The following is a 72,089-nucleotide window of genomic DNA, read 5'->3' as shown; positions in this document are numbered from 1 at the left end:
CCAAAAGAAGAGTAGTCTGCAAGGGCTTTCTTTGGATACTAAGAGGGTCAGTATGCAAGGGCTTTCTTTGGATACTAAGAGGGTCAGTATGCAAGGGCTTTCTTTGGATACTAAGAGGGTCAGTATGCAAGGGCTTTCTTTGGATACTATTCTGTATGAAAGGAGAAATAATATTAAGCAAGAAGCTATGTTTTTCTGATGAAACATGAAATAGTCTCTCATTAGAATCGTTCTAGTATAGAATAGTACATGATAGTACTATGCCCTAGTTATCGATCCTCAGACATTTCCCTAAAGACATCATGGAGTTGAGATCAACATCCATGTAAACAAGAAAGCAATGTAAACATCAACGTAAACAAGTCAGTTGACTAAAGTGTGTTCCAAATACACTGAGTCTACAAAACATTCTGAACAGGATGTAACTTCCTTGTGAGTTAAGCAGGTGTGGGTCATAGTTGAGGAAGGGTATAGGCAGTATGGCTTTTGATTGAAGAAAACATTACAAATGTATCCAGAGAAATGTGTCAAACAGTGACTAACAATATACACTAGGGACACCTGCTCTTTCCATGACATAGACTGACCAGGTGAATCTAGGTGAAAGTGATGATCCCTTATTGATGTCACTTGTTAACTCCACTTCAATCAGTGTAGATGAAGGGGGGAGACAGGTTAAAGAAGGATTTTTAAGCCTTGAGACAATTGAGACATGGATTGTGTATGTGTGTGATTCAGAGGGGGAATGGGCAAGACAAAACATTTAAATGCCTTTGAACGGGGTATGGTAGTATGTGCCAGGAGCACCGGTTAATGTGAAAAACTACAGCACTGCTGGATGTTTCAAGCTCAACAGTTTCCCGTGTGTATCAAGAATGGTCCACCACCCAAAGGACATCCAGCCAACTTGACACAACTGTGGGAGGCATTGGAGTCCACATGGGCCAGCATCCCTGTGGAACGCTTTCGACACGTTGTAGAGTCCATGCCCCAATTCAATGTCCGTAATGTTTTGGACACTCAGTGTGTGGTTTTTCTACATTCAGTAACCTAACTACAAACTATTTATTTATTTGAAGAAATTCCATCAGAGCGCCTCATTCATAAAGAAGATGCAGCAAACGTCATCAGACAGCAGCCAGTACAGTCAGTACCAGTGTGCAGTGTGCCCATGAGCTACATGACTGCCTCCGTCATGGGTGGCATACGGAGGCACTGCGTCCACCAGGTGGCCCACACATCTGGCTCATTACCTCTCAGCTACCGCCATGACTCTCCACCGCTCTGACAGCCTGTTGGAATAATCTCATCAGGACCAGGGAGGCAGTCACACACTGTCATCGTAACATGCTGCTGTCTGAAATGTGCTGGAGCAGGACAGCGAAGGCAGCCATGAGCAGACCGTGCAGTGGGAAGGAGTTTACATTCTTGTGACGTAAGAACAACATGGACCTTATTCATACTTTTTCAGATAAGTGATACAATTAGGAAATGTATTAACCAAGAAGTTCCCCATAGCCATAATATGACTGATTTAATACGGCTTCCGACAGTCGTGGACTCAGAGCTCTAAAAGACAGGAGAGGAGGACGTTAGACTAATTGCTGTTGTCTGGCTGACTGTCACTGTCAGTGACTTACTTTGCCTGTCAGGTACTGTCTGATGATGATCTTCTAGAACAGGGATGGGCAACTTTGATGGGGTTGGGGGCCACAAAAACTCTGAACTCGCGCACACACACACACACACTGAGAGCAAAACATTTTAGTGGCCCTCTTGACAGCGGAGAGAACGTTTTGGAGTTAATGTTGTGCAATTCTACACATTTTGCCATGGGGCGGAGAGAAGATCTAGGAATTTTACAGCTAATTTCCTGCAGTTTTACACATTTTTCCATAAGGTGGAGAGAAATGTTTGCAGTTTTTAATATGATATCTGAGTGAGACTGACTAACAAAATCAATGGTGGCCCCCCGGACGGTAATTCGACCATGATAACAAGTTTAGAGAGCTGGCAGCTAAACTAACTAAAATGTTAGCTGACGTGGGCTAATTGACTGACTATCAGAGACTGACATAACAAGAGAGAAACTGCTGATGCACAACCACATTTCGAAATTGCACCTTGTGTTATCTACTATTCTAACTCGCAACAGTAAGTATATAATAATTATTCATTTGTTTTTTGGGGGGGAGGGGGAGTTGAGCCGATGGCCATCAAAAATGGGGGGGGGGGGGGGGGGGGGGTTGGCTGCCAGTTGCCCATCTCTGCTCTAGAAGGACTGTCACCAGAAGTCCAGTCTATATATAACGTGATGATCCTCTAGGACTGTCACCAGGACTCCAGTCTATATATAACGTGATGATCCTCTAGGACTGTCACCAGGACTCCAGTCTATATATAACGTGATGATCCTCTAGGACTGTCACCAGGACTCCAGTCTATATATAACGTGATGATCCTCTAGGACTGTCACCAGGACTCCAGTCTATATATAACGTGATGATCCTCTAGGACTGTCACCAGGACTCCAGTCTATATATAACGTGATGATCCTCTAGGACTGTCACCAGGACTCCAGTCTATATATAACGTGATGATTCTCTAGGACTGTCACCAGGACTCTAGTCTATATATAACGTGATGATCCTCTAGGACTGTCACCAGGACTCCAGTCTATATATAACGTGATGATCCTCTAGGACTGTCACCAGGACTCCAGTCTATATATAACGTGATAATCCTCTAGGACTGTCACCAGGACTCCAGTCTGTATATAACGTGATGATCCTCTTGGACTGTCACCAGGACTCCAGTCTATATATAACGTGATAATCCTCTAGGACTGTCACCAGGACTCCAGTCTATATATAACGTGATGATCCTCTAGGACTGTCACCAGGACTCCAGTCTGTATATAACGTGATGATCCTCTTGGACTGTCACCAGGACTCCAGTCTATATATAACGTGATAATCCTCTAGGACTGTCACCAGGACTCCAGTCTATATATAACGTGATAATCCTCTAGGACTGTCACCAGGACTCCAGTCTATATATAACGTGATAATCCTCTAGGACTGTCACTCGTACTCCAGTCTATATATACCACGATGTGCTTCTGACCGAGGTCAGCCTTGTTAGCTTATTAGCTCTGAGCACTAACCTCATTAAGGACAGAGTCCTCGGCCTTTACCTTCCAGCACCCTCCGCTGACTCTCCGGTCACCCTAGGGGGACGCGATGGCATCTCAAAGGTGTGCCACTTGGCCCCGAGGGCCCCAAGTGCCGCCAATCCAACCGGCGTTTTCTATCCACCATAGTTACAGCGTTGAGGCAAAACTGCTGTCATGGCAGATTTTTCATGCATGCAATATTCCGGCTACAGCCACTGCCTTTAATCACAGAGAGAACGAGAGAGGGCAAGATGAGCTCTGATGATGGATTACCATTTCCTGTCATATAGTGTAGTACTAACTAGACCCTGGCTATGAGCACTAGGAACAATTTCAAACACAGGCACTCAGTGAATACAGAATAGAGCATGCAAGACGAAGGTGACTGGAATACCTGGAATACACTCCTACACCTACTACAGATCCCTGCCGCTTCCTGAAACAGCCTTGTTTATTTCAATGTCAACAGAGTTATGCCTCCCTATGAAGATTGACACTGTCGATTCCAAAATTTCACACCCCTGATATATTTAACACTACTTCTCCATCCTTTGAAATCAATGAAACACTTTAATTAACTGAAAATCTAATATTGACTCCCCATACAAGCCATAATAATTCAGAAATGATGAGTACCGTATTCCAACATGCATGCTTTTCCTTCTCTGTATGCACAGCCAGCTAAACCTGAAACATCAAACATTCAGCATATCAACACGGTATGTGGCGACTGCACCTCATTCCTGTGTATACCCTCATTTTGGGCCGTAATTCGGTGTTTGATAAATTGCATAATCCTATCAGAACACAGCAGGACGGGCTAGTACAGCGGGGCGAATGTGACGACAACAATCGTGTCAAGCGCCGGTACGATGACAGATCCTCTATTTATCACAGAGATAGAGAGAGAGAGATGAGGTGAAATGGGAATGTTGTTGTTCCGTCCCTGGCTGTCTGGCACTCTCCCCAGCCCCAGCTTCACTCCCCTTGCTCCAGCCTCTGTGTCTGTCCATGCCCTCCTGGCTCCTGTTTAAACTGGACTGCTTTTGTCCTTAAATGACAGGAGCTGCTGATGAAGCTGCTCCTAAATAAAGAAAGACTAGTGTAATGAATGCTGGGCCTCCTCCTGCCAAAAACTGCATTACAGGCTCTAATGCGCTCCCTTGTCTGAATCAGTTTATCAGCTAACCTGTTCCCAGAGAGTGAATTAAAGATCCAGAGAGGAATTAAAGATAATATTGGAGGAGAGGGGGTTAGTCGGAATGAGGGAGGGAAGGAAAGCCAATGAGAGATGCATCGAGACTCACCCAGGGCAGGTACACAACCCCGATCACCGACCCGGTGCCCAGGCGGCCATTACCTTTTAAAGCCTTTGAAATGAGAGGCCTCTCCATCCTTTCCAAGATGAACAGCTCTCCTTCTATGTTGAATGGTTAATTTCTCTGTCAGCAGGAGAAAGCAGCAAGATGGTGATAGTCAGAAAGATACCTGCTTCCACAGACTCCAAAACAATCTTGAACGTTCTCAGCTTATTTATGTATTCATTTATTTGCCAGGGACCATGTACAACATGTCATTGCACCAGATTTAGCTTGATAGCTTATTTTCATCTGTAGTCCCTGGGCAGAAAACAATCAACATCAATACATCATTACAATGCTACAATACACCGAGTGTACAAAACATTAAGGACACCTGTTCTTTCCATGACATAGACTGAACAGGTGAAATCTATGATCCCTTATTGATGTCACTTGTTAAATCCACTTCAATCAGTGTAGACGAAGGGGAAGAGACAGGTTAAATAAGGATTTTTAAGCCTTGAGACAATTGTGATATGGATTGTGTATGTGTGCCATTCACAGAGTGAATGGGCAAGACAAAAACCGCAAGTGCCTTTGAATGGAACGGGGTATGCTAGTGGGTGCCAGACGCACCGGTTTGTGTCAAGAACTGCAACGCTGCGGGGGTTTTCACGCTCAACAGTTTCCCGTGTGTATCAAGAATGGTCCACCACCCAAAGGACATCCAGCCTACTTGACACAACTGTGAGAAGCAATGGAGTCAACATGGGCCAGCATCCCTGTGGAACGCTTTCAACAAATCAAATCAAATTTTATTTGTCACATACACATGGTTAGCAGATGTTAATGCGAGTGTAGCGAAATGCTTGTGCTTCTAGTTCCGACAATGCAGTAATAACCAACAAGTAATCTAACCTAACAATTCCACAACTACTACCTTATACACACAAGTGTAAAGGGATAAAGAATATGTACATAAAGATATATGAATGAGTGATGGTACAGAACGGCATAGGCAAGATGCAGTAGACGGTATAGTGTACAGTCTATACATATGAGATGAGTAATGTAGGGTATGTAAACATAAAGTGGCATAGTTTAAAGTGGCTAGTGATACATGTATTACATAAAGATGGCAAGATGCAGTAGATGATATAGAGTACAGTATATACATATACATATGAGATGAGTAATGTAGGGTTTGTAAACATTATATTAAGTGGCATTGTTTAAAGCATATTAAGTGGCATTGTTTTTTACATAATTTCCATCAATTCCCATTATTAAAGTGGCTGGAGTTGAGTCAGTATGTTGGCAGCGGCCACTAAATGTTAACAACTTGTAGAGTCCATGCCCTGACGAATTGAGGCTGTTCTGAGGGCAAAATGGGGGGATGTAACTCAATATTAGGAAGGTGTTCCTAATTTTTGATATAGTCAATGTATATATGTATATAGTCAATGTATATATATATATATACATTGACTATATACATATACATATATATACATTGTCTTCCCAAGGTATTACTATTGTTATATATTTAGATATTTTTTATATATATATATAAATATATTTTATATATATATATATATATATAGAAAATCTTAATATATAACAATAGCAATACCTAGGGAAGACAATTTAGTGTGAATGCAATGATACTTTTGTTAAAATAGATGATTCATCTCGTCTGAAACCATGCATTTTCTACTCAGACTAGGCTGGAGATATTTTTGTGAAAATAGATTATTCATCTCATCTGAAAACATGTATTTTGGGTACTCAGACTAGACTGTAGACATACCATAAATCTTTCACAGACTCAAAAACAATTTCAACACAACGTTCTCAGCTTAGTGAAGCCTGATGAAGACAATTGTGACAAAATGTGGACCAGAACTAGTATCTCTTGCTGTTGATATAACTCAGACAGTTTTTTGGGGTCCTTCAGAGACAAACTAAAGTACTGTTTTCAAACCAGGTCATCTGCGATGAGAAAACAGGCCTATAATAGGAAAATGAGCAATGGTGAATTGTTAATTCATTATCCCAATGAATTAGTGATTGAGAGAGGGTGAGATACATGAGGCATATGAAGAAGAGGGGCTGCAGATGCTCCCTAGTGCTCAGGGGGCTCAGAGCAAAACAAACACAAGCAAGCTCGCACACACACACAACCCATGTCACAAAACCAACCTCTTCCACTCCATTTCAGAACACTTTTCTTTGTGTAGGGAACCAGGTTACTAGATGTCTTTCACCAACACATTTGTAAGCCCAGTGATATAACTCTAGATGCATCAAACAAATAACCATATGCATATTAATTCCCTTCTATCCATATGACGTTTGTACTCTTCCCGAGATATTGTCAGTTTCAAGCTTAATCTTTGAATTTCAACTTTAATATATCAACTTCCTTCCAACGCTGCACGGCAAACATACAAGCAGGAGCCGGGAGAATACTGTACATTTAGAAGAAGAACAAAAATATTCTGGGAAGTGCGTTTTCTCCCCTTCAAGGAATGAAGCAGAAGTCTTTAAAAAGAAATCCCAGGATTATCTGGACAGGGCACAAAGAAATGTCTCTGGAGTGAGAATATTGGGCATCCTGTCTTCTGACACACAATACTGCCAAGGGAAGGAGAGGAGTCTGACAGTGGCAATAAGAGCGCATCTCCTCCTTCTGCTATCAATATGTACAGCTGGTAAAAAAAATAAAAAATGTGTTTATGCTTTGACAATAACACTAGGATTGGAAACCGCAGAGCATTTTGTCCAAAAAAAAGCAACTGCAAGAAGTGCAAGTTTTTTTAAAAATTATTTAGGCACACAGACTCTGATGTGGAACTGGGTTTCTATGGATAATGATGTATGTGGCTTTTTTTAACCTCCAATAAAAATTGTATTGCTCTTCAATACAAAAATACATCAAACCTGATGCACAGGTCGATGCTAGATATAATGTCCTCCGTAAATGTCTTCCTTACCTTTAGCAATATCAGCATAACAAATACATTATGTAATTTCGATAAATAATGAATGATTATCAAACAGCAGTGGTGGAAAAAGTACCCAATTGTCATACTTGAGTAAAAGTAAAGATACCTTCATAGAAAATGACTCAAGTAAAAGTGAGTCACCCAATAAAATACTACTTGAGTAAAAGTCTAAAAGTATTTGGTTTAGAATGTACTTAAGTATGAAAAGTAAATGTAATTGCTAAAATATACTTAAGTATCAAAAGTAAAAGTATAAATCATTTCAAATTCCTTATATTAGGAAACCAGACGGCACAATTCTCTATTTTTACTTATTTACGGATAGCCAGGGGTACTCTCCAACAGTCAGACATAAATTGTAAACAAAGAACCTACTAAAAAATATTTTTTTAACACGTTCATTTAAAAAAAAAAAAGACAAGTAAAAGAGAATTATAATTACAAAATGTAAAAAGCATTAGGGTTTGTGAGTCTGCCAGATCAGGTAGTAGGGATTACCAGCAATTTTCTCTTGATAAGTGCGTGAATTGGACCATTTTACTGTCCTGCTAAGCATTCAACATGTGATGAGTACTTTTGGGTGTCAGAGAAAATGTATGGAGTAAAAAGTACATTATTTTCATTAGGAATGTAGTGGAGTAAAAGTAAGTTGTCAAAAATATAAATAGTAAAGCACAGATACCCCAAAAAACAACTTAAGTAGTACTTTAAAGTATTTTTTACTTAAGTACTTTACACCACTGTCAAACAGTGATACCATTAGCCAATAACAGCTGTCAATTGGGGCTGCATTGATTATGTGGAATTAAGGAGGAATTTTACCTCCGTCGCTAAGCACGTCCATTCACCAGCTGACTCGGGCCTTGTTTGGTTTGCTATTAGTTGAAAATCTTCCTTAACTCAGCACAGGTTGTGTGGAGCATACCGAAGAGACTGCCTCCATCTGTGATAACAGTACTGGACACACAAATGCTGGTACCAGGGAGTACGTTCACATAGTACAGCAATCATTGGATATTAAACTGATTGTGGCAGAAGGCCGAGTATGGCAATAGTCATGTAAACACCTTACTCTGCTTTTCTTAATCGTCATATGGTCAAAATCGAAGTAAGTATACGACGACTAAAATACCTGGTTTTCTGATCAATTTTTCAAATTATTAGGACATGTAAACACCTTAATCGGCGTTCCAGCGGTTTGATCTGCGCGTGTGCTAGCACCAGACGAGCCCTATATATATAGGGCGAGTGAAGTGAGTTCGCAACAACTGAATGTAAGTAGTTTTCACATACACGCTATACATGTCCGAACTCAGAATCAAATATGCTTCCCAAAAATAGCATGGTCGCTATGGTAAAACGTTAATTTTGATATGGCGATTTTCTGCATTTATCAGTGCCATCCGTTAGCCTGATTTCAGACGTCCATGTAAACAAGATTATTAGGGAAATCGTTTTTCTTGCAAAGCATGTACACGTTTTAATTGAACTATTATATGAATCTGACTATCCACAATAATTGCATTATTGTGTGCATGTTACCGTACTAAGTAAATCCTCCTCGTGTTTAGTTTATCACAGGTATGTCACGTGTTACCTGTTTGGAAGAAATTTAAGTGAAGTTTATTAATCAGTAAGTATCCCGTACTCAGTAAATCCTCCTCGTGTATATGTAACAAGTATCCCTTATGGTAATCTCTTGTGGACAGACTACGCAAACATAAATGGTACCGTTGATATGCCATGATACAACGGGATTCGCGCAATAAAGAGCAGCATTAGTTCCGATCCTTAGATTTTCGTCACTGGTTATTTGGAGAAATCCCGATTTCGCAGGCGTCAGCATCTTTTGAATTAAGGAAAGGGTTCCGATTTTCTTTCTCTCTTCTCTTAACACGTATGGACCCAGAATTGAATCGCGCATCTGACCAATTACCCAATACTTTAGTTCGAGGTTAATTTAGGCAACATGCCCTTCTTCCTCAACTAGATGGGATGTCTGGAGGAGACGCGTGTTATTTTTGAGGGATAGTTTGGTACCACAGATGGGTCCGATCTGTTCTAATCAGATGCCTGAGCTGGGCTGACTACATCTCTGGTGTTTGTTGTCAACATGCGGCACAGGCCTGCACGAGCATGCTTGCACACAAAACACAGCCTGCAGTACGGGAGGCAGTGCACGTGCACACTCAGTGTGACGTTCTCATAAATCTACCTCTGTGGATGAGAAGAAAAAAAAACTGAAAAAGCATTTCTAAAAGGTATTCTTCTGAATCCAACCAGCCTTTATAGATGAATGATATAAAATCTGCCATACTCTTGACATTAGACAGCAAGCGATGTCAAGTCTATTTAAACCCAGTCTATAATTATACTGCATGTTATATTCAGAAAGCCAAAAAACAGAAACCAGAGTCTCTAAATAAAATTAAAATCAAGGCGAACAAATACAATCTCATGCAATTCCTTGTAAACATCTCAATATATCTAAGAGTACCCTCTTATCCACAGCAAATCATCAGTGCATTCAGTAAACGTTCTTCACAGCACTAACAGTGCACTAGCAGTGCAGAAGTTCTTCATGTTAAATACCTAAGGTCATAACTACAATTGTTATTTTATCTTTCTTTTTTGGTAGATATTTCCTGATTTCCGCAGTTGACATGAATTAGCATGCTATCTAATGTCCTCGTCATCAAATGAGCTTGATTTGTTGAAAAATGACACACTCATGTCAGATCAGTGTCACAGATGAGCAGCTAGCGTTGCCTTACTCCCCACGGTAGAGCAGAGCCAAGTAACAAAACATACTTGTGTGTTAAGAGTAAACCCATGGAAGAAAGACTGACTGCCAGACATCACTGATTGTTTGGCTTGTATTCATGTTATCCTCCTGATGGCACCGATACAGATAGAGAATCATCTGCCAGCCCCCTCTCTCTCCCTCCCTCTCTTCCTCTCTTCTGAGGAGTAGGCACTGATCTGCCAGAGGACCCTGTACCTCTCTCCGTTTATCTGACAGTTGATCCTCTTCCTCTGGGCACTGCCGCTACTGCCTTCCATCTGTGGAGGTGACCGTCAGGATAGGACAGACATGTCACTGTGGCATGGCGACTGGGGAGGTCCCGTGCAGAGCTGCTTGTGATTTAGAAATGTGGCCTTGCCAGAAACCCTCCTCACATTATTTTGTCATGCACAAGTTCACCACTCAACACACAGACACAGACATACACAAAAGGAGATCTCAAGAAATTATGAGAAAAATAGAAAAATACAGGAAGCACAAATGATTGACCAACAGTGAGAGAACGATAATCCTAATCAATATACTACTCTCCTCCACACACCCAAATCACTAAGCTATAATCGTCACACTTGCCCGTATCATTCAGCCAGCACTGGATGGTGATATGATGTAATATCATCAAGGGAAATTCAGATTCTTCCCTGATTTGTTTGTCGGTTCTGATAGGAGGCTACGTCAGGGAGAGAGGAGTTCCATGTAGACGGAGAGTAAACAAAACCTTACGACTGAAACACAGCGACTCTGTCTGTCTGTCTGTCTGTCTCCAGGGCTTTGGTCACAGTCACTTTTCTCATTTCTAACTTGTCAGACTCGGCTTCATCTTTTTTTTTTTTTTATCGCCATTGAAATCCCCATTCGCACCACGAGGCACTGGAGCAACTTGACAGTGCAAATATGACAGTAACACATTTGGACCGAAGAGCAAAGAGAATGTATACAGACACCACCACCAAGGCCTACTGAGACTGTAGACACTGGAGCCTACTACAGCCCATCTTTAATAGACACTATATCAGTGTTCTATATCTATGCTGTCTGTTACTACGTAAAAGCTTCAAGAAGTGAGAAAGTAATCCACCTATGCCATGTTGTATAGGCTAAATCACAATCCACCATCTTGGCCCCGGGGGCAGTAATATAGAATGAGGGTTTATTTCTGTGTCACTGCGGTCGGGTGAGACTGAGTAAGTACACCTTTCTTTCTTCCATGCAGGTGAGTGTGTGATAATAGTTTGTGCAATCCAAGGCTGCTGGAGATCGTGCCTCCAGGACCCTGGTTTATTTGCTGTTGCCAGTGATGTGTTAAATGGCCATCTGTGAAAAGGTGAGAGCCTCAGTAATGACTTCCTGTCTGGATGAGAAGGAATGGTGGAGTTTGGGTCTGACTGGGGGGGGGCGGGGGGGGTACTCAAACTTGATGTTCCTGGTAAACTGGTATCATACTCACTGTAGAGGGCAAGTTGAAACTGCATGCATTTGTGTCACTGGCGCTACACAACCAGAACTGTCAGTCAAAGTTACTTCCATTGATATGGCTTCATGGGGAATTTGAGAGTGAGTTTTGCTCTATTTCATTAATAAATAAAAACATGTTCTGTGTTTTCTGGTTCACTAACCACATTCTTGAATGATGGTTAGTTAATACAAATATATGCAGTCTATCTATTTATGATTTAGAGCTCAGCAAAATTTCAGCAAGTAATTTAACCATTTCCAAAATCCCAGAACTAGATAAAATGATAAAATAAGGAGTTATTACTGCACATGTTTTACTGGCCTTACATCACCAAGTATAGTATAGATTGAAAGGGCCACATCAGCCATACTCAGACACTGCAGTTCAACTCCAGCCCTGTATTTGAGGGTAATATGCTGGTCACCTCTGAAATAGAGTTCTCCCACCTTAGAGAACATTCACCAGTGGATAATTATCCCTAATCATCGCCTCAACAAGCCTACTGTGTAATTTTACAGTAGTTACTTTGGACAGTAGTTACTTTGGATTCTGCTTTTAGCTTGATCAGCAATTCTCTGTGCAGGTTTGGTCACAGCAGATCGACTTCAGTATTCAACGTTTGTCCAAGTCCCCAGGACGTTGGGAGATGCCTTTTTAATGCATCCACTAGGGGCAACGTGAGCACCTATTACCATCTGGTACAATGGTTGCCAACTCCAGTCCTCATGTACCACCAACAGTACACATTTCTATTGTAGCTCCTGATTCAACTAGTCAACTAATCAACAGGCCCTCATTTAATATATATATATATTTTTAATTAAAACATATTGTTTTTATTTCATCAATGGTCATGCTGCTGCTTCCCCTATGATCATTCCACTCCACCTCAACAGTCTTTACTTTGCCTCCACACCACTGGACATTTATTTGCCACAGTTATTATTATGTATATAGTGCTATTTCTATTGTGTTTTATGACCATTTTCATGATTTTATTTAACTTAGTCCTGCATGTTGGAGCTCGAAACTTAAGATTTTCACTCTACCCTGCAACCCTGTACATGTGACTATTAAATCATCTGAATCAATGAGTTGTCTGGGGGCTACAACAAAAATGTGTGCAGTTGGATACTGGAGGACTGGAGTTGAGAACCACTGGTCTAATAGTCTCAGTGGATCGCAGGTTCAATCCCAGGGCTGGAGTTGGGAACCACTGGTCTAATAGTCTCAGTGGATTGCAGGTTCAATCCCAGGGCTGGAGTTGGGAACCACTGGTCTAATAGTCTCAGTGGATTGCAGGTTCAATCCCAGGGCTGGAGTTGGGAACCACTGGTCTAATAGTCTCAGTGGATCGCAGGTTCAATCCCAGGGCTGGAGTTGGGAACCACTGGTCTAATAGTCTCAGTGGATCGCAGGTTCAATCCCAGGGCTGGAGTTGGGAACCACTGGTCTAATAGTCTCAGTGGATCGCAGGTTCAATCCCAGGGCTGGAGTTGGGAACCACTGGTCTAATAGTCTCAGTGGATTGCAGGTTCAATCCCAGGGCTGGAGTTGGGAACCACTGGTCTAATAGTCTCAGTGGATCGCAGGTTCAATCCCAGGACTGGAGTTGGGAACCACTGGTCTAATAGTCTCAGTGGATTGCAGGTTCAATCCCAGGACTGGAGTTGGGAACCACTGGTCTAATAGTCTCAGTGGATCGCAGGTTCAATCCCAGGGCTGGAGTTGGGAACCACTGGTCTAATAGTCTCAGTGGATCGCAGGTTCAATCCCAGGGCTGGAGTTGGGAACCACTGGTCTAATAGTCTCAGTGGATTGCAGGTTCAATCCCAGGGCGGTGCACTAATTTCACTTTTTCTGTTTCTACCCTATCCCAAACCTTAATCAGTCGGAATGAATGTCTAAACTTAACCCCCGGACAAACGTTGAATACTGAAGTGAGATCTTATTGGTAATTTACTTTTCACTCGACCGAATCCTTCATGTGATGTGCCTGATATAAATTAAAATGGAAAATGGCACTTGCTGATTTATTGAGAATAGAAAGTGTGTTTGACTGATTGGGTTTCTACCTTGTTCCGTTTGATGGTGCGATTACATTGAAACTAAATTGATAATTGAAAAGTTGGACTGTAAGAAGCAAACAAAATGTAACCGTATTGGATACTGCTTATCTGCCTCAATTGTTCAATACAGACCATGAACTCTGAATCAGAATCTAGCATGGGAGTGTTTGAGTCAGAGTAATGACATTGTAGTCCCAGGGGGGAAATTCTGGGTTGATGCATGAACTAATTACATGCTTATCACACTATTTTACAAGGGAAATATTTTACAGCACCTGATTGCAAAGCGAATATTTTTTTTTCAAAACAGTCCAAAAATCTGTGAAAAGGCTTTAACATGCAAGTGTTGATTTCTAGATCATTCAGCACAAATCTTTCTAAGGAGCGTTTTCACTCAGCTCTTTTGTGAGTGTGTGTGTGTGAGTGAGAGAAGGGGACTGCTGCCCGTACTGTGTTTTGTTCGATGGGCCACTCTCCTGGAGAGGCAAAGTGAGGACACTCGCCCAAAAGCGCTGTCCTCAGTCAGCCATGAAAACAGCATCAGTGTTCCTGCTGCTAAGCTGCCAGCGCTGAAATGAGACTGTCTAATAACACAATGCCCTAGGAAGGCTCAGGTCAGCAGCCCTGCCTAGGCCCTCACAGAGGGCAGCCTGCCGTGTCACTTCAGCTGGCCGACCCACCCTACACACAGGGACGAATGTGAAAGGACTGAGAATGTCCCCATAATAATCTCTACCTCTCAGACTGGGTGTTATTACTCAACAGGGACCCGTTTCTGAACAGAACTGCATGGGCAGTTAATGATCGAATGTCTTAATTACTTTTTAAATACTTTTTTTTTTTTTTTTACCTACATAAGACAAAAGTAACAAAATATCATGAAGGCAATGGTCTGAGGTCTAAACCCAACGGTCAACCTCCAAAACAGTTTTGATGTTTAACATGCAGTCTAATTCGGTTTGCTCCCCAGGTCAAATAAGCCAGGTGCTCATGAATATAGAAGGAATTAAAGATGCGAGAAGTTATTATTTACAAGTTGGAGATTTTTAACAAGGTTATTCTTTCGTTTTGCTTTCCAGTCAGAAACACGGCTGTCAGATCGTCTCCTGTTCTCTCTCCCCAGGTGGCCCTGAGGGCTGGATACTCAGACAGCAACAACAGCCCTTACAATTCATCCAAATGCAACAGTCAGCCATGGTTCTCAAAAAGGACGGTTGGTACGGGAGTGTACATGGTTCATAAATACAGGTCAATGTTGAATGTGAAAAGGGCAGAACGATAATGAATACCGAAATGAAAACTGCACTTTTAAAAAATCTACTCATTGTTCCATTTAACTTACTGACAGGCGTAAACAAATGATGTAGCAAGATTACATTTTCCAGTAGATGGCCAGTTAGAATCAAAAGTCCCAGACAGGAAATGTCCATTTTTCTGTATCACCAGTGTGTATTGAAGAGCTCTCTCTCTCTATCCCCCCATCCCAGCTCCATACAACCAGCGCATGGCTGTCTCATTGGGAACGCCAATTAGCGTTAAACTGAAATGTTCTGTTAGGAGGGGATTGTGATCAAGGCTGCTAACAATGGCTAAATAGCAATCTTCACATGATTGCCTGTCAAACTGATTTAAAGAATTCGTTAAGAAAATCCCCCCCATGCTCATCCCAATGTCATTATTTACTTCTTAAAACCTGAATTCGGACTTTAAAAAAAACCTACGTATTTCTTGGTTAAAAAAACACTTCTCTCTAGACTTTACCACAGAGATATGCTATGACATGGATGTAATAGAATTAAATCGTGAAGGAATACATAGAAGTGAAATAGCAGCAATGCTGCCGAGTACTTTGGTTGTCTGAAAACACAAGCCATCAAATCCTTGCTTCCGCCGCTCTTAGCTCAATATACTTCTCAAAGCAAATGAGGCTGCGCTCCTACTCCTCCCCAGAGCTTGGAGGAAACAAGGACTTAGGAGAGCCAGGAACATTTTCAGACACTATTGTGGACGCTGAGGAAACGAGAGCATTCTGATAATTGAGCAGTTGCCAAGGACACCGATAACACACTGCAGAGATGGCAACACCCTCCTGTGTCCTGCAAGGCACGCTAATCACAGTGTTTGAGAGTGTGAACACAAGGCTTCATCTGCTGCGGGATAGAGTCATCTTCCTTCAGATTTCGCTTCCAAAAAGCAATGAAAGTTACTGCTAGAACTGGATGTACTGCCACACATCTGGTGATGAAGCTTTTCATGTAATAGTGTAAACGAATTAGCGGGCAAGGCTAGATTTCATTCTCCTCATTCGTTCAGCATGAACCATTGGGTATTTCTGAATGCCAGTGTACTGTGCTGGGTTTATACAGAGGTTGGTGCTCAGGATAAATCATGTAACATGGGCTCCCCACAGTGGTGGAACAGGGAAATCAGACACCGTCACTGAGTAAAGGGCAACCAACTACCGCAGTGCTCAGCAGAAAACATTGAAGAACATTCTGATGGAAATATATGAAGCTAATTAGAACATAATGTCCCAGTGACGTGCAGACTGAGGAATCATGTCAGTTATATTCATGTCGCTGTCCCACTTCTATTGCAAGGAAGTATCGCTAATGTTGATGAGATGTAGCCGTCACAGACAAGTCAGTCACAGACAGTCAAAGCAAGAAAATGTCATTCTCCTCACATGCTTGCACTGAACTTCTGTTCTCTGAATGAGACAAAATGCAAGGGGAGAACCAGCTAATTAATTCAGTGACAAAGCAGGTGGCCAATGTCTCAAAACAGTAAATCAGTGTCATGTGTTTTAGAGGAGACAAAACCAGAAATTCACAACAGAATGTTGAAAAACTAAGTAGAATTTTATTAAATTAGATTCTATTTTATCAAAATGTCAAGTTTCCAGGATGAAGAAAATAAGTGCAAAACAGTTACTTTAGACAAATATTTACAAAGTAGGTACTATTCGGCCAAGTTGAAATAAGGCAGCTGTTTCATGTATCGTAGCATTTTTCAACACATCCACAAAAACATCCCCCACATATAAAAACATCTTGGTGAAAAGGACAGTTCATAATTTCCGTATGAGAGCATTTCACATTTTAAAGGCCATTTCATAATTTCCTTATGATAACATTCAACAGTTCAATGGCAATAAACACATTTTACAAAACTTAAATACAAAAAGCTTAAATTCATATTTAAAAAAACAGCTTACCAAAATTCAAAGCTTTCTCTTGTTTTACTCTGAGGGAATACTGTAGGCAAAGCAAGGGGGAATACTGTAGGCAAAGCAAGGGGGAATAGCGCAACACAAGGCAAGGATACCAAACACAGTTGAATGGCAACCACTGATACACGCTGTTCAATAGTGCAACCCCATAAACTTGGAAGCCGTGCTGATTGTTGTCAGCTGATCTTAGTGTTGGCCATTTCAGCGGGTATTCATGGAACAAACCTGTGCTTCGCCGAGGCTTCTCTCCAGCTCCTGAATACAAGGAGAGATCAACTGACTGTGCAGCTGTGCCATTTTAAACCTGAAGGAAAGGTATAGAAAAGAAGAGTTGAAAGGAGCAGTATTCCCACTGACTTCTCTTCACAGTGGCAAGACAAAGTATATGAACCCTTTGGAATTACCTGGATTTCTGCATAAATTGGTCATCAAATTTGATCTTCATCTAAGTCACAACAATAGACAGTGTGCTTAAACTAATACACACATTGTATTTATTGTCTATATTGAATACATCATTTAAACATTCACAGTGTAGGTTAGAAAAAGTATGTGAATCCCTAGGCTAATGACTTCTCCAAAAGCAAATTGTTATCAGGAGTTGGCTAACCTAGAGTCCGATCAATGAGACGATTGGAGATGTTGGTTAGAGCTGCCTTGCCCTATAAAAACACACACAATTTGAGTTTGCTATTCACAAGAATCATTGCCTGATGTGAACCATGCCTCAAACAAAAGAGATATCAGAAGACCTAAGATATCAGAAGACCTAAGATTAAGGATTGTTGACTTGCATAAAGCTGGAAAGGGTTACAAAAGTATCTCTAAAAGCCTTGATGTTCATCGGTCCACGAGAACACAAATTGTCTATCAATAAAGAAAGTGGAGCACTGTTGCTACTCTCCCTAGGAGTGGCCGTCCTGCAATTATGACTGCAAGAGCAGAGCGCAGAATGCTCAATGAGATTAACTTCTTATGGCTGAAGGGGCAGTATTGAGTAGCTTGGATGAAAGGTGCACAGAGGTGCCCAGAGTAAACAGCCTGCTCCTATGTCATAGTTGCTAATATATGCATATTATTATTAGTATTGGATAGAAAACACTCTGAAGTTTCTAAAACTGTTTGAATTATGTCTGAGTATAACAGAACTCATATGGCAGGCAAAAACCTGAGAAGTTCCACTTCCTGTTTGGATATTTTCTGGGGGTGCCAGATTTGAAAATACAGAGATATGGATGGGTTTTCACTTCCTACAGCTTCCCCTAGATGTCAACAGAACTTAGTCTGATGACTCTAATGTGAAGGGGGACCGAAGGAGACAGGAATGAGTAATCACTTCCATGAGGTGCCCACGCATTGAACTGACGCGTTCACGAGAGAGTGAGCTCCGTTCCATCGGTCAATTGAAGTCGATGCAATTCTCCAGTTGGAACGTTATTCAAGATGTATGTTAACAACATTCTAAAGATTGATTCAGTACATCGTTTGACATGTTTCTACTGACTGTAACGGAACTTTTGGACATTTCGTCACGTTATAGTGGACGCACTTTGAGACTTTGGTTAGCGCATTTGGTAAACAATTCGAAAGTAGCTAATTGGACATAAATAAATAACAGACATTATCGAACAAATCAAGCATTTATTGTGGATCTGGGATTCCTAGGACTGCATTCTGGTGAAGTTCATCAAAAGGTAAGGAAACATTTATCATGTATTTTCTGGTTTCTGGAGTCCAACATGGTGGCTAATTTGGCTATTGTTCTGAGCTCCGTCTCAGATTATTGCATGGTTTATTTTTCCGTAAAGTTTTTTGAAATCTGACACAGCGGTTGCATTAAGGAGAGGTATATCTATAATTCCATGTGTATAACTTGTATTATCATCTACATTTGATGAGTATTTCTGTTGAAACGATGTGGCTATGCAAAATCACTTGATGTTTTTGCAACTAGTGAATCTAACGCGCCAATGTAAACTCAGATTTTTTTATATAAAAATTAACTTTATCAAACAAAACATGCATTTATTGTGTAACATGAAGTCCTATGAGTGTCATCTGATGAAGATAATCAAAGGTTAGTGATTAATTTTCTCACTATTTCTGTTTTTTGTGAAAGCTATCTTTCGCTGGAAAAATGGCTGTGCTTATTGTGGTGACCTGACATAATCGTTTGTATTGCTTTCACTGAAAAGCCCATTTGAAAATCGGACACTTTGGTGGGATTAACAACAAGATTACCTTTAAAATGATATAAGACATGAATGTCTGAGGAATTTTAAATATGAGATTTCTTTTTTTAATTTTTTAATTTGGCGCCCTGCACTGTCACTGGCTGTTGTCATATCATCCCGGTGACGGGATTGCAGCCATATTAAGAAGAATCAGCTAAAGACTTATAGAAATCTCTGGAACATGCTAATATCTCATCTGTTGATGAGTCTACAATATGTAAAACAAGAATGGTGTTCACGGGAGGACACCACAGAAGAAGCCACCGCTGTCCAAAAAAAAAATTGCTGCACGTCTGAAGTTTGCAAAAGTGCACCTGGATGTTCCACAGCGCTACGGGCAAAATATTCTGTGGACAGATGAAACTACAGTTGAGTTGTTTGGAAGGAACACACAACACTATGTGTGGAGGGAAAAAAAGGCACAGCACACCAACATCAAAACCTCATCCCAACTGTAAAGTATGGTGGAGGGAGCGCCATGGTTTGGGGCTGCCTAGCTGCCTCAGGGACTGGACAGCTTGCTATTATCGAAGACATTTTTCCCCAAGACATTTTGCAGGAGAATGTTAGGCTATCTGTCCACCAATTGAAGCTCAACAGAAGTTGGGTGATGCAACAGGACAACGAACCAAAACAAATCAACAACAGAATGGCTCCAACAGAAGAAAATACACCTTCTGGAGTGGCCCAGTCAGAGTCCTCACCTCAACCTGATTGAGATGTGGAGCATGACCTCAAGAGAGCAGTTCACACCACACATCCCAAGAATATTGCTGAACTGAAACAGTTTTGTAAAGAGGAATGGACCATAATTCCTCCTGACCATTGTGCAGGTCTGATCCGCAACTACAGAAAACATTTGGTTGAGGTTATTGCTGCCAAAGAGTCAACCAGTTATTAAATTCAAGGTTTCACATACTTTTCCCACCCTGCACTATGAATGTTTACACAGTGTGTTCAATACAGACATGAAAACATAATTGTGTGTGTGTGATTATTCTAAGCAGAGTGTCTATTGTTGTGACTGAGATGAAGATCAAGTTTTATGACCAATTTATGCAGAAATCCAGGTATTTCCAAAGGGTTCACATACTTTTTCTTGCCACTGTAGGTGTCTTTCACTCCTGGTGTTTCCATTAGGAAAAAGTTGTGCCGGTCAAATGTCCAAACATATTTCAATTTGCCAGACAGTGATGCCAATGTGCAGTTTCTCTAGAGAAAAATCAGATCAAGCACAGGCTGCGCGATGTAGTAGGAGGTTGTAATTTCCAACAGGCCAATGTTCTACATAGTTCAGCGCAGAAAACATGGTACTTAACTACAATGACCATAATCCATTTGTCCGGTATGTGTGTTTTTACACAACTTATTTACACGAGGTAATAAAGCTATAATCCATAATGTTTCTAGGCACACTGGTGCTCCTAAATTAGAATTCCAGGCCGCACGGCAGAATATTTCGGGGCATATGGTAGTAAAATGGTCGCACTGTGGAACGTTGAGCCTCGTCTGTCAGACTCACTTTGTGAGCCAGTATCAGGTAATACAGTGTTGCAAGTTTGCTATAGCAAGAGGTCAAGACTAACAGGCAGAGTTGACAGACTAGAGAGATACGTTTTTTTTTTTTTAACAACCAGAACCAACCTCCATGCATAGCCAAAGTGATTTTATAGAGCATATTTATTTTTCCACGTGTTTTCATTTATCTGGTTTTATGCATTTTTACCATCCAAACGCTGCCAATTCTCAATCAACGGAAACACAGTTTAAACCCAATACAGTGTTAACAATTCAAGCATGACCTGTGAAAAGGTTTCAAAGAAAGTTGGAGTCTTACCTCCTGTGCAGCTCTATGGCTTTGCTGGGGTCTGGGCAGTAGTGCTGTAGAGCTGTGATGCAGTGTGCTGCCAGCATGCTGTAACACTGTTCCCTCACTAAGTTGTGGCTGCTGGTGTCCCACTGTGGCAGCTCGCTGGTGTACCTCCACGCCACTAGGGCGTGCTCTAGAGCAGACTCCCACTCCTCGTTCTGCAGCAGCAGTTGACCCCACTCCTGGCAGGAAACCTGGGAGGAAAAAGACAAGGTTCGTTCAAATAGCAGGTGATGCAGCGTAGTACCAATCACCATGACAACCCAGAATGTCTAGCTATTAAACCATCTTAGAAGCACTTAAGCCACACACAATCAGCTTGAATAAATTTAGAGTGTAAATCTTAAAAGACGTATATTATTTACAGCAAGGAGATTCAACTTCAGGTCAATTACCTGAGTTACATTCACATAAGGGCAACATAAAAAGCATTAAACAAAAATGTTGATACTCACTTTAAACACCACTAGGTGTGGATATGCCTTTCTGTAACAGTGTGCATCTCTGTTGGACCCCAGGCGTGAGTAGGGTATAGATCTGTAGACATTGGTCTTCTTAAGGTGCAAGTCCTCCTGTAACAGCTTCAGGTCTGTAGTGAGGGCTCTGGGCTCCTGCCTCTGCCCCTGTTCTACTAGGATGAAAGATCTGATGAGCTGCACAAGCTGCTGGTTGGACAGGGGTGTCTGGTTGTCTTCCATTCTCTCACTTTGGGCCTCACTCCGACTACTCCCTGTTCGGTATATGGCTGGGTCCACTGCAAAACATACACCACTGTATTGGTCACAGGCCAACTAATATAAGACTAGAAACTGAATGACATGATCCATTTAATTTGCTTACTAACATGAATGCCCACGTTTTGAGTTACTGGTCAGGTTTCTGCCTCTAGAGGTGGTTGAGAATGGAGGTATGCGTGAACTTAGAACCTCCAGGTAGGACCTTCTCATTCGAGCTGCAAAAACATTTGGCATAACTTTAGAGTGCATTTGTGACTACTAACGTTACAGGATCATTGTTAACCCAGTTACAAGATTCTTCTAGTTGTACTAGATAGCAAGGCAGATGCAATGTTTTGCTGAATTAATAGCTACAAACAGCTCACCCACAATCTTTATTACTTAGCTAAATGTCCAAAATCAGCTCGTTAGCTAGTTAAAACTAGGTAAAGTTGTTAGCAAAGGCTAACAATAGGCACCATGTTGTGTCAATGCAATTGCTAACTCAAAGCTGGCTAACTAGCTAGTTGCCCCCACAAGTTAACATTGACTTATTTCCATTATTAGCAAATTGACACAATTTGTTTGTTCAGACTCTGTTTTATTGGATCTTACAGGCTGACTTTATTGTTATGATTTAACATATTTAGAAAATAAGGTAGCCGTTACTTAGACACATTTGTTCCTTGCGCGCGCTTAGTTTACCAAGGAAAGCAGTTATGATGCCGCAGTGGAGGGAAATTTAGCTGGCTAGCAAGCTAACGTTACCTACTTTATGAAGTTGTTGAAGTCAGACGTACCTGCAATTTTCGGCTGTGGAGCTGGGATTTCCATCAGGGCACGTCTTGACTGACACATGATTGCCATATTAGAGGCTTTGGATCAAAACGACAGACCTCTTGCAAAAAGTTTGCCAGTTATGTTGTTAGCTGTCTTGCTAGCTAGGAAGCTGTCTAGTAGTGCGCAGCCAACAAACTGTAAAGATTGTACTAATAACACGCAGCTACCGCCTGCCAAGTACCTCAAATAAATTCCATAAAATTAAATAGTTGCTGACAAAACTTTGCAAAGCTCTTCTCCCGCGAATGTATGACACTATACTGCCGCAAGTTATTAGCGCGCGGGCGTGGTTTCATTACCCATCAACCTGATTGGTCAAATGTCGAAACAGGCGCGTGCATTTTTATTGGAGAATAGGATCTTGAATTGCGCTGTGTTAAAATAACCCCCAAAATAACTGCTAAAATACAGTAGGCCGACAGATGTACTGTTGTGAAATAGAACTTACCTAACCATTTGTGAAGTGGTTGAAGTCTGACACACCTGACATTTTTGGCTGGGCCAGCTACTTTATAGCAAAAAGACAGACCTTGCAAACATTTGACCAGTTCTGTTGTGGGCGACCATTGATTCACTTTCTTTTAATAACATGCAGCTGCCAAGTAGCAAACAAATGACAACAAATGTATTACGGTAATAGTCATTACTATGAATTTTAAAAATCTTCTTCTGTGGGGTTTATCAGAGGTTGGCATCCAACGTTATGAAGCATTACCGCCACCTACTGTACTGGCCTCTTACGAAAAAAGATTGCAGTAAGAGTGCAGTATAAACTGGGTGGTTCGAGCCCTGAATGCTGATTGGCTGACAGCAGTGGTATATCAGACTGTATAACACGTTTATGAATAAACATGTATTTCTACTGCTCTAATTAAGTTTGTATCCAGTTTATAATAGCAATATGGCACCTCGGGGGTTAGTGATAGTTAGTTAGGTAGCCTGACTGCCATTAGGTACCGAGATGAGATCCTCAGAGACCTTGTGAGACCATATGCTGACACATGCACATTTGTGGCCTGTCGGAGGTCATTTTGCAGGGCTCTGGTAGTGCTCCTCCTTGCACAAAGGCGGGGGTAGCGGTCCTGCTGCTGGGTTGTTGCCCTCCTACGGCCTCCTCCACGTCTCCTGATGTACTGGCCTGTCTCCTGGTAGCGCCTCCATGCTCTGAACACTACGCTGACAGACAGAGCAAACCTTCTTGCCACAGCTCGCATTGATGTGCCATCCTGGATGAGCTGCACTACCTGAGCCACTTGTGTGGGTTGTAGACTTCGTCTCATGCTACCACTAGAGTGAGAGCACCGCCAGCATTCAAAAGTGACCAAAACATCAGCCAGGAAGCATAGGAACTGAGAAGTGGTCTGTGGTCACCACCTGCAGAATCACTCCTTTATTGGGGGTGTCTTGCTAATTGCCTATAATTTCCACCTTTTGTCTATTCCATTTGCACAACAGCATGTGAAATTTATTGTCAATCAGTGTTGCTTCCTAAGTGGACAGTTTGATTTCACAGAAGTGTGATTGACTTGGAGTTACATTGTGTTGTTTAAGTGTTCCCTTTATTTTTTTGAGCAGTGTATAACTTTGCTAGTGTAGCATGTAGGCTAACGTAACGTTAAATCAATGAGCCTCCACACAGTCAGTCAGTGCGGGAACGTGATCATTGCACCCAAGATTGAGCTAAACTGGCCAGGCAGTTGGTAGCCTAAAGCCTGCCTGATGTTACTGCTGTTCCTAAAACCATTGACATACGTTAGCCTACTGTAACCACACACAGAGAGGGTGTGTGTGTGTTAAGGTTGGGCGATTGTGTACAAGCCTACATCACCTGACTGCGCCCCATAGCGATCCTCGATAGTCGATCCCTACGGGGGGAGGGGGGGGGGGGGGTCTTTCTCATGACTACACATGCATTTCCATGGAAATATAAAGTATATTTGGAAAGTAATAAATATATACAAATATATATACCAAATATTAAGTTCTGCTTTTCTGATGTATCAAATACTTATGTCATGCAATAAAATGCAAATGAATTACTTAAAACTCATACAATGTGATTTTCTGGATTTTTGTTTTAGATTCCGTCTCTCACAGTTGAAGTGTACCTATGATAAAAATTACAGAACTCTACATGCTTTGTAAGTAGGAAAACCTGCAAAATCGGCAGTGTATCAAATACTTGTTCTCCCCACTGTATATTTTTAAAGCATTCAAGATTTGTGTAAATGTCATATACTAACTATTACTCTTATTAAAAATATGAAATGGTTTTACATTTGGTGAAGAGCACATTATATCTTGTTTAGGACTCGAAACTCAAAGTTTAGGACTTGAGACTTGTCGGTCTTGACTTGAGACTTGACTCGGACTTGCCTGTCTTGACTTGGGACTTGAGTGCTAAGACTTGAGACATACTTGTGACTTGTAAAATAATGACTTGGTCCCACCTCTGCAATATACCACGGCTAAGGGCTGTGTCTAGGCACTCCACGTTGCGTAGTGCGAAAGAACAGCACTTAGCCATGGTATATTGGCCATATACCACACCCCCCCCCCCCCATGCCTTATTGCTTAATTAGAGTGCAGTATAACGGCAGTATGCAGCAAATACTGGGTCCAAAACAACAATGTTTTTATACTGCAGTAATTTTGCAGGGGACACTGCATTTATTCTGCAATTACTGCGTCCAAAATACCACAGTCGACTGCAGTTACTGCACTTTTACTGCAGTTTCAAAACTGAAATCTTTATTTGTAAGGGGCCTGTGGGCCAGAGAGGGAGGAACTAAATCCTACCTGCCAGCCCCTTTTCTCTCAAAAAAGATAACAAAATATTTGAGACTATATCTGCCACGCTGATCCTCAACACAGGGGCCCCTCATGGGTGTATGCTCAGTCCCCTCCTGTACTCCCCATTCACCCATGACTGCATGGCCAAGCACGACTCCAACACCTTCATTAAGTTTGCCGACGACACAACAGTGGTAGGCCTGATCACCGACAACGATGAGACAGGAAGGAGGTCAGAGACCTCCTAACAACCTCTCCCTCAACGTGATCAAGACAAAGGAGATGATTGTGGACTACAGAAAAAGAAGGACCGAGCACCCCCCCCCCCCCCCCCCCCCCCCCAGGTTGAGAGCTTCAAGTTCCTTGGTGTCCACATCACGAACAAACTATTATTATTTTTTATTTCACCTTTATTTAACCAGGTAGGCTAGTTGAGAACTAGTTCTCATTTACAACTGTGACCTGGCCAAGATAAAGCAAAGCAGTTTGACACATACAACAACACAGAGTTACACATGGAATAAACAAACATACAGTCAGTAACACAGTAGAAAAAGTCTATATACAGTGTGTGCAAATGAGGTAAGATAAGGGAGGTAAGGCAATAAATAGGCCATAGTGGCGAAGTAATTACAATATAGCAGTTAAACACTGGAGTGATAGATGTGCAGAAGATGAATGTGCAAGTAGAGATACTGGGGTGCAAAGGAGCAAAATAAATACAGTATGGGGATGAGGTAGTTGGATGGGCTATTTACAGATGGGCTATGTATAGGTGTAGTGATCTGTGAGCTGCTCTGACAGCTGGTGCTTAAAGTTAGTGAGGGAGATATGAGTCTCCAGGTTCAGTGATTTTTGCAGTTCGTTACAGTCATTGGCAGCAGACAACTGGAAGGAAAGGCAGCCAAAGGAGGAATTGGCTTTGGGGGTAACCAGGGAAATATACCTGCTGGAGCGCGTGCTACGGTTGGTTGCTGCTATGGTGACCAGTGAGCTGAGATAAGGTGGGGCTTTACGTAGCAAAGACTTGTAGATGACCTGGAGCCAGTGGGTTTGGCGACGAGTATGAAGCGAGGGCCAGCCAACGAGAGCGTACAGGTCGCAGTGGTGGATAGTATATGGGGCTTTGGTGACAAAATGGATGGCCCTGTGATAGACTGCATCCAATTTGTTCAGTAGAGTGTTGGAGGCTATTTTGTAAATGACATCTCCGAAGTCGAGGATCGGTAGGAGAGTCAGTTTTACGAGGGTATGTTTGGCAGCATGAGTGAAGGAGGCTTTGTTTCAAAATAGGAAGCTGATTCTAGATTTAATTTTGGATTGGAGATGCTTAATGTGAGTCTGGAATGAGAGTTTACAGTCTAACCAGACACCTATGTATTTGTAGCTGTCCACATATTCTAAGTCAGAACCATCCAGAGTAGTGATGCTGGACGTGCGGGCAGGTGCGGGCAGCGATCGGTTGAAGAGCATACATTTAGTTTTACTTGCATTTAAGAGCAGTTGGAGGCCACGGAAGGAGAGTTGTATGGTATTGAAGCTCGTCTGGAGGTTCGTTAACACAGTGTCCAAAGAAGGGCCAGAAGTATACAGAATGGTGTCGTCTGTGTAGAGGTGGATCAAAGAACCACCAGCAGCAAGAGCGACATCATTGATGTACACAGAGAAGAGAGTCAGCCCGAGAATTGAACCCTGTGGCACCCCCATAGAGACTGCCAGAGGTCCGGACAATCATAGTCCAAACACACTAAGACAGTCGTGAAGAGGGCACGACAACGCCTCTGCCCCCTTGGGAGACTGAAAAGATTTGGCATGGGTCCTCAGATCCTCAAAAAGTTCTACAGCTGCACCATCGATAGCATCCTGACTGGTTGCATCACTGCCTGGTATGGCAACTGCTCGGCCTCCGACCGCAAGGCACTACAGAGGGTAGTGCATACGGCCCAGTACATCACTGGGGCCAAGCTTCCTGCCATCCAGGACCTCTATACCAGGCGGTGTCAGAGGAAGGCCTTAAAAATTGCCAAGCACTCCAGCCACCCTAGTCATATAATGATCTCTTTGCTACCGCACGGCAAGCGGTACCGGAGCGCCAAGTCTAGGTCTAAAAGGCTTCTTAACAGCTTCTACCCCCAAGCCATAAGACTCTTGAACAGCTAATCAAATGGCTACCCGGACTATTTGCATTGTCCCCCCCACCCCCCATTTTTACGCTGTTGCTACTCTGTTTATTATCTATGCATAGTCACTTTACCTCTATCTACATGTACATATTACCTCAATTACCTCGACTAACTGGTGCCCCCGCACATTGACTCTGTACCAGAACCGATTGTATATAGCCTTGCTACTGTTATTTTATTGTTGCTCCTTAATTATTTGTTATATTTCTATATTTCTTTCTTAAAACTGCATTGTTGGTTAAGGGCTTGTAAGTAAGCATTTCACTGTAAGGTCTACACCTGTTGTATTCGGAGCATGTAACAAATACAATTTGATGTATCTAATGATGCTCTACTCAGTATGCTCTTTAAACTCAATTCCTCTACCCCCTTCTCCCTCATACTGGATCTCTAGTTCCCTCTCATACTGCCCACACTATCAGTGCATGCTCCACTATCTCTGTTTCCTGGCAGTAATCCCACCTTCCTGTGGTTGCTGACTAGATGGAGTTCAGCTCTGACCGGAAGTTACTTTTTTGTAGCATGTTAGCAGAGCATTTGAGCTAAACCTAACCCTTTTCCTAACCTTAATCTAAGTCTTCTAACTTGCCACGTTAATTATCCTAACCTGCTGCGTAAATTGTCCTAACCTGCTACGAAAAAGTCTGGTCTTAGCTGTACTACCTATAGTGAGAACCCCTTCCTGTTGGACGCTTTCCTATCACATTTAATGTCTTATTCAACCTGCAGTGTCCCACCCATAGCCTTGTAAAGATGTCCTTCTCTCTTCCTGCCGTCCTCCCCTCCGCAACTTTCCTCTGTACTTGGAAAAGATGCCTGCCATTAGTGTTGCTGTTCCACTGCTCCTGCCATCTCTGCACCACGACTGTCCTTATTACTCCCTTAAGCCTCTTCCTTGCTAATCGGCATCTCCACATCCACCTCCTCTCTCCTAAGGGCCTGTTTAGACAACACATCTACTTCCTCATTCCCTTCCACCACCACATGGGCTGGGACCAAATCGAAACCTATCTGGATACCCATCTGTCTCACCCGGGCATGAATTTGGAGTACCTCATATAACAGGTTGGAGGCTACTGCTAAGAAAACTTCACAGATAATCTGCATCTCCCGCCAAGAATGAACCACGGAGGTGTGGTTTTCTGATCACCTGACTGACCCATCAACATGATTGGTCATCGTCGAAACAGGTGTGTGCTTTGCAATTGGAGGATGTCATTTTGAGTTGAACCATGACGAGAGCCTCTGATATACAGCTAGGCCTGCATTTACACAGTGGTGAAATTCTGTGATGGAATACTGTGAGAATTACCCATTTAAAAAAAACTATTATTAGCTTGCACAATTCATATTCCCACCAGATTGGGATATTTTTTTTTTATGTTCCATATTTCAGGCAGAGCAAGCTGGGTTTCTTATATTTAAAATAAAATGTAAATGTGTATATGTATATGTAGGTATAAAAACAATATTTATTGATAACCAAATAATAGGCTGATCATTACATTTTAGAGATCATCGCTGAGGAGGTAGCATTCAACATAAAATACCAATAATACACACGTACATTATTGAAACTGTTAATAACGTTCCTTTTTTTGCCACTCATAGAATTAGACTAATTACGTAGTGGATGTAAATTAGATAGGTCTCCCACATTAGAATAGAAATACAGTTCATGTTTCAAGGGAATAATACACATTCATATTTTAATGGTATTAGCAATAACAGTAGCCTGTATATAAATACATATATATGTATATATATATATATCATAATTGATCAATTACTGCAATTACTGCTCACCAGGGGTGCAACTTTGGTTTTAGAGGTGGGGGGACATAATATATATATTTTTATTTTATTTTTCCTACCCAACCACTCCGAGGCGTCCGCATGGTCCTAAAGTACACCGTTGCCTCGTTTTGTATCACATCCCAATTATAAAACTGGGGACATGTCCCCCCCATCCCCAGTAAAAGTTGCGCCTCTGCTGCTTACACAGAAAGATCAGTGAATTTTTCTTTGTGAAACACATATGCTAGTTAACCTAGGCCTACTAATCTTCCTATTTTGGTGTTTTCATTATCAATACCGAGGCACACAAAAGCAGAAGTCTTTGTAGCAACAGGAATACATTATAATTGAGATCATAATGTGATGATACATCCAAGGGTGTGACGTTATATTCTAGTGGGGCCATGGACCATATTTAGGTTGTTGGCTGCACTCTGAGTACCCTGCAGTGCCTTCTCTGAGGAGAGCGCTGTCTGGGGCTGTCCTTTATTGCTCTGCCCTGGATTGACCACACTGTTTGTTCCTTTTGTACTGTAGGCTTTAGGTTTGGGGATCCTGGTTGGGCCTGGGCGTCGGAATGCTTCCAAGGGGATCTGAGAATAGATGGAGAGAAAAAAGGGATCAGTATCCTTACGATATATAACTGTAGGTTGTTTATCAAACTGACCACAAGATGGTGCCAAATCATGTTTTTTGGCATACAGTAGCAAATACCTAGCAATTTTTGAGAAACCACATCACAAAATAATTCATTACATGCTTATTAAGACATGTACAGGCTCATGTATGCGTGCAGTATAACAAGTAGACTAATAAAACATTACTCTTTAAGTAAAGCTTTGACCATTTTTTCAACACATCCGACCGCTGTAAAGAATGGAACTAAAGAAATCCACGATTCCCTTTCTGAAACTGTCTTTGGAGTTTATAGAGCTATTCACACACAAGTAATTGTTTTGCTCCCAAATAAGGCTTATAAGAGAGAGTGGGAAGGGAAAATGTTTGGAGACAGGTATTGGATCATGTTTTAGCACCAACTGCCAAAACAGTCACAGGAAATGTCTCCCATGGGGTTTGCATCACTGCATTGTTTACTGCACAATCAGCTTAAACTGTCATCTAATGCTCCTAGCGCTCCGTCTCAGCTCTGCCAGAAGTTGATGTCACCGTAGGAGCTCTTCATGTTTGTCATCGCTCTGTGTTTAGTTTAAACCCCCCTCTGCTCTCTGCTCAGCCTAAACCCCTCTCTGCTCAGTCTAAACCCCCCCTCTCTATCTTTGCTCAGTTTAAACCCCAGTTATTGCCCAGTTTAAACTCCTCTCTCTCTCTGCGCATTTTAACCCCCGCTCTCTCTCTCTCTGCTCAGTTTAAACCCCTCTCTCTCTCTGCTCAGTTTAAACCTCTCTCTCTCTCTGCTCAGTTTATACCTCTCTCTGCTCAATTTAAACCCCACTCTCTCTCTGCTCAGTTTAAATACCACTCTCTCGGCTCAGTTTAAGCCCTACTCTCTCTTTCTACTCAGTTTAAATCCCTCTCTACCTCTCTCTCTCTCTGCTCAGTTTAAACCTCTCTCTCTCTCTGCTCAGTTTAAACCCCACTCTCTCTCTCTACTTAGTTTAAATCCCTCTCTACCTCTCTCTCGTTCTCTTTCTCTCTGCTCAGTTTAAACCCTCCTCTCTCTCTGCTCAGTTTAAACCTCTCTCTCTCTGCTCAGTTTAAACCTCTCTCTCTCTTTCTCCTCTGGCTTTAATGTAACTGCATGTGAGACTAGAGAGATGATGATGAGAGCGCTTAGAGCAAAGAAAGACAAGAAGGGGAATAGATGATGATGAATGCGGCCCAAATGGCACCCTATTCCTATGGGCCCTGGTCAAAAGTATTGTGCTATATAGGGAATAGGGTGTCATTGGGGAGGTGGTTCATCATGCACATTAAGGCATTCTCCCAGACCTGTTGCGCAATATAGGTTATTATACTGTAGGTTTAAACGTTGCAGCTTATTTCATCACTCTTTCTTTCTCTGAGAGAGAGCTCTTGTGAGACACTCCAGTTTCATGCCGAAAGCTATTGAGTGAATCTATCCAGTCCAAGGAGTGAGTGGTTAAATGCTGTTAAAGACCAACTGTAAGTGAGTGTGTATAAGGGTTTTATGGTTTAGAAAATTAATTCTGAAACGTGCAATGAACCATGTCCTTAAATCCATGCAGGACATAAATTTGAAATGTGTTTTGAAAATGAGGTTAATGGACCAGCAAATCTGTGTGGGTCATGTCAGGGGGGCATGTTGATTTTACACAGAATGACCTTTAATTATAAGCCTCCTCCCTTTGGAGGCATGCAACAGGAGTACTAGAGTAAGCACTTCCTCTGCCACGGACAGACCAGCCTGCAGTTCACTAGGCCGGCCTGCGTTCTGCAATTCTGGCAAAGATGCACGGTTGTCTCCATGGCAACAAAACACAGGATTTGTTTGGTGCTTGGATTGTGGTGCGAGACACTATTTCACAGCACACTGCTGGGTCTCAGGATGCTCTTTCATTCACAATATGAGGCCTTTGTTTGAAATGGGCCCTGCCCTGTCCGTTTATTTGCCTCTCCTTGTTCATTGGGCCTATCGGTCAAGGTGTTAGGATACCATTGTGATGATGACCGTTATTGTAAACTACACGTGAATCCCATCAACTCCTAAACTAGCCTGGGATTAGCCTATGCAGGGTCGCCAGAAACCACTTACATCCGGTTTTCAGGGATACAATATTTTCAACCTAACTTATGTTTCCCCTGAATAACGGATGTGGGAACTCCGCTCAGGCGTCTTTTTACGCCTGCTGCATTAGGTTAGCCTGTGATGTACACTGGGGATTAGTCTCGCCTCTGATTGGCTACTGTACTTTCTGCTTTGAAAAACAGCACAGTGGATGATGGTGCTGTGTGATTGTATAGCTTACATAGACCTTAGATTTAGCTGACATGCCAAAGGTCATGCGTCAAGTGAGATATAAAAAAGGAAAGGGTGTGTCAGACTATGAAGCCATCATCCACACTACTTGCACTTTGCTCTCATTCGATATGGACTGTGATGTTATTTTTACATCAGAACATATGATCTGCCTGGCTCAAACAATGACCTCACTAGATGTGAATAAATACGATCAGATAGATAATGACATGGAGGATATTTAAGGACACAGCTGCTCTGATCCCTTGAATGAATAGCATCTTGTTTAGCCTGCAAATTATTCTTGGGCATTGAGAGATTGGGATCCTGTTTCCAAACGTCAATGCTCCCAGCCTGAATCGATTTAAAGCTTGATATAGACACCTCTTTATAGTGATACTGACTCAGAGGGTATTTGGATTGGGTGTGCATTTTCACATGCGTGAATGGATCTGACACATTTATGCTTCATTCAGGTGAGCTTTATATTACCAATGTCACTCAGAAGTCTCTTCATGATAAGCCAGTGCTTTGAGTGATGAGTGTGGTTTTTCTTCATTCCTATACTGCAATCTATTTGCATTGTTGTGTAGGTTGCATGATCATTTGCCTTTAAAACAACTGTATGTATTTGCAAAAGAATCATACAACACTATGATGAACGTAAAGAATATTGATTCAAATTGATGCAGAGAGTTGCAGCAAAGGAACATCCCCTTGGAGAAGACCCTCAATAGTTAAAGCATCTCTTGTTCGTCCAAGCTGACTCACATGTACTTTCCATGGTATCATTAAAGAGGAACTTCAAATTCACTCATGCTAGTCTTTGCTCTTGGTAACTGGGTTTTTGTGTTTGGGATAGAAGGAGAAACTATGACATCACCAGCCTATGAATTTAACTCAGCCAAGAAAACACATGTCAGAATTCCCTGGCCTTTTTTTCCGTTTTCTAATAAATTCTGGATGTTCACACAAGAGTTCTTCTGAGAGTCCTGCTAGTAAAAAACATCAATTAAGTGGCTCTAAAATGTCCTATTCATTGTATGTGTGTGTCTTGATGGTTGAAGGACAATGGACTTCTATCAGAGGTTGTATTGATTGAATACTATTTCAAATGGTTAAGGTAGCACTTGAGCAGTGAAAATTAGATCACAATGAACAAATACAATATAAAAACTAGAAGCTAGAAAACATGCATAAATAAAAAACATTTAAATATATATTTTAACCTTGAAATATATTCCTCATTTTCATCATTCCGCATGCAGTGTTTACCACTTCTGAATGAGTAAATGAAATATGCAAGCATGGATGACAAACTAAAACATAACTTTGCACACTTTAATATTTAGAAAATAAATCAGCTTAAACAAAATGCAAGTTGTGTAATATGAAGTTTAAACACAATTGAAACGGTCCATCAGTGAATAGTCTTAGTACATGGTATATTTACCAAATAGCATATACAGTAAAGTTACCCCGGTGCTCAGTACAAGTTTCTTACTACAAGTGCCTTCAAAGGGTTATTGTTTTGTTTTGTATTTGAAGGACAATTCATGCATGCAAACATCTTTCCAAACAGAACCAAACAAACAAACCCCAAACACAAACAGAGAAGTAGTTAGGTCGGCCTCTCTTCATACAGAAAAATGGAGGTGGATGGATCAAGATCGGATGACTAGGGATTGAGGAGGTTGGGTTGGGATAGGTGGTGGTAATGGGTGGTGGACAAACTAGGGTTTACTAATGGGGTGAGGTCTCTTGGGATGGGGAATCAGTCAATCATAGGCATTACTTACTGTAATTTGTGAAGGCCTTTTGTTTGGGGTGGATGTTGGCTTTATAGTGATGCTACTTGTGATTTTGCTGTTGCCTTTGACAGGGGTACCATTGGATAACACAGGAGTTCTCTGCTCCTGCCCAGGTGAGTAGCATGGGCTCACAGGCTGGGGTGTAGTGTTTAAGCTCTGAATAAAGGGGCTCCCTAAGTGAATGTGGATTTTGTTGTCCTCTGTGGTGATGACGTTGGGGCCGGAGCTGTTGGACCTCTGAACCTGCCATCTGCTCTGCCTCTCTGGTGTCACCCTGAAGACTGCATGACCTCCCATGACCTCTACTGGCTCCGTGGACAGGGACCGGTCAGGAGTGCCTGTTGTGACCGACACGATCTGGATGGGTGACATAGCCCTGTCTGGAGTGACCGACCCAGAGGAGTCTGGGGTCATCGCTCTAGAGTAGGTGGCCATGGTGAAGGGAGATATGGCTCGATCAGGAGTGCAGGGGGAACCATCTGACGAGGGGGACCTTTGACCTTTGTTTCTGGTAGTCGGGGAGATGGATGCGTTCTGAATTATGGTGATTCTTTGTTTGGGTGGACCTCCGCTTGTGGGGATGACTGCAGTGCTTGTGTATGACTGGGTGTTTTCTGCGGTGGGGCTGGTGATTTCTAGCATGGCCATGTTATGCCCGTGGTCTGGGGTTACCTTGATGTGCAGTGGTTGCCCGGGGCTGTGTGTCAGAAACACGTCTCCTTGCTGCACATGGTTGCCATTCTGTCTGGGAACCTGCACTTTCCCATTGACTGGGTTGTGGCTTTCTTTGGTTTTGAGAAAGGGGACTCTCCTGATGTTGTTGTTGAGGTTGTTGACATTGTTGAAGAGGGAGGGGTTACATTGGGCGAGGGGCAGCTCATTGTTGTAGTTTGGATCGTCCTCAGAGTCACTCTCTTCGTACAGTTTTCCGTTCACCACGGCCCGCTCCAGTGGGGCGATGCTCTTGTAGTTGGGTCGAAGGTGGTCTGCTGGATCTGTCTGTACCTCCTTGGTGCACACCTGTAAGTCTGAGAAACGTCTGCCGTTCATGCCTGGGCGGAGACTTTTGCTGAAGCGACGGTATCGCTCCAGCTCCCGATTGAGGGTCTCCATCTCTCTGGCCAGTTCTTTATTTTTCACCTCTTGCAGAGTCAGTTTTCTTTGCAAGGTGGAGTGGTCGTTTTTCATGCGACAGATGTTTTCCTCTGTGCCCATATATTCATGGATCTTCTCTTTTAGGGCTGCCACCTCTCGGGTCAGATGACTGGACTTGGCCTCTTCCTCTTTCAGACGCTTGTAGAGGATGTGCTCCTGGTTGGACTCTTGCTTCTCTGCCAGTTGGTACTTTAAGAGCTCGTTCCTGGATATTTCCAACTCCTCCATCAAGGCCGTTGCTCGCTCTTGTTCCCTGGAGTATCTCTTCTCCATTGACTCAAACTCATCCTCAGTCTTCAACAAGTCGTCTTCGACAACCTTCATATCTTTAAGTTTTCGCCTCAGGCGCTCAACTTCCTGTGTAAGGTCTTTGACTTTGTAGTCCTCTTGTTGGGAGCGGTTGGCGATGGGCGCCTTGATGTTTTCCTCTTTGGCTTTGTTCCTCAGGAATTCCCTCTCTGCAGCTTCCAGTGACTGCAACCTCTTCTTCATCATGGTAACTTTGGACTGCAGGTCATTGCTCTTTTCCTCCTCGGCTTGGAGCTTGGCCTTGAGTTCATCCCTGTCCTTGGTGGCGCCACACATTTTCTCCTCAAGCTTAGCATTCGACCTTAGGGCTTTCTTGCTCTCCTCAATAAGCTTCTCTGTTACTGTTGTGACTTTGTCCTGCTCAGCTTGCAGTTTGCCAGTGCTGTTATGGACCTTGTCCTCCATCGCTTTCAGTTTCTCAGCCATGGTCTTCCTTTCATCCACCAGCATGACCGTCAGCGTCTTCAGCTTGGTGAGGTCTTCCTTTAGTGTAAGCTCTGTCTTCTCCAGCTGACCCTCCACAACCTCCAGTTCTTTGACCCTCGCTTTCAGGATGTCCATCTCTCTGGACAGAACCTTTGACACTGTCCTCTCTTTGTCCAGATTGCACTTTAGCGCGTTGCACTCCTGTTTGCTCTTGCCGAACGCATCCTCTAGTTTCTCCAGCTCCATGATCCTGTGGTTCAGCTTGTCCACATCAGCCTTCAGGCTACGGCTTTGGCTGGCTTCCTTCTCCAGCTTCTTGTTGAGGTCCCTGCACTGGTCCTCCATTCGGACCAACTCCTCGTCCTTCCCCTCCATCTCCAGAACCCTTTTCCGTAACTCCTCCACCTCATCCATGAGGCTGGAGTTGCCACATTCCCCGCGGCTGATCTTGTCCCTCAGCTCCTGGAGCTCGTCCTCGGCCCTCCGGAGGGTCTTGTTGGTCTCCTCCAGTTCATCCAGCTGCCGGCTGAGTGTGGATAGTTTCTGCTTGAGCTGTCGGTTCTGGGCATCCTCGCTGGTCAGTTTGGCTGTCATGGTCTCCTGTTCCTGGTGAAAGCGACTGGCTTGGTCGCCTAGCTCTGTCTCCAAGCGAAAAACTTTCTCCTCCCCCTCTTGCACCTTTGCACTAGCAGAGCTCAGCTCTTCCTGGGTGTGGGAGGCGCTCGCGGTCAGTTCTTGGACCTTAGCAGTCTGTTGGGTCAATTGCTCTGTGAGGCGCTGCTGCTCGTCCACGACCATCAACGCAAACGACTTCAGCTTGGTCAGCTCTTCCTTTAGGCTGGTGACCTTCTTGTTGTTCTCCTCCTCTTTCCTTTCCTGATAGGCCTTTTCCTGGTCAATGAGCAACTTCAGTCTGAAAGGAAAACACAAGAAGAAGAGAAAAAAAGTTTGAATAAAAAAGAATGTTGAACTTTTCACTGATACACACATTGGACAACTGACACATGGGTGGAGAATGTGATGGATGACACAGGGAGCAACATAACACAACATCAATAATATAACATAAACAATATACAGTATATCAGCTTGGTAGAAAATTGTCATTCGTTGTTTGCTTCTGAAGTGGTAAATGTGTCTAATTCTTATTCCCAAAGTGCCATCGGGCCTATTATTAGTAGGAATGCAGACCCACCATAAACACTCATGGGTGTCACATTTGTCTGACCATACTGAATGGATTTCTGAAGGGGTTTGACATTTTATGTCATGGAAACTTTAACAGATCATAAATATAACTGTGCTAACTTTCCCAAGTCGGTAGCCTGACATACACTTGCAGTGTTTTCCTTTTAAGGTCCCCCGATAGCAGTTAACTCTCATATGGGTTGGAAACTCTACACGCCGTAGTAAAAGTCCACAATAGTACTTCTTATAGTCATTCCTATACAAATTGACTATCTAGATTACCCTTATTAGGATTTGCATTACTGATTACTGATGTCCTGTATTGCTTATCTACTGTTACTTGAAAGAAGAAAAATAATAGAGAATGGACTAAATGCAGTGTTTGTACTGTGTGAGGATGTTCCGTCCAAATGCACTCTGATCTTTGGCTGTGGTGGCTAGACTTTTCTAGAATGCTGAATGTTTACCCTGACCCCTATCTGACAAGAATACTCCCATCAGTCCCGATCAAACTGTAGACTAAACCTGTATTCACCCACACTGCTGTTTTTGAAATGTCCCAGTGAATACAGTCCTCTTTCATACCTGTTAGAAGCACCTACCCTGCTTAAAGAAACAACTAAGCTTACATTGCAGTTATTTTAACGTCTAGAGTGATATTGAATTCATAGTGTGTACTTGTGAGTATGTGTGTAGGTGTATGCCCAGTGTAAATGTACAGTCTACTGTATATACAACATATGTAACAGAATCACGGGGGAAGCTGGGGTCACAGTAGCTGGCAGGGCATGCATCGCACCGGGCCAGTGTGCCTCCGCCCCAGGCAGCGTTGGAGGGGATGTTATGACTGCTGAATGTGCAGCTGCCAGCGTGCTAGCACAGATGTCGCATTGGCATGGAACAATCCCCTAATTAAGGGGTTCCTCTACTACCCCCTGCCTTCCTCTCTCTCTGGTTATATATTTAAAGGAATCCCCCCCGCTTCCAGAGGCAATTACAGCCTGGCTGGATAAACAGAGAGCCTCTCTCAGGGATCACTAATTACACCTAGTCTCCTGTAGAGGAACATGATGTCAGCATGGTAGCTGGTAGAACTGGGGCTAAGGCAGGTCCATGGTAGAACTGGGGCTAAGGCAGGTCCATGGTAGAACTGGGGCTAAGGCAGGTCCATGGTAGAACTGGGGCTAAGGCAGGTCCATGGTAGAACTGGGGCTAAGGCAGGTCGATGGTAGGCCTGGGGCTAAGGCAGGCCGATGGTAGGGCTGGGGCTAAGGCAGGTCGATGGTAGGGCTGGGGCTAAGGCAGGTCGATGGTAGGGCTGGGGCTAAGGCAGGTCCATGGTAGGTCTGTGGCTAAGGCAGGTCCATGGTAGAACTGGAGATAAGGCAGGTCCATGGTAGGGCTGGGGCTAAGGCAGGTCCATGGTAGGGCTGGGGCTAAGGCAGGTCCATGGTAGGGCTGGGGCTAAGGCAGGTCCATGGTAGGGCTGGGGCTAAGGCAGGTCCATGGTAGGGCTGGGGCTAAGGCAGGTCCATGGTAGGGCTGGGGCTAAGACAGGTGCATGGTAGGGCTGGGGCTAAGGCAGGTCCATGGTATTGCTGGGGCTAAGGCAGGTCCATGGTAGGGCTGGGGCTGTCCTATGTCCTATGATGTTAATCCCACGATGTTCCACATGTTCCACTGTGCCAGAGATCTGATGATCAAAGCTGATCAGCTTGAAGTTGATGTACATTAGGATAGCATCAGATGTGGAGGAGTTTGTAAAGGCCTCTAGTGTCCCACTGAGAAAGTTCACAATGGGAATGTGTGGTATAGTCAGTTCTACAATATCTGAAGACATGTCTTTCTGGCAGAAACAATCATTTTGAAAAATCATCTAAATCATGATATTCTATTAACATTGCTGAGACGTCAGGGCAGAGCAGAGGAGTGGCAGCCATATAAAGGCCTGCAAATGTAGCTAGAATATAGCTAGAGCTAGACTGCTTTATTTGTATCTTTGTTTACTCTAGCAGTTATCTCCGCTACCCAGTTATGCTCCGTTTTCCCAGTGATGTAATCAAACCAGAATAGAATGTGAGCCGCGGTCCTGGACTTTAGACTCTGCTAGTTAGTACAAGTCATCCTGGTTTCCCCATTTTTAAACACTGAGGGTTACATTGTGAAGATACATTATGGAAACAGAAGATACATTCAGGGAAACTTCCATGTATTATTAATCAGGTGCTTGAGATCAGCCAAGACGTTGTAGGCTGTATGATGTCTCTGGAGAGGAATTACATGTATTCCCTAGGATCCTAGTCGCTTGACATGAGAATACTGTGTCCCTCCTAAGGGACAATCATCTGTTTCCCATGGACTCCGAATTCTGCTGGACTAGTGGGACTTGACAATCGAATAACACAACTTGGGAGAGCAGAAGTTGAACTGCCAGTGTGTCAACTGTGACTATATGGTTGAAAGGGGAATACGAGGGGCATGAAGGTTACCACTTGAAATTCTCAACGGTTGCCAATGAATGATGTACTAGTTTTCCCAGTTCATCCTTATACGGCTTTGCCATCAAACTTGGTTATACAAGATGTCAGCTGCAGAGAACAGCGACTTTGTTTATCAATCATTGAAAAACAACCAAATCCCATTCTAGATTAATTAATTCTATTGCGCGACTAACTTTGGGATTTTACCGGAATGTTGATTACAAGGTACGGTAAAGGCCACACTTGATTGAACAATTTATTTTATCACTGCCAATTTTCCAAATCGAGTCAGTCTGTCTAAAACGGTACATTCCCATAAGGAGTTTCTATGTCATGGAAAATAGAGTGGTGCCTTCTGCATGGTAAGCAGTTAAGAAATGGGTGTGGGTGCAGATGGCTATTAACCCAAAACCAACCATTCACCTACTGACCTCTTCTGAGCAACATCAGCATGCAGAGGGGAAAACACACACACACAGCCGGATGTCACCATGCCCACCATTATGGCGAAGGCCACAGAGGGCTTTTCCTCACATTTAAATAAGCAGCTGTTGCCAGTGGCCTCAGAGCTGGAAACTATGGCTCAGACTCTGTAAACAGTGCTGCTGTTGAGATGATACAGGACATGCCAGTATTCTGTGTGTATGTTTTAGAAGTCAATGTCCAAGACAATGCCCTTGTTACAGGTCAATTTCCTGCCCTTTCCCTTAAAACACCAGATTTGATTTGACATTGATATTAACAGGGAGTCTCATTGAGATGATGGTTCTAGGCCTCTTTCACACGGGAGTATACACATAATTTACAAAAGACATGATAAAACAATGATCTGTTCATGTTTGATCCTGAACCCTGTTTTTAGTGTAAATAGACAGAAGCAGTCAGTTTGTTAGGATTATTCCCGGAGTGCTTTATGAAAGAGGCATAGCAAGCTGGCCAGCATATGTCCAGCAGAGGGCAATCAGTAAGCAGTATGGGCTCATAAAATTATAGGCAATATTTGTATGCCTTCAGTTGAATGACTGTGCTAGTTAAATATTTTATTTTTAATAGTTACATTTTAGGGGTTTAGATGGCTATGCTGTATGTTAGACAATCAATAGCTCGTCAAAAAATATATTTTTCAGGTTGTTGAATTCATTGTAATATCTGAGTTTATATTCAAACTTAACTTGTTGGTTCATAAATGTATCACTCAGAAGTGATTCATTTTTCACAGGAGAGCAGGTTCAAATAACAATGACCATCTTTTTTATTTCACCATGCACATTTCCCCCGGATTCTCACAGACATTAGAGTGTGGTGTGAGTGTTGAGTGGCCCGTTCAACTACACGTAGGAAGTGAACCACTGAATCACCCATAGCTTTAACTCACACACAGAATCAGCTTCTATCAATGTCCTCCCTCAATGGTACTTTTGAAAATCACAATTAGGGAATTGACATTGTGCACAAATTGTTACAATATTTAGTTACTATACTCTGCATCCGTTTAATTGTAATCACAGTTTCCAAAATATCCGACTGAAATTTGTCAAAATTGTTTCAGCATTTTTTCATGAACGTGTTGAATGAAACATTTATTTCTAATAGATTGCCTATAATTATATCCCAAAAGACACAACTTTCCCAGAGTCAGAAATCAATTTTTTACACTAACCCAACTGAATGTCAACATCAAAGCTGTACTTATCCCCCTTGCACTCAGTCACAGTGCTCCATAACGAACCAACAGAGCAGCTAAGTTGAGTTAAAGTTGCCTTGCCTCCTACCTGTTCCATAGGTCTGTCCGGTGGCAGCCTCAGTGATTGAAGCGCATTATGTTGCCGTACTCTCTCTGTCTCTCAGCTCTCACACAGCGGTCTGTGATGTGGACATTCCAGTAGGGAGACCAAACAATAAGATATGTCTCACTGCATGCTCCCTGCCTATGGAGCATTACATCATCAACATGCCCTTATATGGAACTTTGTGTTGTACAGCCTCCCTGACTCTCAAAGGGGTGTGTACTCCAGTGTGTGTGTGTGTGTGTGTGTGTGTGTGTGTGTGTGTGTGTGTGTGTGTGTGTGTGTGTGTGTGTGTGTGTGTGTGTGTGTGTGTGTGTATGTGTGTGTGTGTGTGTGTGTGTTGTACAGCCTCCATGTCAAAGCGGTGAGTGTGTGTGTGAGAGAGAGAGATTCTTTGCATGTGGGCTTAAGCGTATGTGTGTGTGTGTGTTTGTCCACCTAGGTGTGGTGTGGGCCTTAAAACAAGAACAGAGAGGAAAAGTGTTGAGTGACGTCTGTAACGTGTGAAATATCTGCTCTCTCTGGTCTGTCTATACTCCAGAGACAGAGGGTGAGGAGAGACAAGCGATTTAGGTTACAACATTTCCTTCTGGCTTTCCTCAGTAAGAGTCATTGATTCAACTGAAGAAAAAAAGACAAAATTAACTTGACCGACAACCGTGTTAAGTAAGGAAATCTGTGTGTGTTTGGAATGTATTCTTGTAATACACTATTAGAGCCGAACCGAATTAGAAACACGCCAAACATTTACATGCAACACTTCACACAATCAACAACACAAACATACCACAACAGTATATGACACTACCAATCCATGATGTTGGATTGTCTGTAAGACTGTTATTAGGGACTGCTAATCGAGTGCTGTCTGGACTTTTATTGCCGGGATTTCAACATGACCGTTCATCTAGAAACGATCCTCACATTTACAGTACATCTCACAATTCACATTTACAGCCCTCTGTATTATCACAGACGGCTCATTGCTCAGTCTATTCTACAGTGTGCCTATCTTTCCCTTGATACCAAGACTTCTCTCTCCACACACAAGCAAAATTATAGATTCACGCTAAATAGCTGGCAGCGAACTACACTCAAACTAAGCTAGTACCCAACTGCATTAAGTTCAGCGGGCCAAAATACTGGATATAGCCTGCTAATAGAGATCATTGAGTAAATTGTCCTCCCGTATCGGTTCAATGTCTCTATTGTCGTCGGACAGAACATCAGCTGTTCGCTGAAACAATGGAGTTCACAGCATCAGCACGGACGTAACATGACATCAATCATCCTCGTTAGGAGGAATCAAGGAAATACTGGGACATTTCCTGTCCCAAAATCCTCTAAATCAGATGTCACAGCTTCACAATGGCGGCCAAAGTTTGGTTGCCAAGCTGTAGAAAATGAGGAAATACTGCCAAGACAATGTAGAATAGAGATGTCCATGGAAGGCCAGAGAGCAAGGAGTCAAACAACCCCCTCCCTCCTTGTTAGTGGTTTGAAAATGGCAGCACCCACAATGAAACAAATACGTCATTTGACACGGTGCAATCAAGTTTCTTGAGAACATTTTGTGGTGATAACCGATTATACAACGGACCGAAGAACCAAATACTGATTACATTTGACTCTGTCATGATCTTTCTAGAATTTTTGTAACAATTTGTTTGTTCTTGACGTAAACACATTCCTTCATTTAGAAAGCCCAATTAGGGTTTGTCTATTTCTGAATCTGTACATTTCCAACACATCCTAGACAGAGTGCTCCCGATCCCAGATGTTCTTCATTCAACATGAAAGTTGGCCACACAAACATGTTCTCTATGTGAAGCATCTGCCAAATTATAAATAGTGGAAAAACGAATCCCTGTTTTATGTAATGTCTTGGTACATGAGTCTTCCTCTGATACTCCGAAATGGAATGTAGAGTATTATGAATCAGCTAGATTGAGTGAAAATGTGTGGTTTCAGAGAACATTTCCCATGAACACACAATCTTAGAGCTACATGTGTATCCACGGCTCCCAAAGTGTGTTGTGCTGAATAACGCTTATCTCTATGACATTTTCCTATATACATGATTTGTAAAGCATTTATGTAGGCCTTTTAAGGGTCTTGCGTCTTTATCAGGCCGCTGTAAGACATGATTGGTTCAAGGACTTTCTCTTGAGACTTGCCAAGTGAATAAAACCAATGTTTCAAGCCACAAGTTCTATACCATATAGGAAGAACCACCATGACCCACCATTTGGGAATTAAACCGTGCCCCGAGATGACAAATGGACTCTCTCCCTCCTGTGAGTGCTGTGGGAGTATGCAGACTGTTAGTGCTGTAGGAGTATAAAGACTGTTAGTGCTGTGGGAGTATGCAGACTGTTAGTGCTGTGGGAGTATGCAGACTGTTAGTGCTGTGGGAGTATGCAGACTGTTAGTGCTGTGGGAGTATGCAGACTGTTAGTGCTGTAGGAGTATAAAGACTGTTAGTGCTGTGGGAGTATGCAGACTGTTAGTGCTGTGGGAGTATGCAGACTGTTAGTGCTGTGGGAGTATGCAGACTGTTAGTGCTGTGGGAGTATGCAGACTGTTAGTGCTGTGGGAGTATGCAAACTGTTAGTGCTGTGGGAGTATGCAGACTGTTAGTGCTGTGGGAGTATGCAGACTGTTAGTGCTGTGGGAGTATGCAGACTGTTAGTGCTGTGGGAGTATGCAGACTGTTAGTCCTGTGGGAGTATGCAGACTGTTAGTGCTGTGGGAGTATGCAGACTGTTAGTGCTGTGGGAGTATGCAGACTGTTAGGGCTGTGGGAGTATGCAGACTATTAGTGCTGTGGGAGTATGCAGACTGTTAGTGCTGTGGGAGTATGCAGACTGTTAGTGCTGTGGGAGTATGCAGACTGTTAGTGCTGTGGGAGTATGCAGACTTAGTGCTGTGGGAGTATGCAGAATGTTAGTGCTGTGGGAGTATGCAGACTGTTAGTGCTGTGGGAGTATGCAGACTGTTAGTGCTGTGGGAGTATGCAGACTGTTAGTGCTGTGGGAGTATGCAGACTGTTAGTGCTGTGGGAGTATGCAGACTTAGTGCTGTGGGAGTATGCAGACTATTAGTGCTGTGGGAGTATGCAGACTGTTAGACCTGTGGGAGTATGCAGACTGTTAGTCCTGTGGGAGAATGCAGACTGTTAGTCCTGTGGGAGTATGCAGACTGTTAGTGCTGTGGGAGTATGCAGACTGTTAGTGCTGTGGGAGTATGCAGACTGTTAGTGCTGTGGGAGTATGCAGACTGTTAGTGCTGTGGGAGTATGCAGACTGTTAGTGCTGTGGGAGTATGCAGACTGTTAGTGCTGTGGGAGTATAAAGACTGTTAGTGCTGTGGGAGTATGCAGACTGTTAGTGCTGTGGGAGTATGCAGACTGTTAGTGCTGTGGGAGTATGCAGACTGTTAGTGCTGTGGGAGTATGCAGACTGTTAGTCCTGTGGGAGTATGCAGACTGTTAGTGCTGTGGGAGTATGCAGACTGTTAGTGCTGTGGGAGTATGCAGACTGTTAGTGCTGTGGGAGTATGCAGACTGTTAGTGCTGTGGGAGTATGCAGACTTAGTGCTGTGGGAGTATGCAGACTGTTAGTGCTGTGGGAGTATGCAGACTGTTAGTGCTGTGGGAGTATGCAGACTGTTAGTGCTGTGGGAGTATGCAGACTGTTAGTGCTGTGGGAGTATGCAGACTGTTAGTGCTGTGGGAGTATGCAGACTGTTAGTGCTGTGGGAGTATGCAGCCTGTTAGTGCTGTGGGAGTATGCAGACTGTTAGACCTGTGGGAGTATGCAGACTGTTAGTCCTGTGGGAGAATGCAGACTGTTAGTCCTGTGGGAGTATGCAGACTGTTAGTGCTGTGGGAGTATGCAGACTGTTAGTGCTGTGGGAGTATGCAGACTGTTAGTGCTGTGGGAGTATGCAGACTGTTAGTGCTGTGGGAGTATGCAGACTGTTAGTGCTGTGGGAGTATGCAGACTGTTAGTGCTGTGGGAGTATAAAGACTGTTAGTGCTGTGGGAGTATGCAGACTGTTAGTGCTGTGGGAGTATGCAGACTGTTAGTGCTGTGGGAGTATGCAGACTGTTAGTGCTGTGGGAGTATGCAGACTGTTAGTCCTGTGGGAGTATGCAGACTGTTAGTGCTGTGGGAGTATGCAGACTGTTAGTGCTGTGGGAGTATGCAGACTGTTAGTGCTGTGGGAGTATGCAGACTGTTAGTGCTGTGGGAGTATGCAGACTTAGTGCTGTGGGAGTATGCAGACTGTTAGTGCTGTGGGAGTATGCAGACTGTTAGTGCTGTGGGAGTATGCAGACTGTTAGTGCTGTGGGAGTATGCAGACTGTTAGTGCTGTGGGAGTATGCAGACTGTTAGTGCTGTGGGAGTATGCAGACTGTTAGTGCTGTGGGAGTATGCAGACTGAGACACATGTTTGCATAATACTCAATCCGTGCCTGGGGCCTGAGTACCTGACACATATGACATCACTAGTCCCTTAATCAAATCCATATGGCGACTATGTTCTCTCTCTCTCTCTGTCTCTCTCTCTGTCTCTCTCTCTCTCTGTCTCTGTCTCTGTGTTTGTGTAAAGGCTGAACTGACTATGTAGTAGGCCACAGTGAGTCTGGGATCCTTTGACCTTGTTACACAATAAGCTGACTGTCTGTGGAGTCTGGCCATCCTGAGGGCTGCTTTAGTTCTACTGTCTCAGAAACAGGCAACCTGATAGAAGTGTATCAGCGTTAGATAATATATAGTATTGAGTACCACAGTATAAGTCATAAAATACAGAAATGGTTCCAATCGTTTTTTCACCATTCATTTTTCCATCTGGGATTTTAGAACTACTTCAAATAAGGTCTGTGTTTCATGTAGACTTACACTGGCGTGACGTTTTGATAGCCTGGTCTGTGTTTCATGTAGACTTACCCTGGTGTGAGGTTTTGATAACCGGGTCTGTGTTTCATGTAGACTTACCCTGATGTGATGTTTTGATAACCGGGTCTGTGTTTCATGTAGACTTACGCTGGTGTGATGTTTTGATAACCGGGTCTGTGTTTCATGTAGACTTACCCTGATGTGACGTTTTGATAACCGGGTCTGTGTTTCATGTAGACTTACCCTGGTGTGATGTTTTGATAACCGGGTCTGTGTTTCATGTAGACTTACCCTGATGTGACGTTATGATAGCCTGGTCTGTGTTTCATGTAGACTTACCTTGGCGTGATGTTTTGATAACCGGGTCTGTGTTTCATGTAGACTTACCCTGATGTGATGTTTTGATAACCGGGTCTGTGTTTCATGTAGACTTACCCTGATGTGACGTTATGATAGCCTGGTCTGTGTTTCATGTAGACTTACCTTGGCGTGACGTTTTGATAGCCGCGCAAATCTACCTCGGACAAGGTAACTTTGATCAATAATTAGCATTATGAATTGTTTTAAGTAAATTGAGGCTAATGTATTGATAAAACACCTTGTCTGAGAGAGAATTACACGGCTATCAAAACGTCATGTCAAGGTAAGCCTACACTGAACACACAATTCATTTACATTTTTTGCCAAATTCACGATGTGAAAAATAAATGGCGGAAAAAACATAGGATGCTGTGGTAGCCATGCTGGTTAAGTGTGCCTTGAATTCTAAATAAATCCCAGTGTCACCATCAAAGCACCTGCACACAATCACACCTCCTCCTCCATGCTTCACGGTGGGAACCACACATGTACTCTGCGTCTCACAAAGACACGGTGGTTGGATCCAAAAAACTCAAATTTGGACTCATCAGACCAAAGGACGGATTTTCACCGGTCTAATGTCCATTGCTCATGTTTCTTGGCCCAGGCAAGTCTCTTCTTATTATTAGTGTCCTTTAGTAGTGTCTTTGTGAGACGCAGAGTAGGTGAACGGATGATCTCCGCATGTGTGGTTCCCACCGTGAAGCATGGAGCATGAAGCATGGAGGAAGAGGTGTGATGGTGTGCGGGTGCTTTGCTGGTGACACTGGGATTTATTTAGAATTCAAGGCACACTTAACCAGCATGGCTACCACAGCATTCTGCAGCGATACGCCATCCCATCTGGTTTGCGCTTAGTGGGACTATCATTTGTTTTTCAACAGGACAATGACCCAACACACCTCCAGGCTGTGTAAGGGCTATTTGACCAAGAAGTACAGTGATGGAGTGCTACATCAGATGACCTGGCCTCCACAATCACCCGACCTCAACCCAATTGAGATGGTTTGGGATGAGTTGGACCGCAGAGTGAAGGAAAAGCAGCCAACAAGTGCTCAGCATATGCGGGAACTCCTTAAAGACTGTTGGAAAAGCATTCCATGTGAAGCTGGTTGAGAGAATGCCAATAGTGTGCAAAGCTAGGTGCCTTTATCCCTTCACTAAGGGACCTTACAGATAATTGTATGTGTGGAGTACAGAGAGAAGTAGTCATTCAAAAATCATGTTAAACACTATTATAGCACACAGAGTGAGTCCATGTGACTTGTTAAGGACATTTTTACCCCTGAACTTATTTAGGCTTGCCATAACAAAGGGGTTGAATACTTATTGACTCAAGACATTTCAGCTTTTCATGTTTAATTAATTTGTTTAAAAAAAATGTGTATTGTGTGTATGCAAATGACCAAAAAACCTAAATGTAATCCATTTTAAATACAGGCTGTAACACAACAAAATGTGGAAAGAGTCAAGGAGTGTGTGTACTTTCCGAAGGCACTGTAGATCTGACTCTGGACCAGCACCTGCTACCATGCACATGGTATAAAGGCTCTGATCATAAACGTATATGTTGTGTATCAACCTGCATTATTTAATAGTAGTCATGTATCACTCCAAAGACTTGTATTCCAGTCATCTTTTATACGCAGATGTAAACTTATATATGTCTGATATATGGCGATGACCTGCTCATGAACCTCAATGTCTTTCCCTGTCTGTCCTATCCCCATGAACATGAACCCAGGACTGATATGCTAGGCCTAGCTACTGTAGGTAGAACGATAATTCAGTAAACCTCAAATATGCTGTTGCTAAGCGTTAAATCACTGGTTGCCTTTGTTATTTACAGTTTGGGAAAAGGTGCTAAGGAGGGGAAGCTGCTATTTAACTTGTACAGCCACTCCCTTCCACCCCTACTGTTCTAAGTGTCTAGTGTTCCTTCCAGCAAGGTCCCAGCTTGAAACAATACAGGGCTAGGATTAGTGCAATTAACATACCTGCACTTCAAAGTGGAAAAACACTGGCGCTGCGTTAGATTACAGCTAACATCAGCAACACTTGTTAAACGCAAGCGACCGGGGGCTGCAGCTGTAGCCTGGAACTAAAGTTGTTCTTAATAAAGTCATATCCGTCATTTCCCTCTGCATGCATCATCTATAAACAGTGGTCAGTGATTATATACAGCGGAAATGGTTTCCTAATCCATGGTTTCATTATTTTGCGATGCAACGGTGGAAGAATCCACAGGCTATGTCCCCTATTAGGAAGTAAATATGCCCCCCGTGACACAACTTCATTGCGTAGCTATTTCAAAACAACCCTGGACCGTGGGGACACTTTTCTGTCTCTTCTCTGGAAACAGTTCTATAATTAGATTTAAACGTGACTTGTTCTACAGAAGAAGTAACCAGCATTAGAACAAGACTTTACTTTAACCAGACACCCAAGATAGAGCCAGGTCTCAAGAAGACGACCCTATTCTACTGTACATCTGTTATGACCCCGACAAGGTGGGGTCAGATTGTGGGCTGTTCACATGAATAGGCCTCTGATGGCACATTAAGGCACATCAATGACAACCAAGGGATCGCTACAGCATCACTTCACATGCTTTATTACAGGAGTTGTCCACTCCCTAATCCTCCCTGCCTTATCATTCAGCTGGCTAGTCAGGGTTTCCGTTACAGCAAGCCAACCAACTGCTAGCTGGAGCTCTGGGTTGAACCCACTAGCCTAGACAACAGATAAAGATGTGAGTCTGTGTGTTGACCAGGAATGTAAATGATGGTGATTGGGGCTTTAGGCGTGACACTCACTGGAATTTACTTAGCAGAGACTCTAGACGGCAGATGACAGATTTCTTCTGTGGTGTGTGTGTGTGTGTATGTGTGTGTGTTTAGGTTGAGATTGTGGCTCATTGTGTCTGACTGAGAATGACATCATCCCCCGTCTTGGAGCTTCCATAAGGGATGAGAGGAAGGAGAGATGGGAGGATGGGAGGAGGAGGGATGGGAGGATAGGAGGGATGGGAGGAGGGCTGTGGTTTGGGATCCTGGTTAGTTGGAGAGAGTTCACTCTATTGTCTAGCTGCTTCCTGTCCAGGCAGCTCAGCTCTCATTGAGTGTCTGAAACACCCCCATCACCACAGCCATTATCTCTCCCTCATTGAATTCATCAAGCTTTCCTCAGCATGAGGCCTGTAGGCCTGATAAACAAGACATGGTGGACGTCACTACTACCCATGTCAGGGACTGGCTGACATAGACTTAGTGTTGATTTATTAAATGAGAGCTTCCCTTGCACTCACGACTCACACAGGCCCATGTTGATGCTGTCGTCATCTGGGCCGAGAGTGTTCTCACCTCAGTGACAAGACACAACAGATGGTTTGGATCTGTCTGAGCTCTTGGGGTCTCTACAGTGGGAAATCTTGGAGAGATGTGAGAGAGAATTGTAGAGTGGCCAAACTAGCCTAGCCCAACCTAGGCCATCTGGCCCCTCCCAGTGTGAAGGAAGATGTATAGAGGAAGACTTTTAGGTTTGATATAAAGGTCTGCCATTGAGCCTAGAGCAGAGTTACCGTAGTCAAGTTAATGCACGTTGTCTACAAACAGTTATACCCACAATTTATAATAAGATGCTCAAGTTTGGACACTTCTACGGTGCGGCGGTGCCAAACGGAACCGAGCCAAAACTTTACCGGCAGTCACAGAGCCAAAAAGCTACATCAGATTTGGTCTTTGTTATTTTGGGTAATCATAAAACTGCCAGTAATACATAGGAGCTTGAAACGTGAGATCATTATGTTCTTTGTTCTAACAATGAGTGTGCTTTAAAATATGAGGTCATACTATACTTATATTAAATTAGAGATCCAGGCACAGTGTTTATGCCGAGGGTTTTATTATCATGTGCTTGCTTGTCCACATCGTTCCTACCTTCTCTCTAGCTACATACTGAACGTTTCTGAGTATTGGCAAAAACCATTCCCTGCTGTCATCCTGAGGATATAGAACAGGGAGGAGCAGGTAGAGGAGGAATGATGTGTAATGTCCTCAGTCTAACCCGAGACTTGTAAATAGGATGTTAACGTCTTGGTATGTGTGGTGCTAACTTGTTGCCATGGTTAAAACTACATCTGGATCCCAAGTTGCAGAAGTACTGTAGTGTCTATGGTACATGGTAACAACAAACGTTACAATAGTATTCTACGTTTCAGTTTACGGGCCTACATTTTGTGTCGATTGGAACCATTTTCTTATGACTTGAGGGAGGCTGAAATATTGAATACAAGAAACACAAAAATACAAAAAAGTAACCAAAGACTGTAAAGCCTTTGATATAACACCACTTCAACCAGCAGCATCCCTGATAGAGACTAACAGTGTCAGACCCTGACTTGTGTTCAGCCTCCTGACTCTGACTCTTCACTCTCTCACTAAGCCAACTCTATGGCCTCTTCAACTCACTAGACTCCCGCATGAACTTCTTTTGACCCCCCCCCCCCCCCCCCCACTCCAAACTCTAACAGTTCTCCGTAAGGCACCTCTTTTATTACCAGAGGATTACCTGGGGGGTGACCCCCACACATTTATCTCCAGATATTGGCTCCCTTTGCTCTTGCTGCTTGATACAGTCGGACAATATGTTTTTATGTGGAGGGAGAGAAAAGTAAAGGGGGGGGGGTTAATGGCACTGTAGATATCTGATCTTGTTCACTTCCCCCTGGGCTCATGTGCTGTTGCTGTATCCTTTAATGTTACACAAATTGCCCTCTCAGGTTTCTCTAAACCTGTGGTAAACTGTACCCCTCCGAAACGCTCATAACATCAAGAGAATAATATGAGATCTGCATCAAACACCAACATAATACAATAATCACAGTGTGTTGCTTATTCGGTCATGTAGAAAGATAGAATGGCTGAGGGTAGAGCAGGTACTTGATTATTCACTTGAAATGGTTGCTCAAAAGCAGTTGTGCCAAGGAATGGATTTGCTAACCACCATTTTGTAATTAGATTATGTTTCTGGGGGGGATGTTGTTTTTCTATAGTGCTGCAGTTGATGGAAGTAGTCTTTCGAGTTGTGTGGCCTTTAAAACTACTATAATTAGCCGCTCCAGCCATTGGGCTGCTGTATACTTGTTACAATTGACTGAGAACTGGTCAAGTCTCTGGATTCCTGTCGTAAAAAGCCTGGATTTTGTTTTATGTTGAGCCATGGGTATTCACACGATTTGAATTACATTTCTGTAATGTTCTCCAAGAAGCTTGGTGGGCTTGTAAAATGTTAAAGTGTTTTAATTTAGTGCTTTTACACCTTGTCCACGTGGCTTTTGTGAACAACTTACATTAGTCCGGTTGTCTTGTATTGTGTGTCGTTGTGTTGCCATCAAAAGTGTTGCATTTTTCAGTTTTTACTACATAGCCGAGTTTTGCCATTTTGAATATAGACAGAATAAATGGAAAAGGTCTTCATCAGTCTTCACAGACACCTGCGTTGGGCCAGGCCAGGAGAAGAGGAGGGAGACATTTCAGACACTACAGAGTTTCTTATTTCCCTGGTTGAAACATCTCATCAAAGCCCCCAAGATGCATTGGGACAGGGTGGTCCCTGTGACAGCTCTTCATTGTTTCCTGCCAAACACCTAGTCTAGTTTTACGGTTTGGTTTCTATATCATGACTTGACATCCGACCACCTTCAGTCTCGACAAGTTCTCCCAAGGCTTCAGGATATGGCCTTGAATTAATCTCTCCCATTTTAACCACAAACTATTCATCTGTCCCATTGTAACCACAAACTCAACCCCTTGTCTCAGTTTCAGCCAGTCTATTCTTCTTGGACTTGCTACATTTGAAAGTCGACACTTGTAAATTCCCTGTGTTAGTGAGGGTGGGTGGGGACATGTTAGATAACAGTTATTAGCAGACTGACCTAGCTTGCCTCTAACAAAGGGCTGCATTCACACCAAACAAGTAAACAAACTTGATGGCGGCCGTGTCGAGTCTGCGTCAGCAGCCGAATTCCCGTCAAGGAAAAGTAAATTGAACCTCCATCCCCATAAATGTTAGTAATGAACAGTTATCACCTCAACATTTGCCGTTTCCTAACTCTTTGCGCGAGTTACGAGGTCGACTTTAGATTTTACACAAAGTTAATAAAACTGTGTGTACACCACATTACCTTCCATGTTGATGGGATAGCTCCATGAATAATAGCAGATACAAATCCAACTCTGACTCATTGAGGACGTAACACAACATGGCTTTGGAACATTACTCCTAATATATGGTGAATGCTCACGTTTATATCTGTGGAATAGAAGTATGTCCAATGATCTGAAGTAAAACAAATCAAATAACATTTTATTTGTCACATGCGCCGAATACAACAGGTGTAGACCTTACTGTGAAATGCTTTTTTACAAGCCCTTAACCAACAATGCAGTTTTAAGAAAATAGAGTTAAGAAAAGATTTACTAAATAAACTAGAGTAAAAAAATGAGAAGTAACACAGTAAAATAACAATAATGATATACAGGGGGTACCGGTACCGAGTCAATGTGCAAGGGTACAGGTTAGTCCAGGTAATTTGTACATGTAGGTAGGGGTATGGCTTAGGATTTATTGGTGTTTGTAACAATACAGAGTTGTATTTTTACATTTTTTTGTATTTAACTAGGCAAGTCCGTTAAGAACAAATTATTATTTACAATGATAGCCTAGACCGGCCAAACCCGGACGACGCTAGGCCAATTGTGCGCGGCCCTATGAGACTCCCAATTACGGAGTGTTACAGCCTGGAAAAGAACCAGGGTGTCTGTAGTGACGCTTCAAGCAGTGCCTTAGGCCGCTGCGCCAATCAAAATGAAGCAATACACAGCACTTGACATAAACCATTAGAAGTTACATCAGGGGAAAGTCATGTCAGAGAGAAGCCCCTTAACTCTGGTTGTTCTAAGCAATCCAGACCCCTGGTTTGTACAAAATATGTTCATGTCTCTTTTGGCATGTGTTGTTACTGACTGCTGAATGTCATTTGACATTACAGAACACAGAATGACACAAGATTGCAAATATAATTCCTCCGAAAAGATTTGCATGAAATGCCACTGTGATTACGGGCAGATGCCATCAAAACACAAACTGTCACATCCCAGTTTGAATGAAACGTTTTCACAATTCAGCCAGACAGAGAGAGAGCCGTACGGCTTGGAGAATGGAGAATGCATTCACCTCGACAAGAGATTTCAACTGGCAGCTCTGGGCTCCTTTTCCCCCATAATTCACTCACTATCTTGACACCATGTTGGCGGGAGAGCATGAGCAGCTCCAGCACATTGTACAGACAGACACAGCTGCTGCTGCCAGCCTCAGAGACGTCATGTTCAAGTCTACGTCCAAAATGGCACCCTTTTCCCGTTATAGTGTGGTATACTTTGGACCAGGGTCCATAGGGCTCTGGTCATAATTAGTGCACTATATAGGGAATGGGGTGCCATTTGGGACGCAGTCAACCTTCAAGCTGTCAGTCGCTTCCTTCCAGCCTGACAATATGAAAAGAACTTCCTTTACCCATGTTGTGCCAGCCATAATTTAAGAGGTACTGTGTAGGCTATCCACTCAAACTACTGCTACAGAGAGTGAGAAATCAGACTGCTTGTAAAAGTATCCTCAACATGTAACTCCTGGCATTTTTGCTCCTCTGTTGTAATTGAAGACTCGTCTTTACTCACTCATCAGATTCTATGGAGGCAGAACATGGGGAAGACATTTCAGGCTTACTGGTGTGTTAACTGCTAGATTTCCTTCACAGAGTTCCATTTACTTTTTGGAATACCTCTGGGGGGGTGGAATGAAACCCTAATAGCTGGACACACTTACGCAAGGGAGGAATCCATTTATACAAGGGACAGTGACACAAACTTGGCAAATCATAACTGGGCTTAAATTCCCTGGAAGTTGGAGAGTTTTACAGTACATGAAAATGCGGGAAGGAAGGGTTGGGAGGAATCGTTCATTATGCAAAGCACTGATGTGCTTAATCATCCAAAGTAATACACTGTCTCTCTTTCTCTGTCTCACAGGGTGAAAATAGGAGCTGAGAGCAGAGTACGTACTCTGTGGTCTGCCAGGCTAATCACTGCATTCTGTCAGAGATATGTAATCACACAACGCCATTCAATGACGGCTCCTGGACCTAATAGGCCCACACATTTACAGAGGTAACGGAGAAACGTCTGACAGCTCTGCACACTAAGAAAAGCACTTACACGTCGTAAAACGGGCCTTTAATCATTATGTCCAAGGTTTTAGTTATAGTTCACCTCCTAGACACATTACTGGTTGCGGTTCAACTAGGTCCTGTACTGTGGTAAAAATATGGCCATCATTATAGATCTTGTGTATTGAGTACAGTGCACTAAAAGTGTCCATTAGTTGTGCAGTGGGTTTTGAACAGGCTTTCTCATCACAATACGTAACCTGGTGGGATCTGCTTCAGTTCTATTAGAGGCAGAACTTAGTGGAGCACACTGATCAAAGCGTTGGTCTCATCATTGTCACGTCCATGGCTAGACAATCCTCTCACTATCTGGGCAGTAGAGGAGGAAGAGGGACAGTTGGCAGACTAGTCCGTCAGGTCACAATCAGGAATCAGCTCACATTTTCCAATCGGTCCAAGGCCACGCCTGTGTGACACAATTACAGTGTGTACAGGTGTGGGATCTTAATTTGACCAGTTTCTCACAGCAGGAACGTAATCCTGCAGCAACAGGACATGTGAATTATTATGTGGATTATAATTAAATTGACATTTTTGTAGGGGTTGATGCATTTTTCGTAAGGGAAAATCAAGTCTGAAATTACAAACTTTAGAATCCTTTTTAAACTTCCCCTGGTTTAGGTCTTAGGTTTGATTTATTCACACCAAAGAAAATAAGTGAAAGACAAAACAGTAGAGATAAAAAAACTTGTAAAAACAGTGTGCAGGTGAGGTATGAAGCCCAAAAGGGCTTATATGAAAACCACAACATAACTATAAGTCCAAAAAGAAAAAGTTTGCAACAGGGTGATCAAATTAACTGTAAAGACAGAAAAGAAGAGAGAGAAGTGGATTTCCCCTTAGGTTCCATATTTAGTTTAGTTTGTAGCTTCAGCCACCTCAATAGGATACGTTTCTACCTGAATACACACTGTATCATGTGAACTGCCATAAAACATATATACAGGCTTTTCAAGTTCAGACAAGAAAGTATTCAGAGAGGAAGTCATAAAACAAACCACATTAACTACAATAATCGTCTAACAGGTCTGGTTAGTAGGTATTTTCGTACGAAAAAAGCAATATTCTTGTGAATGAGAGTTTAAGGGATGAATCGTAGGACACTGACACAACTCTCACACTTGCAGAAATTCTGAATGCACGGAGTATATGCTGGCTGAATCGCTTAAGCCAAAATTCCCTCAGTCCGTATTTCCCAGAAGTGGAAGGTCAAAGATGTACTGACACAACCGGAGCCGAGTTCCAGCCCGCTTTGTTTGGACAAAGCACATCGAGGGGAGTCTGTGTCATCTGTATGTTTAGAAGGAGTTGGTGAATATGTCATAGCTGTGTGATGATTCTGGACCTCACCACAGTTCCTGTGGTTGGGCCTTAGAGCACACTACTACACACATTTCAAACAATGTCACCTCTTCACACATGGAAAACAAAGTCGTTGAGAGTTTGCTTACTGAAAGTGTACGTGTGTCTCTGCTCTTCTCCTTTCCAAGTCCATGACCTCTATGTTTGTAACTCTTTCCACATCAAAAAGCAGAGATAAACGATCATATAACATTTTTTACATTCCAATTAAAGATGGTTTCATGTTTCTTTTATCTTATTCCTTGCTGGGGATAAACATTTTGCTGGCAAGTCACGACATTCTGTCATGTTTTCTTTATACCTTCAGCCCTACACTGACATTCCAAACAGGAATGTACAGCATGCGTAAGTGTATCAAAGCATTCTGGGAGCCGTGGCAATACAGGTGTGCTATTCCTTAATTAAAGTCATGACCAACTGTTAAGAGTCTTGGCTGGATGCTCTTTCATCTAATTGGTCAGTAACAGATGATTCATCACTCTGTTGCCTCTAGTAGTTAATGAGAGAGTTGTAGCATCTAAAATAGATAGTCAAGATGTGACAGGGGATCCTGCTTGTGCCTGCACCAGTAACAGCTGGACGATAACTTCTCAAAACATAGTCCTGGACATTTGTAGTCGATCCTACCCTGAAGGTGTAGTCATACTGAGAGAGGTATGCTGTTCCTGCACATACATTATAATGAATTCCTGGAAGCGGATCAAAACGCCCCAATGTTCATTCTTCGAGAACTGAGAAGGAACTACATCCCAAATGGCACCCTATTCCCTATATAGTGCACTACTTTTGACCAGAGCCCAATATGGGGTCCTGGTCAAAAGTAGTACCCTACATAGGGAACAGGGTGCCCTTTGGGACGCAAGGTAATAATAAGCATCACAAGGAATGATGGAATGGCAGTGGAATGTTCCAGATGCACCTGAATGATGTAATCATGACAGGGTCAGTGGACCGGCACACTGAGCCCCTGTGTGTGAGATGGGACTGTAGAGAGAGAACACCTATCCATCTAACTATGCTGTCAAACCAATGACCAGAGCGCTGCTTTTTCATGAGAAACATCATTTTTATCTAAAGGTATAGTCACCCACTAACAAGAAAAGAAAAACATCCAGATTTTCATATTAACATATTAGTCAACCAAATTAACCTTTCACCTTTCAAACCCAAAAGAGACAGAGTGAGCTGAAGTGCCACGGTGCCGTACGTTACACACGTGTTGAAGTCATGTTTCAGGCAACATCTGCTGATGGTTAGAGTGCTCAGCGCTACTCTGCTCTCACACCCCACTACTGCCACACACAAACACACTGTACACTGTAGTGAGGTCCTCAGGCCTGGACATGGCTCGATAGCCAATTAATCAGAGGGGGCTGCTTGACCTCTATCAACCCCCCCAAACCCTCTCTCCCCTTTAACTCCCAGATGAACATGCTACATGAGCTTTCCAGGACTAGGAAGGGTCACCCAACAGTTGGAGGCTCAGTGCCAAAATAAAGAGGGAGAAGGAGACAATGAGAAATGAGAAAGAGAGAAGGAAATGGAGGGAGAGAGAGCGAGAGAGAGATAGAGAGAGAGAAGAGAGAAGGGGAGCTCTGGTGTCTCGTCTGTTCTTAAATCCCTACACATAGCCCTCGTAGTATGTAATCACACTCGCTGTTTGCCAGCAGGGTCCAGAAAGGAAATGACTGCATCCAGCGAAAATGCATCATACAACAATGGATTAACGGGCATGAAATCAAAAACTGGTGCTGCGCAGTGCTCTTCAAACGGGTGAGCTATGGCCAAGCTTTAGTGCTTAGATCACAGAGGCTATTGTCGCTCTCTTCAGACCAGTGATAATTGGGTTGTCCATCTACATTCTGTGTGTTCTGAGGTTTTGCTGTTTTGTGTTTCTGCCCCCTGTGATTATTTTTGGGAATGGCTGTCTTCAGAACAGAAGCTGCCACACGATGTATCAGGTCCTGTGATTATTTTTGGGAATGGCTGTCTTCAGAACAGAAGCTGCCACACGACGTATCAGGTCCTGAAATGGGACGACTACTACAGTTAAAGTATTTATTGAAATTGCTTTGGGGAATTATTTTTGCTGTAGACATCCAAGAGAGTCGAAGAGAATGTGTTTCCATTTTGAGCAAAAAGGTTTATGATGGTTCAAAGAAGCCTTTTTACCCCCTGGTTCATGTCCATGTTTGGTCCAAATGGTAAACACAAGACAGCAACACATGTGACAGTCTGTGTACGTGCTGGTGGGCTGTTGAATGTCAATACTCAGAGTTATTTTGAGAAAGTGACTCTACTGTTTCTTTGTCCAGGACCAACTTTATTTTGTGATTTTGTTTGGCTTGAATAAACACTGTTCGTCATACATGCTACTTATTAAGAGTCTAAATGATACAGTCTTATTAGAACAGAACCCTTCAGTAATCTACATACATGCTACTTATTAAGAGCCTAAATGATACAGTCTTAATAGAACAGAACCCTTCAGTAATCTACATACATGCTACTTATTAAGAGTCTAAATGATACAGTCTTATTAGAACAGAACCCTTCAGTAATCTACATACATGCTACTTATTAAGAGCCTAAATGATACAGTCTTATTAGAACAGAATCCTTCAGTAATCTACATACATGCTACTTATTAAGAGCCTAAATGATACAGTCTTATTAGAACAGAACCCTTCAGTAATCTACATACATGCTACTTATTAAGAGCCTAAATGATACAGTCTTATTAGAACAGAACCCTTCAGTAATCTACATACATGCTACTTATTAAGAGCCTAAATGATACAGTCTTAATAGAACAGAACCCTTCAGTAATCCTAAGGGTTGCTGACTCTCTAGACATGTGATAGTTTGTAACAGTATAGGATAATATCATAATTACCCAGAATTCAGCCATGTAAAAAGACTCAGTCTTTTGAGGATAGTCTAGACCAGCTATTCCCAAACTGGGGTTCCGCGCAATGTTGCCGGGTTTACGCCAGATAAAAATGTGATTCACATTTAAAAATATATAATTGAAAACTCTTCACATTTTCAAACAGTCCATTTGTATTTTCCAACGGGGCTATACATTTGAGTTTTTTTCTCTTGCCTGAGTAGCCTCGTTTCACTGCCAAAAATAAAATTAAACCAGTTCAGCGAAATAACAACACAATGTCAAATACAGGTAGCCTAGTCAAATAATATAACCGTTAGTCTCTCGCGGGAATTCCACTAACGGTCCGTATTTAGCCAAATGTAGCTGCTGCTCATTCCGTTTGCTCGAAAATGGATAAATGGTTAAAAAAGTAAGGCCCGCGTCCACAGAGACACATACTAGCTCTACTAGTAGTACTGCTACTACCCGCAGTACTACACCTGCACCTGTTGATGACACAAGTTGTTCTGCTTCCACGAGCACATCCAAAGCTAGCATCAGTAATTCTATATTTGTTGTTAGCCCAGCTAGCATGGACACTGACAGTTGTGAATCTGATGCAGCCGAAGAGCTACTGCCCCCTTACCCGGGAAAGCACCGAACAATAGACAGGGACGTTGGACCATCGAAGAGGCGCAAATATGATGAGAACTACATTGATTTGGGGTTCACTTATATTGGGAGTAGCGCCTCTCCTCAGCATCTTCTGCCATGTCACATATCCGCGGCAGCAGGAAGAATTAAATCCTCCACAATAGTATGGGGCTTGCCTGTCCTAGCCACTCAGTAGCTCACCATATAAGACTTTTCTAGCCCCTTCTTATTAATGGTATCTGTTGCTTTTATACATGTCTTTTTACTTGAAAGTTGTCTTAATTCTGGCTCAAAAAACTCCTGCGGCTTATTTTTTCAATTGGCATGTTTTGTTTCTAAATGTCGGCGCAAGGGTGAAAGTTTCATCGAGTTGTGCATGTAGCATGTATGAATGTCACTGTTATATGTGCAAAAGGACTAGCTCACAACTCGATATACTCGTATAAAAGCAACAGGTACCATTAATAAGAAGGGGCTAGAAAAGTCTTATATGGTGAGCTACTGAGTGGCTAGGACAGGCAAGCCCCGTACTATTGTAGAGGATTTAATTCTTCCTGCTGCCGCGGATATGACTGGGACAATGCTGGGGGAAAGGCCAAAAAAAACGATATAGACAATGTCTTCATCAAACAACACTGTTTCACGACGCATCAGTGACATGGCAGGAGATGTTTTGAAACAATTACTGCTTCACATACAAGCCAGTGAATTCTATGCTGTCACGTTCCTGACCTATTTCTGTTAGTTTGTTGTATGTGTTAGTTGGTCAGGACGTGAGTTTGGGTGGGCATTCTATGTTGTCTGTTTCTATGTTGGTTTAGGGTTGCCTGGTATGGCTCTTAATTAGAGGCAGGTGTTTGGCGTTCCTCTAATTGAGAGTCATATTTAGGTAGGTTGTTTCACAGTGTTCGTTGTGGGTGGTTGTCTCCTGTGTCAGTGTTTGTCGCACCATACGGGACTGTTCGGTTTGTTTTTGTACATCGTCATTTTGTGTAGTCTATTTTCCCTGTTTGTGCGTTCTTCGTGTTTAATGTAAGTTCGTCGTCCAGGTCTGTCTACTCCGTTTGTTGTTTTGTTAGTTATAGTGAAGTTCGTGTTTTTTCATCTTGTCTTTCAATAAATTATGTGTTCACAACCCGCTGCGCCTTGGTTCCATCACTACTCCTCCTTTTCAGTTGAAGAGGAGGAGGACTACCGTTACATATGCGTTACAGCTGGATGAGTCAACAGACGTGGCGGGCCTGGCACAGCTCCTGGTATATATCCGTTACGTTTATTGGGGGTCAATTAAGGAAGACACCCTCTTCTGCAAACCAGGAGAGGATATTTTTAAACTACTGGACAGCTTTGTGACATCATATGGACTTCAGTGGTCAAGATGTGCTGGTATCTGTATTGATGGTGCAAAAGCGATGACGGGGAGACATAGTGGAGTGGTAACGAACATGCAAGCAGTTGCTCCCGACGCCACTTGGGTACATTGCAGCATCCACCGAGAGGCTCTTGCTGCCAAAGGAATACCTGACAGCTTGAAAGAAATTTTGGACACAGTGAAAATGGTTAACTTTGTTAAAGCAAAGCCCCGGAACTCTCGTGTATTTTATGCACAATGCAATGATATGGGCAGTGACCATGTAACGCTTTTACAAAATACAGAAGTGCGCTGGTTATCAAGGAGCAAAGTATTGACACGTTTTTTTTAATTGAGAGAAGAGCTTAAAGTTTTCTTTACTGACCATAATTTTCACTTGTCTGACTGATGATGAGTTTCTCACACGACTGGCCTATCTGGGGGATGTTTTTTCTCGCTTGAATGATCTGAATCTAGGATTACAGGGACTCTCCGCAACTATATTCAATGTCCGAGACAAAATTGAGGCCATGATTAAGAAGTTGGAGCTCTTTTCTGTCTGCATTAACAAGGACAACACACAGATCTTTCCATCATTGTATGACACAAGTTTTTCCATAATTGTATGATTTTTTGTGTGCAAATGAACGGACAATGTCAAATGTGATATAGTGAAGCACCTGAGTGAGATGGGTGTGCAATTACGCAGGTACTTTCCCAAAACGGATGACACAGACAACTGGATTATCCCTTTCATGCCTTGCTTCCAGTCCACTTACCAATATCTGAACAAGAGAGCCTCATCGAAATTTCACCAAGCGGTTCTGTGAAAATTGAATTTAATCAGAAGCCACTGACAGATTTCTGGATTGGCTGCGCTCAGAGTATCCTGCCTTGGAAAATTGCGCTGTTAAGACACTGATGCCCTTTGCATACCTATGTGAGAGTGGATTCTCGGCCCTCACTAAAATAAATACGAAATACAGGCACATACTCTGTGGAAAATGATTCCCACGAGCCAGGTTGTGACAAAATCTCATACTCATTTTTATGTTTAATAAATGTATTGTATAGCGTGTGTGTGGCAGGCTTACAATGATGGCAAAAAACAACATTTGAGAGTGCGCTGACCCTGGTGCTAGAGGGGGTACGCAGGCGGAGGTTGAATGTTTGAAAGGGTAACGGAATAAAAAAAGTTTGGGAACCACTGGTCTAGACAAACAACCAGGGATTAGATGTGGTTAGACGACACCCACCTTTACTCTACCGTTGTTCCCCAAGCACTTCACTTGTTGCTCTAGTTCTGCTCCAGCCTGTCTCTGAGCGAAGACAGGTGAAGAAGGCAGACGTAGAAGAAAACCTTCAGCTCTACTTTCTTTACAGTTTACTCACTCAAGCCCAAATCTGGATGTCCTCTAGTCTACAAAGCTTTGGCCAAACTTTAGTCATTACCATGGCGACCTGACATCTTGTTGAACATGCAGTATGATTAATGCTCTTTTCCTCCTAGACCATTGTGTTCTTTCTCTCTCGTATAAATCTTTCACCTTGTTCTCACAGGGTAATTAACGTGAACCCTGGACGGAGGGATATTTATCATGGCACTTCAACACTTCCTGACACGCTCCTCCAAACCGTGACTGAGCCCAGTCCTGCAGGCCCAGGCCGTGGCCGCGGTCCGCCAAGCCAAACACACCGACCAACCCAGAGAGGTTCTGATAATGCGGTCATCATAATTAGGGCACCTCGCTCTGGACCGGGCTGATGGCCAAATCTCTCTCTCTCTCTGAAATAATTAGGTGGACGTGTGAATGAATCTGGCTGAGGAAGCAGGGGTGGCTAGAGGGAGAGATGGATGGAGGGAGAGATGGAGGGAGGAGGTCATACTATACCTGTATGGTACAGTCTAGTCCGTTTTACACAGATTTACAATGATAGATGTCTCTACAGGAAGGCATAGCCTCAGTCAGAAGGTGAACTCCCTGTTAGGGCTTGAAAGTTCTCTGTCAGGGTGGATACACTTAAGCCAGATCTCTCTGACTTCACTTCACACTGACTGACATTGCCATATAAAGACATTACTATTGACACAGAGAATCTGCCAGAGTACGTGTTTGCAGAGAGAGAGAGAGAGAGTGAGATGTTGCTTATAACAAGGGAAAAGGCAGGTTAATTTTGGGCCAAGTCATCGAGTTTGACTTCAACACACCCAATCTGAACACTATGGTCGAGTTTCTAAGTACCAGCATGAGTCTGGGTCATGCTTGAGTTACGACACAATTAATGTCTATAATAGGGGAACTCTGTACTCTGTCAGATGGTCTGTTAATGTGTATAGAGTGTAATGTGGTGTTTGTTTTGGACATCTCCTTGGCATGCCCATTCATTTGCTGTAATATTATACACAGAGTGTATTACAGTTCAATTATCACAGTTGTAGAAACCTGGATGAAACCTAAACGTGTGTAAAACTGGGAACCTTCAAGAAAAAGTTTTTCTCTGTATGTAACTACAGTCTGCTATTCATAATGTCCTTCTAAATTCCAGGTAAATACCAGCTAACCGTAAAGAACACGTATTACTCTAATATCTAGCCCAACAAACATCAGTATGAGTCTGTCGGTAGCAGCTATTCAGGGTTGGGTTATTGTTCTTTGGAAGCCAATGAGTAAAGTTTCTTCTGGAATGATGCATCACTCTGTCGTCTTACGACAACATGTCTCAGCACAACCTGGTTATAATACAGCCACGTCATTTAGAAAGGGATTACCAATCAAAGGCAACCTGATACTGATGTATTCAATTATTTATCAAACGTTTGGTTTTAAGTCCCTCTTTTCTATGTGAAAACAGTAAATACAAACCATCCATAACGGTTTTGGCATGTAGGCGTTCATTTCAAGATCATTCATTCAACACCTTGAGGGGCCTTTCTGAGGAGCGTGCTCAGCTCGTGTGTGTGTGCGTGTGTGTGTGTGTGTGTGCGCGTGCGCGTGCATCCGTGTGTGTGTGTGTGTGTATGTGCATACATGCGTGTGTGCATGCCTTTGCGCATGTATGTTTGTTAAGTTGAGAAACAGAGCAACAAACAGACCTTTCTCGTTCCTGCTCCAGCAGGTTGGTGAACTCGTCACTCTTCCTCATGAAGTCTCCATGGTTCCTCTTCTCGTCATCCAGCTTGTACAGGGCGCGCTTGTGGGACTGCTCAGTCAGCAGCAGCTGCTCCAGCATGCGACGGTGGGTCTCCCTCTGCTTCTCCACCAGCTTGTCCAGCTAGGAGAGACCAGAGCGTTTACTGACCACTCCAAATACACTTCCTGTCACCTCTATGAGAGGTGATATCGGATGTATTAATGTAGTTTAAAATGTGATTGTCCAGTCATGAGACAAAACCCAAAGTTGATCTTTGAACCTACAAAGTAGCTACTTCATATACATTTTAGCAGACTCTTATCCACAGCGACTTACAGGAGCAATTAGGTTTAAGTGCCTTGCTCACGGGCACATCAACAGATTTTTCACCTAGTCGGCTTGGGGATTCGAACCAGCGACCTTTCTGTTATTGGCCCAACGCTCTTAACCGCTAGGTTACCTGCCGCCCATATACTGTAGCTGAAGTCTCAACCCTTCCAAGTCATCTTATCAGGGTGCTACACTTCACTGTCCCCAGACTTTACTGAGCTGCTGTATTGAATGTTGAGACTGTGCTACCTCAGCCATGGGCCTCTCGTAGATGTCCTCCTGGAAGGTCTCAGCCTTGCTCTGGACGGTGTCTCTCTGCAGGGCCTGAAGGACCTTCTGTGGGGTGACGAACCCATACTGGGCCTCCAAGAGGGCCAAGTCAATCTTCTCAGCCTTCAACACCGTGATCACCTCGTCTCTGGCCTGTGGTAAGGGGGAGAGAGAGAGGGAGAGAGAAGAGGACACAGTTCTATGAGCATGATAGCTAGACTACCCATGGTTTAGTATTACCAAAAGCTAGACTACCCATGGTTTAGTATTACCAAAAGCTAGACTACCCATGGTTTAGTGTGACTGTACGAAGAAGCCTGTCCTATATCTAGACTACCCATGGTTTAGTATTACCAAGAAGCATGTCTTATAGCTAGACAACCCATGGTTTAGTATTACCAAGAAGCCTGTCCTATAGCTAGACTAGCCATGGTTTAGTGTTACCAAGAAGCATGTCTTATAGCTAGACAACCCATGGTTTAGTATTACCAAGAAGCCTGTCCTATAGCTAGACAACCCATGGTTTAGTATTACAAAGAAGCATGTCCTATAGCTAGACAACCCATGGTTTAGTATTATCAAGAAGCCAAGTGATCGGCCTCTCCTCACCAAACAACACAGAACCATCCAAACCCTGGCCAGTCCCACAGTCTCTCCTCACCAAACAACCCAGAACCATCCAAACCCTGGCCAGTCCCACAGTCTCTCCTCACCTGCAGTTCTCCTTCTAGCATGGAGAGCAGGAACAGAAGGTCGTCTCGGGAGAGGTCCCTGGTCTTCCCGCCTGCTGCCTTCTCCCTCCGACTGTTACTGCTGGCACTGCCACTCCCACTGCTACCGCTGCCCTCCTTTTCCTTCCTCTGGACAGTGCCTGTGTTTGTGCCTGTGTCATCGGGGGGCTCCCTGTGCCTGGCCCGTCCTGTACCCCTGCCCTGGGGCTCCTCACGTTCTGTGGCCCGCCGCTGCGATCGTGCCTGGTGCTGAGCCAGCTTGGCCTTTGCTGTGTCCTCTAGGCTGTTGCTACGGGAACGCATGTTTTTTTTTACCTGCAGGGGGAACAGGAAGGAACATAGTGGAAGGAGATTGATAGGTGGGTTGAGGTGGGGTTGGGTGTAGCCGTGGGGTAAAGGGTTGGTGGGTTGAGGCAGGCGACAGCTGTGTGAAGGGAGTGATCTGTTTTATTCAGCCCCGAAGCTCAGTCGTCCAGGCTCTGTATCATTGTATAAGACTGTGGTTTGGTTAAATCACTGACTCATGACAATGATGAAGCCATGAATGGTCCGACAGTCTTAATCTCAATTCACTGTGTCATTTATCGTTTTCTGCATTATATAGTACCGGGGAAGGTAAACGTGCACCTTGATGAAAAAGTGATTGTGAATACAAATCCTGAATAGACATAGGCCAATCTCTGTTCTGTGTGTTTGATCTGAGGATGAAAAGAAAAAATGCCTTGAATCATTCATTACATCACCAGTTGTATTAGTGGCCTGGCCTGGCTGACAGTTTATGAGTAAGAGGGATAGCTGTTTGACTGCATATGTACACATGCAAGGCACGGAATGATTCAGGGATGATGTCATAAGCCGCAAGCAGCAGTCTGCTTGAACAGATCTAAACTCAGAGATCTGGGCTCCAGGCGAGAGCAGAGAGCAGCCATATCCGTTAGTGAGTGTTTGCTTACACCATCACAATGCACTAGTCCCAGGAGGATAGCGTGTAATTCCGTAAACCTTCATCAGGGTTCTGTTGATGAGTAAAACTGTGTCACAGTAGACACTAAAGCAATCAGGCCCTGTTTGGCCCTAATGGATTGCAGCTTTTACTCACAGTTAGTCTTGCAACATTTGAGCTGTTCAAACAGACAAAGGGCACAGCTGGGATCCAGGTCGACAAGGAGCTGGTTACGCAACACCTCTAAAGAGTTCAACCCGGGTCACTGTCTTTGGCTGTCTCCATAGGAGACCCTTTGAAGAACCCTTTTTGGTTCCAGGTAGAACCCTTTTGGGTTCCATGAAGAACCATTTCCACAGAGAGTTCTACCTGGAACCAAAAAGGGTTCTCCTATGGGGACAGCCGAAGAACCCTTTTTTCTAAGTGTGTACTGCCAAAGTGCCAAACCTGACGATTGCAGAGTGCTCAGTGAGTGTATAATAATATCTAACAATCTCTTTGATTGACTGTCCTGAGAGCTCAGATATGCCCCCAGTGTTCTCTGCTGTGCTGTGTGTGTTTGTGTGAGACTGAAATAGAGCTGGCTGGAGTGGAGCATCTGGCATGTCTCCATATCAACTCTGGCTGTTGTACGCTCACTTCCCTGACAAAGCTGTGTGTTTTGAGAGTAAACATTGCCGAGGGCCAACGCTACTGGTCAGTGTTGGGTTTGACAGTCACACAGGCTGTCCTGTTCCATGACTGTAATGGTTGGACGTAGGAGTGCTGGGAAACCTATACTGTGAGAGAACTATACTTCTGTTTAGAACCTCTCACTGGGAACATCTAGGGTTCCAATCCTAGGCTGGGTCACTCCCTTTGGCACATCTATACTGGCTTTGTACACTACTTTTAGAGAAACGTTGGTAACACTTTATTTTTTGAGACTACTTTCCTTTGGAAGCTCTCACCCATTTCACTCCCTCCAGATCATGTCATAGTCCAACAATAAAGTAAACAAAAACTAACAAGAATGTGCAAAGAGAGACTTTTGCTGGAAAGTACCAGTTATTCAAGCAAGCCAAACGAAAGCACGGTTTGAGATGGTGATGTTTTTGGAATTATCTCTGAACTTCTCAGAAGAGTACAAAACAAAAACACCAGTTATGTAACTGCTGATGTAGTCTATGTATGAACTATGAGCATGGTTTTTACTGTTGCTGATGTAGTCTGTGTATGAACTATGAGCATGGTTTTTAATGTTGCTGATGTAGTCTATGTATGAACTATGAGCATGGTTTTTAATGTTGCTGATGTAGTCTATGTATGAACTATGAGCATGGTTTTTACTGTTGCTGATGTAGTCTATGTATGAACTATGAGCATGGTTTTTAATGTTGCTGATGTAGTCTATGTATGAACTATGAGCATGGTTTTTAATGTTGCTGATGTAGTCTATGTATGAACTATGAGCATGGTTTTTACTGTTGCTGATGTAGTCTATGTATGAACTATGAGCATGGTTTTTACTGTTGCTGATGTAGTCTGTGTATGAACTATGAGCATGGTTTTTAATGTTGCTGATGTAGTCTATGTATGAACTATGAGCATGGTTTTTACTGTTGCTGATGTAGTCTGTGTATGAACTATGAGCATGGTTTTTAATGTTGCTGATGTAGTCTATGTATGAACTATGAGCATGGTTTTTACTGTTGCTAGGTACGAAACCACAAACATAGTTTGTCGATGAGCATACTTTGTTTTGCTGCCTGTCAGCTTGGCCAAGGTGTGAAGAGGAATCTGCCAGAACACAATTAGTTAGTCACCATATGAGGTAAGAGACCTTGCATGGCCTCTTCTACTGCTAATGATGATGAGGTGCACCACAATGGTATTATTTTACCAGAACATTCCCTCCTCCATAGTGTTCTGAACAGCAAACAACAATCTTCACGTCAAGTATAATACTGGGGAGAGTTCATAACGATACATTCTGTGACATTGAAATGACCACTGAACAGATTCCCAATCCCCAGAATGTACCTTTAAAGTCAACTCACCTACAACTGTATAAGGAAGGTGATTGTTATGAAATACTGATACACTACAGTAAACCCAATGGGCAAAACTGGTTGAATCAATGTTGTTTCCACGTCATTTCACCCAAAAATGACTATGCAATGACGTTGAATCAACGTGGAAAACTGATTGGATTTGCAAAAAGTAATCAACGTGGGTCTTTTTTTGACCCACCTTTCAACCTGAATCCAATGATATGGTGAAATGTTTTGTTTAAGTCACATTAGTTGACAACTTAACCCAATGTAAATCAAATCTAGATGTTGAACTGACGTCTGTGGCCAGTGGGAACACTGAAGAAAGCACAATGCCATGACAGTCTTCTCCCCCTCCACGTAGTAAACTGACCAGACTAGTTTGACATTCATACTCTGTGACACTATGAATGAAAGAGTTTTAACGTGTGTGAATCTGCCCAGAGAGATTAAATTTAATCATGATTTGTTCTCCTACTAATCTGGCCAGCTGAACATCACACAGGGTGAGTCCCAAATGTCCCCGTACTAACAACATAGTGCACTACCTTTGACCAGAGCCCAATAGGCCCCATGTCAAAAGTAGTGCAACGCATAGGGAATAGGTTACAATTTGGGAAGCAAACACAGTCATTGTGTCAAACCGGCTCAGGCCCTTTCACATCTCATTGTCTCAGTCTTCTACAGGTCCACAATAGGAGCAGGATCACAACCAAAAGGTGATGTAATGATAAACAGCACTTCATACTGTTTGCAGAGGATTAGCTATTGCTTTTGGCAGAGAGGACATTACCATATGCACGCAACATGGACTCATGCTTGTGCATGTCTATTTTAAGTAATATCAGTACACACACACACACCTCTGTTTCTCACACACACACACATGATACTACCTAGTACAGGTAGGTACTGTAGATACTGCCTGTATAGACAGTACACAAAGCTTGCCTGAAAGACCTGTAACATACCCGTAACATAACACAGTCATCATTCCTCAACACAAACTTAGTCTAAAATAGAGTAGAACATCGTTTGACAAGTATCATGCCATCCTGATGTGATTATTACCCGAGTAATGACCTAGGAAAGAGTGCTGTGAGTTGGGGGGGATGTGAGGTTGGGTTTATAAGGCTGCACTGTGCCCTCGGCTTGATGAGGTCACAGACCTGGCAGAACTAGACTCAGCCTCTCTCTTACTGAATGGAAACAAAGTTTGTCAAAGCCGCCTGACCTTTACATTGATGCCTTGCCTGCCTCTCACTCTCTCTCTGACGTGCTTAATCATCTAAAGTAATAGTTGTTTCTCTCTCTCTCCCTTTCTCTCTCAGGACAGGAGCTGCTGCTTGTAATTCAGACTGTAGTCTGCTCTTACATACAGTTGAAGTCGGAAGTTTACGTACACTTAGGTTGGAGTCTCGTTTTTCAACCACTCCACAAATTTATTTTGAACAAACTATAGTTTTGGCAAGTCGGTTAGGACATCTACTTTGTGCAAGACACAAGGAATTTTTCCAACAATTGTTTACAGACAGATTATTTCACTTATAATTCACTCTATCATAATTCCAGTGGGTCAGAAGTTTACACACACTAAGTTGACTGTGCCTTTAAACAGCTTAGAACATTCCAGAAAATGATGTCATGGCTTTAGAAGCTTCTGATAGGCTAATTGACATCATTTGAGTCAATTGGAGGTGTACCTGTGGATGTATTTCAAGGCCTACCTTCAAACTCAGTGCCTCTTTGCTTGACATCGTGGGAAAATCCCAAGACATCAGAAAAAAATGTTTAGACCTCCACAAGTCTGGTTCATCCTTGGGAGCAATTTCCAAATGCCTGAAGGTACCATGTTCATCTGTACAAACAATAGTACGCAAGTATAAACACCATGGGACCACGCAGCTATCATACCGCTCAGGAAGGAGACAGGTTCTGTCTCCTAGAGATGAACGTACTTTGGTGCGAAACGTGCAAATCAATCCCAGAACAACAGCAAAGGACCTTGTAAAGATGCTGGAGGAAACAGGTACAAAAGTATCTATATCCACAGTAAAACGAGTCCTATATCGACATAACCTGAAAGGCCGCTCAGCAAGGAAGAAGCCACTGCTCCGAAACAGCCATAAAAAAGCCAGACCACGGTTTGCAACTGCACATTGGGACAAAGATCGTACTTTTTGGAGAAATGTCCTCTGGTCTGATGAAACAAAAATAGTACTGTTTGGCCATAATGACAATCGTTATGTTTGGAGGAAAAAGGGGGAGGATTGCAAGCCGGAGAACACCATCTCAACCATGAAGTACGGGGGTGGCAGCATCATGGTGTGGGGGTGCTTTGCTGCAGGAGGGACTGGTGCACTTCACAAAATAGATGGCATCATGAGGAAGGACAATTATGTGGATATATTGAAGCAACATCTCAAGACAGTCAGGAAGTTAAAGCTTGGTCGCAAATGGGTCTTCCTAATGGACAATGACCCCAAGCATACTTCCAAAGTCCTTAAATGGCCTAAGTACAACAAAGTCAAAGTATTGGAGTGGCCTTCACAAGGCCCTGACCTCAACACAAAGAAAATTTGTGGGTAGAACTGAAAAAGCGTGTGCGAGCAAAGAGGCCTACAAACCTGACTCAGTTACACCAGCTCTGTCAGGAGGAATGGGCCAAAATTCACCCAATGTAATGATTGTCGTCGGGAGAAGGAGAAGAGGACCAAGGTGCAGCGTGGTAAGTATTCATAATACTTTTAATAAATAAACACTTGAACAAAAACAACAAAAAGACAAACGAACAGTTCTGCAAGGTGCAAAACACAAAACAGAAAACTACCCACCAAGCACAGGTGGGAATGAGGCTACCTAAGTATGGTTCTCAATTAGAGACAACAATAGACAGCTGCCTCTGATTGAGACCCACACCAGGCCAAACACCTAGAAATACAAAACATAGAACAAAATATTGAATGCCCACACCAACTCACGCCCTGACCAAACCAAAATAGAGACATAAACAAAAAACTAAGGTCAGGACGTGACAGTACCCCCCCCCCCCCCCCCCCCCGGACAGGAGGGAGACCCTGGCTGCTCCGGACAGGAGGGAGACTCTGGCTTCTCCGGACAGGAGGGAGACTCTGGCTGCTCCAGACAGGAGGGAGACTCTGGCTGCTCCGGACAGGAGGGAGACTCTGGCTGCTCCGGACTGGAGGGCGTCGCTGGCTGCTCCGGACTGAGGGCGTCGCTGGAGGCTAGCTTCGTGCCATGGATCATCACTGAAGGCTTCTTGCCATGG

The 72,089-nt window shown here is 43.1% G+C and overlaps 2 protein-coding genes across 4 annotated transcripts; both read right to left on the bottom strand.

Moving 5' to 3' along the window:
• Positions 1-16,655: 16,655 nt before the first annotated feature.
• On the bottom strand, positions 16,656-23,141 carry LOC129847448 (uncharacterized). 3 transcript variants are annotated; one of them, XM_055915240.1, is made up of 5 exons: positions 22,668-23,137; positions 22,008-22,103; positions 21,607-21,905; positions 21,119-21,345; positions 16,656-17,351 (listed from the first exon to the last, which is right to left on the bottom strand). In XM_055915240.1, exons 1-5 carry the CDS (start codon positions 22,732-22,734, stop codon positions 17,249-17,251), a joined length of 792 nt encoding a protein of 263 aa, XP_055771215.1. In that variant the 5' UTR covers positions 22,735-23,137; the 3' UTR covers positions 16,656-17,248. The 3 variants fall into 3 exon arrangements, with proteins under 3 accessions (XP_055771215.1, XP_055771214.1, XP_055771216.1); XM_055915239.1 differs by having other exon boundaries at positions 21,996-22,103; positions 22,668-23,126; XM_055915241.1 differs by lacking the exon at positions 22,008-22,103 and having other exon boundaries at positions 22,668-23,141.
• Positions 23,142-29,131: 5,990 nt separating this feature from the next.
• On the bottom strand, positions 29,132-66,139 carry LOC129847449 (filamin A-interacting protein 1-like; the record flags this gene model as incomplete). Its single annotated transcript, XM_055915242.1, is given in 5 exon segments — positions 29,132-30,073; positions 34,218-37,032; positions 64,456-64,634; positions 65,073-65,246; positions 65,807-66,139. Coding segments are annotated over 5 exon segments (3,696 nt in total). The 3' UTR covers positions 29,132-29,866.
• Between the last annotated feature and the right edge of the window lie 5,950 nt (positions 66,140-72,089).

The sequence above is a fragment of the Salvelinus fontinalis genome, unplaced genomic scaffold, assembly GCF_029448725.1.
Source record: "Salvelinus fontinalis isolate EN_2023a unplaced genomic scaffold, ASM2944872v1 scaffold_0847, whole genome shotgun sequence".
In the NCBI taxonomy this organism is placed as follows: Eukaryota; Metazoa; Chordata; class Actinopteri; order Salmoniformes; family Salmonidae; genus Salvelinus; species Salvelinus fontinalis.
Note: the sequence above shows the minus strand (reverse complement) of the source record. Positions and strands in the feature narration are given on the sequence as shown.

Excerpts from the sequence above, each read along its gene's own strand:
- LOC129847448 (XM_055915239.1), bottom strand. The coding sequence starts at position 22,734 with ATGGCAATCATGTGTCAGTCAAGACGTGCCCTGATGGAAATCCCAGCT. Across the intron at positions 21,346-21,606 it reads CACACCTAGTGGTGTTTAAA|GTTTCCTGCCAGGAGTGGGG; the intron begins GTGAGTATCAAC and ends TTTTCCTCCCAG. Across the intron at positions 17,352-21,118 it reads GCCATAGAGCTGCACAGGAG|GTTTAAAATGGCACAGCTGC; the intron begins GTAAGACTCCAA and ends CCTTTCCTTCAG.